This window comes from Pezoporus flaviventris, unplaced genomic scaffold (assembly GCF_033815535.1).
Source record: "Pezoporus flaviventris isolate CSIRO_AGI_PZ_B2104156 unplaced genomic scaffold, CSIRO_AGI_Pfla_v1 ptg000029l, whole genome shotgun sequence".
Taxonomy (NCBI): Eukaryota; Metazoa; Chordata; class Aves; order Psittaciformes; family Psittacidae; genus Pezoporus; species Pezoporus flaviventris.
The window spans coordinates 2,117,609-2,179,013 of NW_026892577.1; the positions used below are offsets into that span (position 1 = coordinate 2,117,609).

A 61,405-nucleotide genomic window follows, 5' to 3' on the forward strand; every position below is an offset into this window, starting at 1 on the left:
TCGATCGCTCCTACCGGTATGGCAAAGGCTTCTCCTGAATTTGGGGAGTAACTACAGGTGGTAGCTGCTCAATTAGAACATGCCATTCCTGAGAGGTGAAGGCAGGAAAACAGCCTTGTGATGAGGGGTGGGTATGACAGTGGTGTTAGTTACTGCCTGCTTGCTCCTGGCTTGCAGGCAGGCTAAAAGCCAGTCCAAGGAAAACAGGGATTGACCTTCCCTCCTCCTGGACTAAGATGATGGGGAAAGCCTGCAGCTATACTGTGACTCTCCAAGCCTATTCTAGACAAGTAGTTTAGGGGGTGATGGGTACAGGAATAGAGTGATGGAACTGGCATTGACCCTAGAAACGCTGAGCAGACAGAGTTTACAATACCTGGTCTCCTGCACTCCAGCTTTATGAACTGAGCATTTGCTCTCTCACCTCTGCAGTGAACCAGGCTGAGGGAGTTGGGCTTTGTTCAGCATGAAGGAGGCTCCAAGGAGAACTTAGGGCAGGTCCAGTGCCTAAAGGGGGTACAAGAAACATTGAGAGGGGCTTTGGACAAGGGCCTGTAGGGACAGGCCAAGGGGAATGGCTTTAACCTGCCAGAGGGGAGACAGAGATGAGCTCTTAGGCAGAAGCTCTTCCCTGTGAGGGTGCTGAGGCGCTGGCACAGGGTGCCCAGAGAAGCTGTGGCTGCCCCATCCCTGGCAGTGTTCAAGGCCAGGTTGGACACAGGGGCTTGGAGCAAGCTGCTCTAGTGGAAGGTGTCCCTGCCCGTGGCACGGGGTTGAGACTGGATGAGCTTTAAGGTCCCTTCCAACCCAAACCAATCTGGGATTCTATGAAACTGGCTCCTGCTTGAATAAGGACTTCATGTGAGCCTTCAAAAAGGGAACTGTTATATATTTAAGGAATGCATTGTCTTACCTTAATTCTGGTCAATAGTGACTTGCTTCAGAGAGTAAATCCATCTTGGAATGGGAAGAGACAGGATGTGGAAAGAGATGATATGCAATTCTGTTTTTCAGTCAGATTGCCAAATCCACTTACAACCACAGCTAATCCCCCCGAACATGGAGGAGTACATGAGCAGCCTCCTCACAGCAGTGCTCCCTTCTGTCCTGAACAAGTTTCGCATTTACCTCAGCTTGTTGAGGCTGCTGGACTACAGCATCTCTGAGGAAGTGACCAAGGTATGGAAGACTGCACTAACAACTCTTCAACTGTATGTTCACAGGACTGTGCTTTCCCATTGCTCTCCCTGTCAGTGATTCTCCTTTATGTTCTCTAAGAAACCAAAGAGAGGCATTTTCTCAGTGTTCCTTTCAAGGCTTTGTGCTCTTGAGTATTTCAGTCCGTACCATACCCATATCCTGCTCTCTAAAACTCGTGTTGAAACCTAATTCTTTTCCAAATCTCATCTTGAAACCTGATTGTGGAAGATGAGCTGTAACTTACTTTGACTCGCTTCCTGACAGCAGTCTGTTGCTCCTGCATCTAAGGATAGTTTCAGTGTTTTAACTCCTTAAAAGCTTTTGTTGAGTGAAGACTCTTTGCCAACAGTTACCTGTTGTGTTGTTTACAGGCAGTAGAAGAAGACTTTGTAGAAATGAGGAAGAACGACCCTGAGAGCGTAACAGCTGATGACCTGCACAGGACACTGCTTGTAGCAAGGTGGGTGGTGCTGGTTGTTGTAATGGAAGCCTTTTGGGCAAGTCTGAGTTGTAGAATCATAGAATCAACCAGGTTGGAAAAGACCTTTAACATCATCAAGTCCAACCTTTACCACTTGTTTAAGGTCAAGACCAACTCTACCTGTAGTTTCATGAGGTTGGCCAGTGCTCAAATGATGGCATCTCCTCTTCTGCTGTGCCTCTTGTCACAGATTCCTAGTTAGGCAAAGTATTTCCCCCCCACATTTATTCCTATGCTCCCTAGTTCATGGAATACTGAAGGAACACTTTTACTATATTAAGCTTATCAAACCTGACACGTGACCGAGCTCTTAACCCCTGCTTCTGCTCATCCAGGTTCCTGTCTCTCAGCGTGGGGCAGACAACGCTATCCAGGGAGAGGTGGCTGAGAGCAAAACAACTGGAGGCCTTACGGAAAGCCAGGCTGCAGCAGCAGAAATGTGTCAATGGGAATGAACTTTAACACTCTGTGGATGTCGCTATGAGTTTGTCTAATCCTAGATGGAATCCCCCTACTAAGATTGGAATATTGTTTATACCAGTTTTTGTAGATAATTTATACCAAAAGAAGTTATGGCTATTACCCTCACAGGCTGAGCATACTTAACCCCGTTCAGCCGGTTCACCATATTTTATGACCTTTTTTTGGAGCCTGTTTTGTAATTGAAAATTGGTAACAATGAGCAAATTGTTTGATATTAAACTTTAATACTGAAGTTGTGTAAACTCCTGTCCTTTAATAATGAGGAAGTTGAACCCAGAGCCCTTCGTACACCTCATGGGTAAGGCTCCTTCCTGGAGTAAGTTTGTGTTGTGAGTGGTGAGTTCTGAGTATCAGAGCTGGCAGCAGCAGAAAGAACCAGACTGTTGCTGTCTGGGCCTGTGCCCTGCTGGTCCTGTGAGTAAAGGCACATTGCACTCACAGCAGCACAACAGTGGTAGAATTTGCTTGATCTTATCCATGCTGAGGTTCCAGTATGAAATACATCCTTATTGTTAGACAACACCATGACTCACTTCTTCAGTGTCTCTAAGGAGCTTTATTCTGGCACAATTTAAGAGGGGGGGGAAAAAAAGGCATTGAGTGGAGATTTGGTGATATTCATGTACTCGTACAGAACGTGTCAGGCTTTTTGCCTGAGCAGTAAGGTGGTGTTTAAACTGTTTGAATAATAGCCATTAATTACTGTATAACTTACATTGTACAGTACGAGCTGGTTTCCAGAGGCCGCCCTGCCACTAATACCACCTGCAGGACTGGTTTAACAAGGGTGGGTTAAGCAGTGAAACATTAAACCAGCACAGAGATGGAAGAATCCAGAAATGCTGTGCTTGTGGAGGCAGCCTGCAGGAGTCAGTGCTGGAGCTGATTCTACATCTTGCTTCAATTCATCCTTTTACCAACAAGGACAAAGGCTCCTGCCCAATTGGGAGGAAGCCAAAACCCCTCTCACTTGGTGCTGTCTCATGACTGAGATTGTGTGAACAGGAACTGCCTTTTTCACTGCAGTTCTAGTCTAAATATGACACTGATTGTTGCAGCACAGCCACCCTGGCCCTGTCCTTTTCATCTCTGCACACTCACAGTAATTCAGGTGTTTAGACTATAAACAGGTTTTGTCTATCTTAAACTAGCCCAGCTTGATGCCCTTTCAGATAACCTTTATTTGAACACTAAGCTGAGTATTCCTGGTTTCATCTGCCTTGTGCTACATTAATATGAAGTTAAGCAACTGAACAGGAGAAAATGAAGTCTCTGATCAAAAGGCAGCCTGGCTGGAGCACAGCTGGTTTGTAATGTCATCTCAGTGCTGCTTACAGCATGGGTCGAGGCACAGTGCCGTGTGAGACCATCTTTGGTATTTCATAACTATTGGGCAATGCGTAAGCTGGAAGGACACAGCATGCTTGGGTCCCCAAGCAGAAGGCAGGGAACCAGTGCCCCAGGTCAGCAATTCATTTCCAGGGGGATCTGTCCTGAGCGTTGCAACACTGGTTTTGTAATACAAGAGTGATTTTACAGCTCTTGATATCCTGCCTCACAGGACTCTCAGGCTGTCAAAGTCACTGCATGTATGTGATGTTTGTACAGACCAGTTTCTCTTTTTCCTACCTAAATAATGGCAAAGATTTGGAATTTCCTGTCCCTCCTCCAGCCCTTCACAAGTCCCAAAGCTTTTAAGGAGTCCTCTCATCACGTCTATGACTAGCCTCCTTGAGGCCCGCGTTGCATCAGGGCAATGACAGAAGGATAGAGGATCAAGTCATGTATGTGTCCCTTGCTTGGCAGGGGATCTTATTCATGTCTATAACATCACCAATATGCCTGTATTAAGAAGTCTGTCATACAGTATTAGTATAGAACATTAATAAGATGGGGAGGGTGCAAGGCAGGCAGAGCCCAGCTGCTCCCAGTGGTGCCTGGTGCAAGAACAGGAAGCCATAGCCACAAACCAAAACACAGAAGAGTCCCCTCTGAGCATCAGGAGCCACTTTTTACCATTAGGGTGACTGAGCATTAGAAGCAGGTGCCCAGAGAGGTGGTGCAGCCTCCCATCCTTGGAGATACCTGGGACATAGTCCTGACCAAATGAGTCCAACCCCTTCCAACCTCAACGCTGCTGTGATTTTGTGACTCTCAAGATGACCTCCCCATCTCTGAAACCTACCCCCCCCCCCCAGCCCCAGGGTCCCACATCCTTTCACATCACAGCCAAAAAGCCACCTTTTGATTCCACTTTTTTATTAAAATAGCTCCTGTATATTGCTCACATTAAAATACAGCAGTAGTTTAATTTTAAATAGAGCCACAAGTAGAGACACTCAAAAAACCCAAACCCACAGCACTGTCATAAAATAAATAAACCAGATCTGTTTATTGAAGTCTCAGACGGTCAGGGACAGGGGAGAACCATTTCAGACGCACTCAGAAGCTCTAAGACACTGTTACTACCCTACCCCTATGACACTATTTTCTCTGAACACCACGTGCAGCCTACCTACAGTACATGGACAAGAACACCAAGGCACCGGGGTCTGCAACGGTGGGTACAGTCACAAACCACAGCATAGCAAGGTCCTGCTGTACAGGAGCTGTTGGGTGATGTCCTACACTAGAACAGCATGGCAAGGCATTGCTGGGAAAGGGTGGTTAAGGTAGATGTAAATCTTTTGACACACATAGGTAAGGGTTGGGGGGGGGGGGCTTAATCCCATTCCCAGCACGAGCGGATGCTTAGCCTGCTTTATCCTGCCAGTATGCAAAGCTTGAGGTGGTAATGAATTTGGTTTTGATTGGATGCTGTAATGCAACTGATTCCATGGAACAGTACATTTGCCTTCTCTTCTAGAAGTTACTTGGACTTTTGCATCTGAACAGTTAGAATATAAGCACAGAGAGGGACACAATGCCTGAAGGGCAGGTACTGGCCTTGTCGTGCTTTATACAGTGATAAAAAATAAGAGCAAATTGCCAGTGTTTGAAATTTAGGGGAAAAGAAAGAGATCGGAATCTCTTCAGCATGGGCAAGACAATGAGAGGACGTCTGCTCCATCTCCCCTCACCTCAAAACAAGCGAGAGGCCAAAGAGATCTACGGAGTGAATGTGCCCCGCAGGACGGTGGGTGTTTCAGGTGGGATCGATACGCTTTACGTGGACTGAACGTGGCCCAAGAGGTGCGGAAAGGAAAAGACAGCAAAAAACGAATCTTCATTTCTGGTTAACATAATGCAATGGAACAGAAACTCATCCATTCCCATTGGAGAGGCACAATTCATAGAAAGCTGCATCTAAAACTTCAATGGAAACAAGTAAAAACACTAGTCCAAAAATAAATAAAGTGTAATTTACCGGTTAAGTTCTTTTGCTGGTGTAGTGCAAGGTAAGTAGTAAGGTCACAGAAGTGCAGTTTCACCTTTTGAGTATAAATACTTTCTACAAGAAGTCAGAAGAGCTACAAAATTAGTCTCCAAAAATAACTGTGCAACACATATAAGACGGACAGCATGCTTAATACATCCCAGTGTCTAAGCTACCTGTTTAAATAGGGCCTTTACCGTCCTCATCTCACCTGCCTATGCTTGGTCAGAACCAAATTCATTCACATCTCTCACTGCCTGTAAACAAGTTACCTGTATTATTGATCCCAGTATTCAGTAGCACTTCATGCCACAGTGAGTCCTGATGTCATATTCTCTACTATTGTATTAAAAGCCACAACTAAAGGAACACTTCCTAAAGGAGCAACTAGATCTGAATGATCCGCGTCTGGCATTGAGTGAACATCGCTCTCAGTTCTTTCTGTTTAATTTCATTGAGAGCTTCTTGTTCTGCAGGGCTCTTCTGGACCTTTGCCACAGCAAAGTTAATCCCTTGAGTCAATCCTGCTTGTGTGATGTTAGCAACCTGGACCATGGAACTGCGGATCTTAGCGAAGGGAGACACAGCTCTGCTGCTGCTGCTCTCGGCTGGAGAGGGAGTCATGTGGAGTCCTGTCTCGGGGTTACCAGATGCAGATCCTGGGCTCTTATGAGATCTGGTGAAGTCAGACCCACCAACAGCTAAGAGCTGAGGATTTGGCTCAGAAGACTGTACATCCAACTTGGATGGCCTGGAAGGAGCATCTCCGATAGCTTCAGCCTTGCTTTCTGCTGCCTTAGATGTATTATTGCTGCTTTGATTTACTATGTGATGGGGCTCTTGAGAACCAGCCTCAGCCTCTGAAACATCGGACACCTTGTTTTGAGCATCGTGCACAAACCTCTGGCAGTACTCATCCATAGGTTTAGCAAACTCCATCTCCACGTTGTCAGCAGAAGGCATGGCTACATCTTCACAGTCAGAGCGGTCACCCTGAGACACGTGGATCTCGGAAGGAACGTGAATGCTGATGTTCATGTCAGTGCTGCTGATGGACTGGGAGCGGCTGCCCAGCCGTGGTGCTGAGGCAATGATCCCACAGCTGGGCAGCACATAGTCTGCCTGCCCTATGTTCTCCAGGGAGTCAGTCAGCTGGTTGTCCTCATCGGATTTAGAATTGGTCAGGAAGTCATCCGAGTGGAAGGAATCATTATCTGACCCTTCTGTATCAGATTCCGTGTGGACTTTAGCATCTCCCACCGGGTTCTCTAACGTTTCAAGGCTACTGTCTGATTTCCAGAGATTCACTTTCAGATTTGGTTTTAAGAAATTAACTTTCACCTCCGGCTTGGTAAAGCTGCCCAGCTTCCGCAGGTTACTGATGTTCACATTGGATTTGGTTTGCTTCACTTTTTGATTGAGAGATGAGAACTTGCTCAGTAAATAGTTCTTGCCCTGGGCCAGGGACCCTCTGTTCCGAGTCCGGATGCCAATGATGTCTTCATGGGGTTTACTGCTCTTCCTGGAAGAAAAAGAAGGAAGTCTCTAATGCAAAAATCAAGGCAGTCTCATAAACAGCAACTATTTATCATCTTCCAGTCTGTTTCCATAATACAGATGGACATTTTCATTGAATTCCAGACTGGTTTGGGTCGGAAGGGAGCTTAAAGCTCATCCAGTTCCAACAACTCCCCCCACAGGCAGGGACACCTTCCACTAGAGCAGCTTGCTCCAAGCCCCGTCCAACTTGGCAAGTTTGCTCTTTCTAGTTTTGCTCCTGAAAAAAGCCCCAGAGTGGAAAGGGAGCAGAAAAACCCTGACATTTCAGAAACTAATACGCTGTTAACACCTCATCAGTATTTGTACATACAGGCTACTTCTGTTGATATATAGACAACTGAGTTATTAGTGAAAACTAAAAGAGTCTAGTAAGTATTTCTCAAGTACTGTTAAGCTTTCGTGTGCCCTCTTGTCTGAACAGGCTTGCAAAACCAGAACTGCTCCCCTCTGACTAACACTGAGGGGTTCAGAAGTTTAACTTCAGCCATCTCCTTACACAAGACCTGTAACGTGATCTTGATTTGTTAAACACTCAGCTGCAGTGGCATCCAAACCAGATTCACCCTTCAGTTTGTCTTCTTACTACAGAAGCAGACATCAAGTTCAGATAGGAAAAATGAAATTTGACATATTAACCATGGTTTGCAGTGTGTTATTTACATTTGGAAGTGTCTATAAGCACACAAGTATAAACCAGTGTTCTTGCTTATACTTCTAGATAAGCACCTGCAGGCTGTTATCATTGGAAGCAGGCAGCACATGGAGGAATTAACTCCCAGCACAGTAGCTGGATCTGAATGTTCCTTTCATGTATCCCATGCATGGCTGTTACCAGGTAGTTAGTCACTGAGAAGAGAGTGAAAGCAGGGCACAGAAGATTCACATCATTGTAGTACTCACCTCTCCAGCTTCTTTTCAATAATGGGCACATCTAATCCCATCGCTTGCTTTGTGATTCTCAGCATTTCTGCAATGCACTGAAGAGTGTCTGAAATTCAAGTAGCAGTCTGTCAGACCCTTATAAACCCTCAAAACCCCATATTCCAAAAAGCCACAGAGAAATAAGTCTGGTTTTAATGTAATTAAATTTGTTTGGGTTTTTCCTTCACCCTACAGAATAGCTGCACCCTACAAGTTGTAACTGTGATTTACAGATTACAAAGTAAGCTTGGAGAATAGACTCTCCTTAAACTCTAAATACTGGGTGTAAGTGAATCACTGCCACGATTCATCATTTGTGGAAGGAAGAGAAGCAATTATACTCATTCTAATCCTTGTTGACAAAATTCAGTGCTCGAGGTCAGAAGTGCTATTTTTCCCTTATTAGTTTTCATGTAATTCACTTAAACAACAAGCAAGAGCATTTTCAGCCATTGATTTCATTAAACAAATCAATTCCTTCCGCTCTTTAGGAGCTAATTTTAAGTTCATTTAATCAGGTTTTGGAGCAGTAAAGATCTGGACATGGAAATGTCTCCATCCTAGAGAGATATGTTTCTTTAAATCCGTATCTAAACCATCTTCCTTTGTATTAAAAGCCACATACAGTGTGTTTGTGGATTGCCCTCCCCATCCAGTTGGATTATATTAAAATATATCCTTTAGAAGTTATTCTAAGAGCAATGGAAAGTGTTTCCTAGAGAACACTTGAATATGCTTCTGTGTATAAAGCTTTCCCATATGAAACAAACCTTTTCCATCTTCTTCTGGGCTGCGTACCACAGCTCTAAGAGTGTGAAAATAGCCACTCATTTCTTTGTATTTGTAATGCAACCTCATGCAAGAGAACTTGGGTTTGCCAAAGAGAGTAGGCTCAGGCCCTGAGAAATAAACCAGGAGGTTAGAAACCTTTAACCAAACAGGGAGATATTGCAAAGACTGTACATAAATGTAGGTGTTGAGAGTCTTTTTCAGCATAAAATGCTTTGATTTGTCTTTGGAGTAGGATAGACAATTTTGAATGAAAGATTATCACAATAGCCAAACAAGCACTTACACAAAGTAATCAGAGCCTCTCCATATGTCTATTATATTCAGCCTGATTGTTTATTACAGATCACCCTTTCAAATAGAAGAGAAAGAAAGTACACCTATTATATCCTGTATTTTAGGGTATGCTCCTGCATGGATTAAAGGGAAAGCTAATAAATTTTTACCAAATGAAGTGCTTCCACTCTTCAGTGCACTGTATTATATCTTTGTTTGCTTTTATAAGGTATTTAGATGTTTCACCTATATTCTGTACACCAGGATGTGTTACAGATCTCCACGATGCACAAGTGAGACCCCTTTAACTGAACTGTTAGCAATTGCACAAAGACAGTGAAAGCTACAATAAGGAGATGATGAAATCACTATGCATTGTGTAATGAAGGAGTAAACTATCAAAGGGAGGGGGGCAAACACTGGGAGCCACAGAAATATCCCTTCATTCTCTCCAACAGGAGCACCCCTTTCATCTAGAAAGTCAAAAATATTACATCTTTAATACTTTCAGCTTAAAATGCTGGATTTAGCCTGCAGATGTTAGTCTTTAGCCAGTAAGTTAAATTGGGATAACAAGGCGATTTCATAACAGCATGTTTCTTACAAGATCTTGAGAAAGAAGAGTTTTAGAAAGCTATGAACCAGATCTAAAGTACAATTCAGAACCAGCTGCTGTATTTGGATCAAAGAGTGCACAAACCTGTGATTTATTCTAGAAGCTGATCCACTTATTACTGTCATTTGATAAACTGTGAAGTCTGTTTTGATGAATCCATGGGTTTAAGAGTTTGAAAGAGGGAAACTATCAGATCCCCCCTACTGATCAAAGCTTCTATTTCAAGCAGTAGCAAAAGACAGGACTGAGAGAACACGAGCTCAACTCTCACATCCATTATCAGCAAGAAAGCATCTTTCTAGCTGTGGTGGACCACACAGGGTATACAGTGAGGCTGGCTGTTTCAATACATTTGTAAGATGCTCTGATAAGTGCTCAGGCTATTGTTAAGAGCATTCAATAAAGGTATCTGGTGACTACATTCTTACCTATTTCTATTTTTTCCAGCGCTTCAAGACTTAACCTTTGGTACTGATTCACCTTGTCAATTTCATCATCATAACTAGAAGAAAAAAGAATCAGAATTTAATGCCTTTACCGTTCTAAAACAGAGCTACTAGAAATAAATTGCACATAGTAAGGCAAAGCGGTAACTTACTAGGCCACGTAGTAAGCAGAATTAGAAAGTAACAGCAGAACATCCACATCCTTATGAGTGGCATCAATGAGACTAAGGAAGGGGAAGAAGAAAAGGAATGAATACAGAGAAGTGTATTTGCAAAGCTGTAACCCACCCCTAGTGTATTTTAGGGAGGCTCTTACACTTGAGGGCACTTTACAACAAGAGGTTTCAACTATGGTAGGGTAGCTATGTGATGCTGCTGCTGCCTCTTCAGAGCCACTGGAAAAACCAAGGCTTGTGAAGTGCCTCACCTAACAAGTTGTGATGTGTCATTAGACTGCCATAGAATAAGTGAATCCACATAAGCAACACTCCCTCTTAAACCTGGAGTTACCCAATAGCTCAGATAGGTCAGTTAGCAGGTCCAAAAATAAATAGGAAGCCCACAAGCTATTGCAAATGCTAACAGAGAAATGGAAAAATGCCTCAGACTTTAAGGTGACGAGTGTGTGCTTTGAATAGCTGCCATAACGTCCTGCTTTGCTATTTTTAGATGCTACAGCATAACCTACTGAAGATCTAATCACTACCTTTCTTCTACAAATTAGAGAACTCTGAACTTGATAAGGAGACTTCTGAGTGAAGTTCGAGTTCACGCTCACTACTCTTAATGAAGAGAAACCTAGGCTTTCCTACTACTGACTCATTACACAAGAATCTAATCTGATCAGATATGGCTTTGAAGTTAAGTTACACTTTCCCTGTAAAGCAATAAGGAACAACAGCTCCTCAAACAGCCTCTGTGAGAGCAAAGGGGAGTTTAGAAGTTCTCTTCATGATGTCTACCACATTTTGGCAGTATTAACTGAATGCATGCATTTCCAGGTGTTGTCTCCAAGGTAATGCAGGTAATTCCAGCACGCACCATTCTTATGGCATTTGGGAAAAGTAAATGTTTAGGTAACCTTTACTTCTACAATTACAAGGATTCAATCCCTTTAAGAACTCTTGTCATTCCACCAAACTGCCCACTTGTATTGTGTTAACTCATCAGCTACCAAAATCATTTAACACCAGTAGCATTTAACAGAGGCGCCATAGTGGCAGCTGAACAATTACGACCTTATTTGACAAACCTTGGATCACAGTCAATAAGAGCCCATCCTCCATGGAATTTTTCATCATCTGGTAAGAGCAGTTTCATGTAGCTCTGCAAAAGCTGGCTGATCAACTCCTGATGGCTCCTCAGGTTCTCCTTATGCAGAGCTTCATGCTCTTTCTCTTTTGTAAATATGGAGTAAAGATCCTCTGTCACAGGGATACCCTGCATCAAATCTAAATGAATCCCACAAGGGACCAAACAAAAGACCAACAGTTAAAAGTGATGCACACCAATGGTCTGTTGAGTACTTTGTAAATTCCTCCCAGTGTTCCATAGTTAAAGATACTGTTGGGAAATTGCTATTCTTTCTGAATAGAATGTTGCCTGACACTGAACACTCAGTAGGCAGAACACTATTTTCTCTCAGTGAAAAGCAAGGGCTAACTTATCATTTTAAGAAACACTTGCTACATAAATCTAACTTTGTCTAAAGGAGCAGTGTTACAAGACAGTTAATGCTAAAATGGAGTTAGGAGTAAATTCTAAGGTGTCTTAACTGCATGTAATCCTTGTGAATTGAGTGCTGTTTAATCTCCAAATGGAGAGTGACTGCTCAATGCGTCCACTACAGAGACCTACTGAATGTCTCTCTCCATATATATTGAACAATACATACACTCACTGAATGTCTCCGTGTATATATAGAACAATATATACACATACTGAATGTCTCTGTATATATATATATTGAATACATGCACATACTGAATGTCTCTGTGTTTATATATTGAACAATACATACACTGAATGTCTCTGTACACATATATTAAACAATATATACACTCACTGGATGTCTCTGTACATATATATTGAACAACATATACACTCAAGGTGCTTTTAATCTTCAGGAAAATTAAGTCAGTGAAAAAGATAAGCCAAGATGATTTTAATAAACTTTGCTAAATCGGATAGTTCAGCAGAGTTGAAATTCTGTTCTTACCTATGACTGCTTGCCTGTAAGCATCCCTGAAACGATTCAAGTAGTATCTGTTTGCAGAATTAACTCCATCCTTCATGACCCCTGCCAGCTTTCTCTCACCGGTCCTTGTGAAGTCACCCTGTCACACAGAATATGGGAGTCACGCACATAAGCAGCTGTGCAGGAGCAGCCTCAGCTCAAAAGCTTTGGCATTCTGAAATTTAGGGTGGTGAGGCACTGGAATGGGTTGCCCAGGGAGGCTGTGAATGCTCCATCCCTGGCAGTGTTCAAGGCCAGGCTGGACAGAGCCTTGGGTGACATGGTTTGGTGTGAGGTGTCCCTGCCCATGGCAGGGGGGTTGGAACTGGATGATCTTAAGGTCCTTTCCAACCCTAACTATTCTATGATTCTATGAAACTCTGAATAGATGACAGCTCAGAAGTTACGTTCAAGTAACTATTTCATACAGAAAAATACTGATTTTCAAAGAGCATCTACTTCTTACGGCATTGTTTGACTCTGCTGAGAATCTTAGGCTTGTGACAGACATGATTCTATATGAAGTCCTAATAGAAAACAGTAATATGGGCATAAATGCCAGCTAACATGAAGGCAGAACTTTCAAGATATCAGTCACTGCAATACTTGAATACCTCAAAAAGAATTATGTTTTGGCCTTTAACGTAAAAGGAACAGTATTTGAGCAATGAAGAAGACTGGAACCTACTGAAAACAGTTTATCATCTCTGCTTCTGCTACCAAAACAAGACAAGCATAACATACTAAAATACAGAACATATCCTCATGAGCTCAGAAACAAGAGTTTCTAAATCATGGAAGGCTTAGAAAGGGAATAAAAAGTAGTTTTGGTAGTTGCACTTCATTAGAGGATTCTATTTTCAGAGATGCTCTGAACACTGGCACAGTGCAGTTCTAAAAGCCACAACAACCACTATGAAGAACATTTCCAGTGTTTCACTTTCAAATTAAAAAGAAATATCACAAGTTGGAAACAAATTTAATCCATGAACCTCAAGAGGGAGTAGAGAAATCTTCAAGCAGAATGGCTGAAAATTTAGATGTATAAATAGAGTTCTATGATTCAGATTTAAATACTCATAGTCAAGACAAGTGCCCATGGCAGGGGGACTGGAACTAGATGATCTTAAGGTCCTTTATAACCAAAACCATTCTATGATTCTATGCCAGGCTGGGGTTTATTATATTTTCTTTTAAATATTAATGTAATAGACTAATCAGTTCAGTAGAGAGATTTTTAAAAGATATTTAAGTGTAAGCATTTCCACTGTAAAGGTTTTTCCAATGCCAAATACCAGGAACACTAAAAATTGTTCCATCAACCATTAAGATCATCCAGTTCCAACCCCCCTGCCATGGGCAGGGACATCTCACACTAAACCATGTCACCCAAGGCTCTGTCCATCCTGGCCTTGAACACTGCCAGGGATGGAGCGTTTACCACTTCTTTGGGCAACCTGTTCCAGCACCTCACCACCCTCACAGGAAAGAACTCCTTCCTTATATCTAACCAGCTTTGTATCTCTATGTAACACTAACAGAATGAAGTTAAAACTACAGCCAGCACTGCCTGGACACCCAATTCTTCTCCAATTCACACCAAGTGTGATACAAAATACCCCTCTATTGAAAGGTCTCATGTCTCTCCAAAACAAAACCATGCAGAATATTTGGCTAACTTTGTTACATATCTTTGTTCTCCATGGGACATAAAACCAGGAAGATAAGATACTACTCATCATCAGAACAGATCACACTGTTCACTCCTTACCTTTAAGGCTGCTGTGCCAGCATACTGCCGGCTTATGGCATCTCCATTGTTTGCCCACATTATCTGGTAGATTCTATTGCATTTCACTGGCAAAGGCTGCTCTGGCGGCATCACACCCAGTTTTTTGAGCTGGAATTTGACAGACACATTAATATAAGGTTCAAGATAAAAATCATTCTCAATAGCAGAGCTTGATAAAGACAGTGGGCACACTGCCAAGCAGTTCATTGTTAAATTTTATGAGATCTGAAACAGAAACCCATTCTGCTAATTTGTCAGATTAATTGTTAGCAAGGAATCCCTAATTCGTTGTTAAACATCCCATCACTGGATGCAGCAGTAATATATTCATTATGAATGTGGGAGTTAATCTTCAAAAAGACTTGCTCAGGTAAAACAAGTTGCTCTAAATTACTCAAGCCAGGAAATGTTCCTGTTCTCTATAGAGAGCTATCAAAAGAACACACATCACAAAACTAGCATGGATGAACAAATTAATGTCTTCTATTGCAAAGGCATTTATGACCTCAAAGGTCTGAAGATAAAGAAATGGAATCTTTTTCCAGTTACAAGAAAAAACACACTGGAATCTTTTGCTTCTAGACACTAAAGCAAATGTAGCAGCTCCATCTTCAAACTTACTCCTCCCCCTAAATAAGCCTTAAAGCAATTTTATATGTCGTGTTTGTTATTAATGCTTGTGCAGTTTGGACAGTTAGTGTTTGACACCACAACTAAGATATTTTACTCTTCAGAAGAACCAGTACTTCAGTTTTCCCAGGATAAGGCTTGGGTACAATGCAAACTTTAGTCTTCTTACACATACTAAATTGATAAAGCAACACATATGTAACTGCAATGTAGTCACTAAATGTTAGGCAAACTGCACAGATAATTTGGACTAAATCATAGGCAAACCCCAATTTACAGCCAACAAAACAACATTCAAGCACTCTTTGCAAGTAAGATGAAAACTGATACATATCTGTTGATTGACTCTGAAAACCCTATCAAGTTTCCAGCTGAGAGAAAACAAGTCCTGTGGTTCCAAGGAAGTGCAAAGGTAAGGTACATGTGACCCTCAGTCTTCCACTTTGTGTCAGTCACCTTCCAATGCTTAGGACATTTCCCAGTTATGAATTGATTCTGAAGTACTTCAGCTATGAGAATGATGTAACCCAACACAAGATAGTACTATAGCCATGATTACTGAAGTCCTCTTCACAACAATCTATGCAACTCTTGAACTCCTGGAGTTCATATATATATAAATCCTATTCTAAAATAACAACCACAGAATCTCTGGTCCCACCCCTTGTCCCCATTACTCTTTCTATATCAGGAACTCAAAAGCAGATGACAAACAGGAACTGCCAGATATAATGGCTGGAGCCATTCATCCTATCAAGGACCCACTTCATTCTTTATCCTTCACTCCAGGCATAGTCAGGTTTGCTCATTTTGGGCTGAGCTGTAACTGATGCTTCAAAGTTTCAGTTACAGTACTATTTAAGTCTTCACAAGGGAAGATATCATACTGAGTTCCTATATCAAAAAGTAGCTAGGGAAGCTAGTAGTAGGGAAGCTAGTAGTAGGGAAGCTAGTAGTAGGGAAGCTAGTAGTAGGGAAGCTAGTAGTAGGGAAGCTAGTAGTAGGGAAGCTAGTAGTAGGGAAGCTAGTAGTAGGGAAGCTAGTAGTAGGGAAGCTAGTAGTAGGGAAGCTAGTAGTAGGGAAGCTAGTAGTAGGGAAGCTAGTAGTAGGGAAGCTAGTAGTAGGGAAGCTAGTAGTAGGGAAGCTAGTAGTAGGGAAGCTAGTAGTAGGGAAGCTAGTAGTAGGGAAGCTAGTAGTAGGGAAGCTAGTAGTAGGGAAGCTAGTAGTAGGGAAGAAGGGCAAAGAGGAGGAAGACTAAAGGAAGGACCCTCAGTCTGTTTGGAAATGCCTTTTCTATACAGGGAAAACTCTTCCAGAGCATAGTAGTCACAGCCATTTGGGATATTTACACCATGAGTTAATTACTTCCCTACACAAAGAAGCGACAACTAATCTCCCTAACTGCTGCACCACAGTATATCACTTCAGAGCAGCTAAAATTGCATCCAGAGTTTAGACCTTTAACATGTTGTTTGGGCCAGGGATTCACTGGGGATGGGAGGATGGTGTCTGTTTTCAAACTCTGCATTACTGCATAACTTAAATTGACCAAATCAAAGAAGAATATTCTCTCCAAGATGTGGACAGACGCCAGTCATTACCTCTCTGAAGCATGACATTGGGCATCACTGGTTTGGAATGATTCCAAGTTTAGTTGTACATACTACTTCTAGTTTCTTAGCTCTCCGAGTAGTTTGCAAAGATCCTTTGCAGTGGAGGTTACTTTAGCATTTTCAAACACACAGAATTGCCAGTGAATAACAATGAATTGAGAAAGTACATTATTTATACATGCCTGCTGTTCCATGACCACTCTTGCAATAGCCGCCTGTACAACATTGGTACGATCCAGACAGTCCATGCAGTTAACTCGAAAAATTCCTTCCTGCTTACAAATCACGCCAGCTTGGTCAACCCTTGCAACAGAAAAAATAGAGCAAAAGCATACCGAGACACTTAAAATCCAGTGCAATTTATCAGCTCCTACAAACAGCAGAAAACTACACGAGGTACTATTTATAGTTGCATCCATCACCCCAGCCGAACCTCATTCTGAATTAGCTACTCTTGTTCCCACCTACCCTCCTCTTCAGTCTATACTAGATATCCAAAGTGCATCCTGCTGGGGCCATAAACTTGATATATAATTGGATGCTGAATTCAATTCATACATATATAATATGAGCTTTCAAGAGAAAAAGCATTTAATTTCAAGAACGCAGAAGCCAACAGTAACGACAGCAACACCTCACTCAAAAAATGCATTGAACTATATATATATGGTAATTGAAAACTGCAGCCATACTCACTACTGAAATGCATGAACTTCAATCATCAGAAACTAAAGGTCAAATGTGCCTACAGTTTTCAATAGGAAGATTGGAGTTCTAGGGTTTGTGGGTCAAATGCAAAGTGTTTTATACTAAATATAAGAAACCCTAACAGTGTTAAATGCAGTAAGCCCCAGGCAGAACATAGCATCTGAGAATTTTTGCTGTTACTTCTGTAGAACATCACTGCTTCAGACCACAGAAACTCTGACACAGGCTGGGCATCAAGAGAAGAAGATAAAACAGACCAGTTATGACAAAAATCAAGGCCTCTGAATACGTACTGGTTTATTTTTTAATACAAATATTCCATACTACTCTAAAACCAGTCAGTACCTACCAGCACCACTTCATGTCAAGAATAATATCATGAATGGCATCAGTCAGTGTTTGAACGTTTTCAAACTTCATTCCTCGGCTAAAACACAGAATTTGACAGAAGTTAGTTTGTACTACAGCAGTGGTTTTTTTCTTACTTATATTACTTGTAACGTTAACCAAGTTACACAGACATTCCCCTTTAAATCACAGCCAATATTCTGAACTATTTTAAAGCACCATTCAATATCTAAATCCAAGGAAAGAAATTAAGCTGTTTAAACTCACAAGAATTTGCATTCTTGAATGCTGCTTCCATAAGGAAGACAAAGTGCACAGCTCTTCAAGCATGTGCAACATTCTGTTCTCATTTTAGGCAGTCTCAACAAAAGCAACCACTATAGAAACTGGGATGGTTTGCGCTGCTTCACCGCTGTTTCTACAGGAAAATCACCTACAGACACAACATTCTCTCCTCTTCCCACCCAACCAGGGGGTTTTCAGCATTGCTCTCCATTCACTTATGCTAACAGTGCAAAAAGAAAGAGTCCTGGTCACTACAGCAGTTCTTAGGAGAAAAGCAAACAAACAAAAATGAAAGCTTATTTGAACAAAAGTATCAAATCAATTCAGGATGCCAACAGTCATCTAGAAAAGGCATCTCAAAGGCCATCACTATTTTGATGGGGTTTTTGCACTTCCCTCTCCCTCTCGGACAGTATCTACTAATGACATACTGATCCAGGCAGTAATGCCTTCCCAGGCCAGATGCAATCCCTAGATTAAGTCAGGAATTGAAGATTAAAACATTTTTCAGACCCCATATCAGTACACAAATGCAGCCTGCTGGAGGGAAGCATGAGAAATACATGCCCGTGTGAGAGGTCACATGCCTGGGCATGTGAACACTGCATGAGAACATGTCAACATCAGAGTGGAGTTACTAAAACAGCAGCTAGCTCTAATAGATTAAAGTAAAATCCAGTGTGTAACAGAAAAACAGCATCAGGGTCCTGAAAGAAACAAAACTTGAACTTTCATGGTGATTTGGTTTACAAATTATATTTGTCCTATTGGAAAGAAGTGTTTCATGCAGAAATAGAATAATAATAATAATGCTTCTCCTCTTTTCTACTCTCCCTTTACGCTAACAAAAAAAGATGCAAAGCGACCTCTGTAAAAGGCTTCTTACCAGTGTTCGTGGAAGTCAAACGAAACGTAAGTCAGATTTGCATTATTGTACAAAAGCACTTGCTTAAGGTAAGCATCTCCAATAATCTTCTCTCTGCCTGTCTGATCCACCAGATTAATAATAACCTGTTCAAAAGTTTAAATGATTAACACTTGTCATCTGCTACACGACTTGCTTAGATAGATATCATGGAATAACAAATAGCTCAAGAGGTTTGTAAGCAGTCCTCCTGAAGTTACAATCTTTACTAGGTTGTACTCAATAAGCTCCAACAGCTACCTGCCTACCCGAAGTTTCATGCAGAGAAGCTATGAATTCACGAGACAGTTACACAAAGTTGGTCTTGCATATCTGTAGGTTATTGCTGGTTCTAGCAGTTACTTACAAGGATACTTGAAAGTCTAGTAAAATTCAGTCTATGTAGCAATTTTCCTATGTGAACAGCTTCGAAACCATAATACGGATACATAACGTATCAGCAACAAGGAAAACAAACTAAACCATTAACTTTCATCCCTTACATTTCCATTAGAAGACTATTTTACCATGTAGCACTCACCTGCTTCTTGTAATTTTTCAGCTGCTCTTCAAAATGTGCACGAAAACAGGACACTGTCTCATTTTCACCTACAAGGCAGAGAGAATTGTTAGAAGCAGCCTGTTGAGCAACAAGTCCCCTTTGAAGTATGGCATCATGCCCAAATCTATACTTTAAAGAAACTAAGATACCTTCACTTAAATTACTCGTACACACAAGACATTGTACAGAATTACTTTTAAGGGTCTTTCATCAATTTGCTCCACACTGTTGTCCTACTACTACAGTGTAAAGGAAATACCAGTCTTAAATTTTGCTTTATTTGGAGGTTTTCTGCAGATAGGACAGAAATCTAACTGTTAATAAGCCTGTTTAATCCTTCTATATATGCACCATACACCCACATGAACATCACTTCCAAACGAAGAGTGCTTGTATGTGTTTTGCATCTTTTGGCAAAGCAAACTGAAGTACAAGGAAGGTTTGCAATTTGCAAAGGGGGATATGCAGGACAGGGGGTAATACTGAAAGTGTTATCCAGCTCTAGAGGATGAAACTACTTGTAACTAAAACCAACTATCCACTTGATTTGAGGCATCACTGATGCCTCGAGGTCTTAATTCCTACTTGTAAATCTATCAAATTTAATGCAATTCCTCGGTATTTTTTTGAAACTATTCCTATTAGAAAACAATAATAATGATAAGAAAAAGATGGTCAAAAGGAACCGCTCAGCTCTACAAATGGATGTCATGGTACAACATTTCAGTTTGAACTAACCAAGTGTTGCTTCCAAATATCAGGGCAAGGGGGTGGAGGTATTTGATTTTTATCCTTTATTTTGTTTACTTATTATTTAATTTTTATTTCATTATTATTTCCCTCACTTGGCTTTTACTAAATCTTTCCCTCTTCAGTCACCTCCAGGTTATTTGGCATGAAAATCACAAGAAGCTCAAACCTACTGATACACCTTTCTTAAGTTTGTAATAGACAGTAACTGCTTGACAACTAGACTTAGGTGCTTAGCCCAAGTTCCTAAGCAAGCTGAAAGACCATTTTACTAGGTCTTACCCAAGACACAGGAAAAACAGTCCTTTAACTTCCAACATCGCAGCCCCCTCTGAAAAGTATTTTCCGCTCTAAAAATAGTCATCAATGGCAGAAGACCAGACCTGCTAGTGCTAGAGGAGAACACAAAGCCAATACACAAGCTGGACTTGCAGAAATACATATGTATGATTCTAGGATGCCAACTAACCCAATCCAGTGGGAGATCATAAGCATACTAGATTCCTTCTGAGAACAGTTTCTGCTTTACAATGCTAACCCTACAGAAGATTCTGTTGACCTCTCTGTTTCAAGGAAGTAAAGACTATGAATGCTTAGTTCACACAAGCACCCAGATTTGTCACTGACTCATAAATATTCTTACATGTTTTGGCTTTTCCATTACCTTTAAGTAGAAAAGGAAGCAATTTAGATCTGACAAACCCACTAGATAGTACTTTGTTTCAGAGAAGACAAAAGCATGTCAAAAACCAATGTCAGAGCCAGCCTTTGATGCCAGTGACTGCTAACACATTTATGCACCCAAGGCATACAGACTCTGCTGAGGGGCACTTACACTGGAAGCTTCCAGGTCAAGCAACTAAAGATCTTTCAGCTTGATTTTCACTTTGTTTCCAAGTGTCCTACTGAGAATATCCAAACTAAAAAATCCTGGTATGGTAGATATGATTCCTCCAGATAGCAGGATAGGTATGTGCAAAATGATGACATATTTCTATAAGTACAGTTTACACAATAGGGAACAAATGATTCCAAAAGTCAATGACAGTGAAGGCGAAGACCTCCCAGTGTGAAGTACCAGAGGGGAAAACTTTAAGACGACAAAACCGGTGTTAGAGGAAATGTCTATGTTTCCCCACATTGAAATAGCAGTTCAAAATGCAGAAGGAACCTCAGCATAAGTTCCCTTTGTGGACAAAGATATTTGTAAGACACCAATGTCTAACGAGGCTTTCAAAAGAGGAAACTAGGTTGTCTCAAGTCCCATCCCAGAAAGCACTACAACAAATAAGACTACACATAAACCAGGCTCTTCATTAAATATTGATGTTCAAGACCTGTTGGAATTTACAATGGACAAGAAGTCAGAGCTCTACATAATTGGAATTAGAGTAGGAGTTAACTGGAGTCAAGTCATTACTGTTACTCCTGGCTTCTAAAAGGCTACAGGTAAAATAACACTCCAATGAGCCTATTTCTAAGGGAGCTCTGATCTTCAGGTATTCCACGCAATACTTACTCTTGTCCAGCCTGGGCCGTGGGTTATACCTATATCCAACTTGGCTCCAGAAAACAGGCACAGAGCCTCTTGTTTGTATAAATGAAAGAGTATGATTATGAACATGAATCAGTTGCTCTGTCTCAACGTAGTTTGCCACGTTTCCATTTTTATCAACACCTCTTCGCTTATACCGCATTCCTAGGAGGAATGAGAACGAACAATTCATATTTAAGTATTAAACATTAATAACTTTTATTGCCATTTCTGACAACAGAAGATAGTTCTAGCCAAAAGCCATGCTTAATGGTAAAAGTAACTCCTATCTAAGACTAATCCCCAAAAGTTATGTTGACTAGATGGATAAAGTTTATTTGCTGGCATACTATGAGCAGCAGAAAGTAAGTTCACAGGGCAAGGCAATCTACTGGCACTATAAAGTCACAAATACATTTAATCCACCCTAAAGGATACTGCTAAACTTGACAGAACAGAATGTAACGTAAGTTTTACTTTAGGTTCATAGGAAATACCGAGCACTAAAGGCCCTTTTATTGACAGATGTTCTGCTTCTCACAATAGGAGATGCCACAAGCAGCCCAAGATGACTTGTATCTTCCACAAAACAGAGGACTTCCCCACCTTGTTTTAACCTGTATAACTAATTCTGCACATTAAGAACAGATATCACTCTTCCAAATACACAGTTTTTGCCTATCCATATCTGATTTGATCATTAAGCAGCACAGGTGTTTGCATTTTGTTTACTCAAAGGAGAGCACATCACTATTTCAGAGAGGATGCAGGTGGTAGCAAGGGATCAGGAAGGAGTAAGTAAAACGGGTTGGAGAAAGCTTCAAGACCATGGTTTGCAGCATGGAAATTCAGTTCCACAGAATTGGAACAACTATGTTCCAAGTCCTGAAGTAGCACCTGAATCTCACAGCACTAAGGATTATGGGAAAGGGTAGAAACAAGGAAGCAAAAGGAACAAAAAAAATATCTCTCTTAGGTACCTTTATAGGGTTACAAAACATCAAAGCAGTATTACAGCCTTTAACCAGCAGAGGCTTTTAGACTAAGGCATCAGACACCCTTTACTTGTGTCCCACCACCAATAGTGGTTTTTCAGTGGGAACTGAAGTTCATGCATGAAAGGGAGCTGTGGTACAAGGCAAGTGCCATGTCAGGGTCAGCTGACCAGTTTATTTTCTTTTGGGTTCTTTTGAAGTGTTAAACACCTGACCATGCAGGAAAGGAGTTGGAAATAGTGGAGAGTGGTTTTTTTTAACCTGATAGACTGAAAAGGCTTAGAGTTAACAGGACCTACTAAATTGTCTTTCTTTCTGTGCTCCTAAGGACAAGGAATAATTTGTTTGCCTTGCTACTATTAGAATAGATCAAATAAGGTGCAAGACCAAAGCATGGTTCTTATTTCACACCCTGTCCCTATGTAAATATCTCTTGAGATGTAAACACACACACAAACATGCTTTTTCAAGTCTCTACTGAGCTGCTGTCACAGCCCACAAAGGAAAACCTATGAAAATGTAACTCCCCCCCCAGCCTACTGCAAAGATGGAACTTTATCTCAGAACTGTGACCTCCAAAGATGCATTCAGTGCTCCAGAGGAGACTAGTGAAGCTCACTTAGTAACTGCTCTAAGTAACAGCTGTGTAGTGCTATATGTACTACAGCCTTTTCTTTTCCTCCTGTGAGCAGGAATGGTTGTAATGTATCCTTTGGTAACAGTTGACTCTGCTGAGCAACACAACATTCTGTCAAGTTTTATCCTTTGCATCCCTCTCCAGCACTCAGGAACAACCCCAGTACCTTGAACTATGTTTGCCTACCAGCTCTGTGCCGACTCCGGCGTGAAATAAGTGCCACCAGAAATGTTGGATGAACATCATCTACACAAGTTGATTCCTGAGGAGGAGTTTCAGGACTGCTCTTATCATCATCAGAAGATTCACTATAGTTTACTACAAGTTCTTCAATCTGCACAAATCCTTGTATGATGGGTATAATCCAGAAGTCCACTTCAGCATTCTAAAGGTTACCAAAAAAAACCATTCACATTCCTGTTGGTTCTACATTACCTATAATAATTCTGCCATTTTGCATGTTCATAAGCAGTTACTTTGCATGTTTTTCTGTTTTATGAAGTTTTTGCCATATCCTTGTCTTATTTCTGTAAGCATTTTATTTCCATTAGTCATAGGGGTTTTAAGTCAGGAGGAAGAAAGAGAAAGCAACTTAAGAGACTTTTCCTTGGAGATGGAGGAGTTTGCAGTGCAATGGTACATCTGATGTTTAAGAACATTAAAAGCTTAAGCAGTAACTTCTCATGTCAAAGACAAGGATAGGCAGTTCACATACAGCAGGAAATATAGGTAAGTTCCTACCTAGTTTCTGCTTTAAGGTTAGTTTTATAACTTCTGTGTGGGCATACAGTATATTACATTTATACAGGTAGATAAAAAAAGTGTAATGTTGTTACCCTGACTTCAGCAAAACATACTAGCAAAAGCTTTACATGGGCCAACCTAGTACCCAAACCACCTGGTTCAGGGCTCTGCATATTAGGTGCTTTGTCACCCTAAAACCTCAATTTCTCAAGCAGAATCAAGACCTGAATTCCCTCCTAGTTCAAGGTTATCCCTTTATACCTTACAGCATGAAAAATACAACTAGTTAAACTCCTGCATTACACATAACTTCTCACAAAGCATCTAGGTTTACCCTGTTCTGTCTACTATAATCACTAGAGTATATAACTTTATGGGTTAAAACTTAAACAGGGGAAGTTTAGATTGGATATAAGAAGGAAATTCTTTCCTGTTAGGGTGGTGAGGCACTGGAATGGGTTGCCCAGGGAGGTTGCGAATGCTCCATCCCTGGCAGTGTTCAAGACCAAGTTGGACGAGGCCTTGGGTGACATGGTTTAGTGTGAGGTGTCCCTGCCCATGGCAGGGGGGTTGGAACTGGATGATCTTCAGGTCCTTTCCAACCCTAACTGTTCTATGATTCTATAAAATTATTAATGAAACTTACAGGGCATAAACTAAAATGCCTTCTAATCTAAAATAATCTAAGACATGGTCTAAAGTGGCAAATACTAGTTATTAACTCAGTCCTTTATCTACAAGGTTAATTTAAAATGAAGTGAGATCATATATTGGTCTCACTTCATCAGTGACGTGAGTGAGTGAATGAGTGAGTGAGAAGAGTGGTTGTTCTGTTTCTTCATGTGCTCATTAACCAGGAAAATGCTTTACCTACTCTGAATAACTGCTCAGAATAACTTGTTCTATGCTATTGTTACATCAATCAGCTGCTCTGTTCAAGGAGGGAAAAAAGTAGTCTCCACATAGGAAGACGAAAATCTTAGCTCAAGAAAACTTTAGAGTTTCTTTTCTGGCTCCTCCTTATGAAGTTTAGCCTTGTCCAGGGATAACCCATTTCACAGAAGAATACATCTTAAGTATTCAGAAATCAGCACAGTTGTACCACACATAGAATCTTAGAATAAACCATGTTGGAAAAGACCTTTAAGATCATCAAATCCAACCATTACCCCAGGACTGCCAACACCTGCATTGCTTTATAGTACTAAAATGTTTAATTCAGCTGATGTTCATTCATTAGCAACTAAAAGGCTGCTGGAAGGCTGGCTAGGGGGAAGAAAGTAATGCCAGCTACTCAGCTTCATAAGGCACAGTCCTAATCCTGACCCATCTGCCAAGCAGGTTTGTAAGTAAACTTCCGAGAAGCCTTAAGTAAACATTTCAATTAAAAGTAAAGGTTCTCATCATACACATGCTATTGTTCGGAATAAGACTCACATCAATGGTGATGAGATCTTCGATCATGTGCTTGTTCCAAAAGAATCTGTCATCAACCTGTTTAAAACAAAACCAGCAGATTTTGCAATATTTTCAGTAAAGTTTGGCAATATCTTTGGTAAAGACACCAGTGTTATTCACTACAACTGTACACACAAGTCTAGTGTTCACTACATTTGAACATAACAGCTCAGTTCAAGACATGCTGCTGGAGGCTTTTGTTTCATTTTCTTGCACTGAAGTGGGTTCACACAGGGCAAGATCTTCAGTTGCAGTAAACTATACCTGCAGAGAATGTGACCAGTCAAGTTTGGACCACATACATTATTGAACACCACAAATCCCAAAAGAAGGGGAATAACCAAAACAAGAAGGCACCCACACACCAAACCCAAACCATAACTTACTTTTCGCCACAGTGGTAAGTTGATTTTCTCACACGTACTCTGCCTCTGCACAGAATTTGTTAGGTCATAGGTGAGGCTGTAGTAAAAGGAGTCTGAATCCATGAACATTTTGAACAATTCCTCCAATAATCTCTTCTCCAGCTTCTCTTTCTCTTTGCTTTCTTTAATCTGAAAGAAAAGCAATGGCTTTCCTTTGAAAAAAGACTCCAGCCATATTGCTAAATGCCATTTCTAGCCTTGTAGGTCAAATATTTTCCCACTGAGGAGCAGGATCTTAAAATTCCCAGCAGAGAGAAACGCAAGGGATGGCATCCTCAGAAATACCATGCTATTACTTCAGCAGTTAAGGCATTCAAAGCACTCAAACTTCTGGAGCTTACATTCAAGTAGCAGGTTTCAGTCTCAAGAGTTTAAGAAATATTGCATCTACTTGTTCTAATTTTAATAAATATTATTTGGACTTTCTAATCCAAACCATTATTGCGTTAAAAGCTTTTTGGTAAGAGTGAATGGCATTCTCTGGGGAACTGTGCACCGAATTTTGTCTCTAATTCTACATTATATGAGATGCTTATGCAGAGTGATTTTTATTGGATTAGAATCCCACTAGAACCTAATCCTGGTAAAATTTTAAAGTGCCTAAAAAATGCACTTTATTAGTAATTCTACCCAAATTCTATAATTACAAAATGAAAGATCATACAGAGCCACAGTTAAAGTATCAAAAATTTATATGGAACTTCAAGACAGAGCAGCTCCACATCCTGCAGTTTTTCACTACTTCTCTTCTTAGGTCTTTATGTTCCATTTGATCATCCACCACAACCTTGGAATTATCAACTAAGCATTTGGGAAAGAAACAAGGAAACAGTAGGAAGCTTTACCTTCTTTTTGTTTGGAGCAGACACATTTGATTTAATTTGAGTAAGAGTCTTCAGCAGAAACTTTGTGTCATCTGGGGACTGCGTAATCTTCTCCGGCTTGTTTATCCCAAAATGGTGCTTTTTACAAAGCTAAATAATGATATTGAATTAAAGCCAGTACTTACATGCACTTCAAGAAGTTCAAGGAAATTGTCATTAAAGCCCATAAAATGAGACTGTAATATCCACAATCCTAGGGCAGACACTTAGAAATACAGGGGGAACATTCAGATTTTCATCTCCAGTGTACTCAATAACATGGTATTTATAAAGCACAGAGTGCTTAATACGTCTACATATATCATGAGATAAGATGAATTTGTTTAACTATTATATCTCACATTCAAATTTCACTGAAGCAGAAGAGGAGAAGTCAGAGTTCATAGAAGACAGTCATACCTCTAATTCCAGATCCTGAGGTTCTGTTTCAGAAAGTGGAATCACTGCGATCTTTGTTATTTTGCAAACCTCATGGTCTCCTGGAAGTTTCCCAATCAGTGCTTTCTGACGAATTAAAAGTAGCCACCACGGTAAATCTGGGAATAAAAGATTAGCAAATGCTTTGATTTGTCTTGTCAGGCATTTACATGGGTTAATCTGGCAGAAGCTTCTCCCCAGTGTAAAACCCTTGCCAGGAGCCATTTAACTAGAAAATGTCAGTGAATGACGATTGACTATTGCTGTGTTGTTATGCACTGTAATAAAAATACACTAAAAATGCTTATTCAGTCTCTAATATAATAAGGAAATAAACTATTTCATAGACTTATTCACTTCAAGTAAAGTTAACACTGTTTCATCTATAGCAGTTAGGCAATCCCTAGGATGATGCATACTCCCACCAATGTCACTAATGGCAGTACAGTTTGAAAAGAATAGCTAGAACTCAACAGCTAAGACTTCCCCTTTGTACCTGCTGTTGTGTATAAAACAGCAAACAAGACAGACACAGGTAACATCTGATTACAAGATTCACGACTTAAAAAATATGGTGAGCAAACATGGACTATATGATAAAGCAGCTCGTGCACGTTTAAAGCTTCACATCATTCCTGAAGCATACACATCTAAGTGGTAGGCTTTTCAAAGGCATAAAACATGGAAAAATCTACTGGCATAAGTGTGAAAGCATATTTAAATCTGTCATAGCAGGCTTCTAAAGCCTGTATATGATCTTAAGGCCCTTTCCAACCCTGACCATTCTATGATTAATGAAGATACTCCTGACAGGTATTAGCACATACAGGTGCAATCCAAAACATCTGCGAATCTAGCTTTGACACTTTAAATAGACAGGGGAACAGAACAATTGACATTCCCACTCATTGCTGAACAGTGTCTGGACATGAGCTTCCTAGATTTTAATCCCTTGGTTAGATCAGTGGTATGCTGGGCTTTTATAAGTCAAAGTGAAAGTTCTGTTAAGAGAGATGTAAAAGGCACAGAACATCTTAGGGACACACATATACACTACTTCTCCCAGCTCAGAAGCAATCGAGTTTAACTGAAGAGGTCATATACCGGCATTACGCACTATAACGGATTTAAATATGCTTCCACACTGATGACAGTACATTGCATCATGTGTTATGCCTTTGAATATAATATACAGCCTTTGAAAAGCCTATTTAGAGTCTTTATGGCAAATACATCTGTTTTCGTTGCTCGGTACATTCTAAACAGCTCATTTTCTTCTGAGTGCTTAAGGAAAAGTCAGGCAACTTGTTCGAAGCCCCAGGCCACCCAGAATTGTTCTCTTTCTCAGAATTTCCAATGTAGTCTCAAAAGATAATTAAAGCTCTATCAAGGTTGTGACCATCTTTCCAATAACTACAGTTAAATATCCTTGACCACGTCAACCCAAATTTGACAAGATATAAGCAGCAGTTTCTTCTACCTAAAGAAAACAAGTAACCATTGTAAACAGACTACAGTACATTATGACATTCCACTCCTTTCTTTGATTCTATATTACTATTTTTAGAAAAGGGATGTGCTTATGTTGGGTACTAAGAAGCCTTTAAAAATTACAGATCCTCATAACTACAAATGCACTGTGATAAGCAGAGCCTGCCCCCCATAATGGGAGAAGGGGAAAGGTAATGAGGACATCATATTTAATATATGTGAACTCCTATAGGGAGTCCTGCACTGCTTCCTGAACACAGCATCAAGGTCTTTATCTCTCTAGGATCACAGAGACAAGTCGGGTCGGAAGGGATCTCAGGATGTCACCTTGCTCAATCAGGGTCAGCTCTCAGGGTGGACCAGGTTACTCAAAGCTGTGTCACGAGCCTAGTCTCCTAAACACTGGTCAAAGGATAACAAACAAGGGCAAGAGACTGACAGCAAATGTCATCAAGACAGGTATCCTCACTGACAGCAGATGTTAGAACAGCTTTTATATAGAGGTACAAGCAACAGGATCTGACAAACACCTACCTTTGCCTTCACCATTCCAGCTAGCAACTATGAGGATAAGGGGGAAACAAGAAAAGGGAAGCTGAGGAAAACAGGGCAGATTCTATGCAACAGTGAGAAAAGCAATGAACAGGTAAGAAAAACCTTTTAAAAAGAGGAAACTGAAAGGCTACCAAATCAACCATCAACAGATGAAGATGACTACTGCTTCACTGAAAATGAAGGTCTACCATATTGCTTTCCAATAGGCCAAATCAATACAGTCTCTGGAAACCCACAGCAATCCAAGCTTAACAGAAGGGTAGTACAACAGGGCATTCAGACAGCTATTCCTAGTCCTATCATCTCATCTGTTCCCTCCTACAGAAGGTTAGCTATGCTACTTACTCCCACGAGGAGATCACCAGTGTATGTCAACAAACTAAACAGATACTCTGTTGAGAAAGGATACCATCCAGAGCTTCAGTTAAATAATCAATATGATTTCACTGGAAAATAAAAGTATAATGTGAAGGCATTTTAAGCCAATTCACTTCAGCGAAAAATGGCAAAGAAAAAGCCTCTGGCTGCTCTTCAGTTTACCTCATATTAACAAACCCTGGTAGCAGTAAGTAAGAACAAAAGAGCTTAATACAGCCAAGTGAGTTCTTTAGCCTTTTATCCTTTTTAAAAGTGAACTCAAAGTCATCTTGGTGTACACTTCAAAACTTTATTTGTATTATAGCCAGAGCCTCAGAACACTGAAAGAAAACAGGAATTCCCCTGCGGATCAAAAGAGAGCAGTCAGGAAGTAATTATGCAGATAAAGTATGCCCTAAAGTGAAAGCTTCAACAATAGTCACAGAAGCAGCATTTTATAATTGCCAGTAATATTTAAATAATTGAACCCCTAAACAGAGTGTGTGCTTCTGCAGTTAAAAAAAAAAACAAAACACATTAATTCCATAGAATAGCTTTAAAACAAAAAAAATATTAATTATTGTCTACTCAGTGTGGGAGGTATGGGGTGTACAGCTATGTCATTCCAGAAAAGTGCACACTTTAAATCATCTCTTAACACCTGATGCTCTTTTTTAGTGTTTTATGAACTATGGCAAACAGATGACAATGAATGATTTCAAGCACTGTATCTAAAGTAAGTTATTCCCTCCCATTCCTCACTAAAACAGAAACCTAACTCCTCTTCTGCTTCAACACTGTCAGCACACCACTGCTGCTTTGCTCTAACACTTCCTAAACAATTTAGTATTTAGCTTCTCCAAATGCTGTAGCTTTTGGAGAACTACTCCAAATAGCAGCAGCTACTCCAAATGGCAGTAGCTTTTCTTAAACTGTGCTGAAGCTGACTATAAATGCTGCTTTTTGCAAGTATTTTGATTTTAGCCAAGAAATTTCATGTTATATTCTCTTATTTTTTGTTACTTGAGTAACTTAGAAATCAGTTGCATGCAAAACAGAATGTTTCAAGTTATTGACTGGATGACGTTTGAAATGGAGCAGTTACATCTCACTGAAGATATGTCAGATGCTGAACCACCACCCTTCGTTCCTATCAAGGATTAGAGGCACGCTAACAAAAAAAGCTTTCCTTTCCTAGGGATAGGGAAGGAGGAATTCCACTTCTCTTCTCTTTTCCAAGTCTACAGAACCTTGCCAGCAGCGTTTCATCTGGGTCTTAATTAACCAGCACCGGAAGAGCCCACCACATTGATACAAGTGCAGATATTAAACTGCACAGGAGAGTGCTTTGACCAAGAAACAAAAACATGTGGTGGCAATGAATGAGTTAAGTGGAAGCTGCTGGAACTGGTTAAGAAATCCAGCTTTGGTTATAGTTAGATCTACAGTATTAACTCTGGGCATATGCTAGTTATTAACTACAGTGTTTGGTCAACTTGCTAAGTAGTCTCTGATCAAAAGTGATTCAACTTCAGCCTACCATAACTATTTAGTGGATTAAAGTATCTACTTCTCAATCTAATAATGAATAATAAAAACACCTCTTTAGTTCTTTATTGGGATTTTGATGAAAAGGAGTTGAGTGGCTAAATTTGTATCTGTATGTACTGACATTCACTAAACCACAAAACAAAATATTACATAAAGGAGACACTGTTTATGTGCTTGCTTCTGCATGGGAAGATCATGCAGAGACAATCTTGACTGTCCATCTGTACCAAGAATATGTGCAATGTTCTGTTTCAGTAACATATGTCCACAACACATCCTAAAATCCTTTTCTTCCTATTCCCTTTTTTACCCCCCATTTTCTTACAAGTCATCTTGGGATGAGCCAGAAAAAGGTACGAGACCATCTACTTGCATCATGACATTCAATTAAAGTTCTGTTATTTAGCTCCCCCCACCCCTTTTTCCCTCAAAGCATTTTAATGTTTAAGAAAATACAGTATTGAGGAAGAAGCAGCTGATACATGAAGTAGATTTTCACCTCCAGTGTGGGTGTACAGTTACATCCAGATGTACAACTGACCTTCTCAAGGCAAAAAATCTTCAAAGAATTAAAAAAAGTAAGCCATGTAATATTGGCTGGCTGGTTTCTATGAGACTGCTTCTCTGCCACAGAAGCTTTCCTACAAATTCTGCTGTACTAGGCCAGCAATACAACCAGCGAGATTAAAAGTAAATTAAATCCCATCCCTACTTACAGCATTTTGGCAAGGGTAATTCAATGCAAAATTAAGGAGAGCCCAAGACCGACTATGGGACATTTCAAGGTCATTTTAGGGCTACTCCAGCATTGTTGCATTAAGCAAATCTTTCAAGAACATAAAAGGATCTATCTATGCCCAAGACATTAAAGCGCACATAGGCTTAGTGACAGCTTTATAGTGTACTGGTAGAAACTTCAGTGCTTAAAAAGGTATTGAAAGTTTCTAACATTAGTCAGTGTGGGCTAAGCATTTTAAGACATCAGTACTTCTTTCCAACAATAGCTAATAACAAGTTTCTGAGGAGGGCAAGCCCATACAGGACTCTAGTTAGCCAAAACAGCTTAAGTTTTCTGATCCTTACAATGTGGGGGCAGGAGAGAAAAAAAATCAGAGCACCAGTTCTGTCTTAGATCATCTCTGGGGGGGAAAGGAAGCATTTCACCCAGCTTCTGCAGCACAGTTCTCTTACCAGGTCCAGAGATAATGGTCCAGCAACGTTAAATATTTATACAACTTCTGCTGATAAAGTTTCCAGGGGACAAAGATTGATAGAAGAATAAGTAATGAAGACAGGTTACTGTTACAGTGTGCTAGATGATTCAGCTAGGGGATTACATGAAACTACACTTGAATCTGATCAAGTGAGAGTTCATCAGAAATAACAGGTTCCAAGAGACCTTTGACAAACAACTCAGCCCTATTGTTTTGACTGCAGCCCACTGGAGCACATACATCAACTGCTAGCAAACTTAAGGGAACAGTAGTTCTCAGAAGAAGAATAAGGATAAATAGCTGGTGACTGTTCCTTCAGACATTTCATGGTAGAAAATAAATGTCTGTTCACAGGACAGCTGCATCCCTAAATACCAGAACATCTACAACAAGGACAGTCTATGAACAGTTTGTGATCAGGTCACCTGAACAAAGCAGAGAGGAAGCAAAATGCTTCCACCAGCCTAAGCAACAACCAAATGATGAGCAACATTGATTCAGCAGCTCTATAGGACATGTGGAAAGACGACCAGGTTTATTACTTGATGATCTTAGTTTACCTGACAATAGCAAGCTGGCACCTGTTGAAATATCACAGACTGCAGGAAGTTTTAACTCATGCTTTCATAAGCAGAGGAAGCGTCTCACAGTAAGCACGCATGCAAGGATATTTGGTTGCCATAACATACTCGACCTTCCAGAATGGATTTGATAAGGTCTTTCTCTTCAAAGGCTTTTATACTGGACTCCCTAGGGAGAGGCGGGGGAAGGCCACTGTGTACCCAAGTGCTTGGGTTTTTGAAAAAAGGCTAAAAACCACGCTAAAGACAATCATTGAGTATTTTCCCACAGCAGAAATAAGTCATTGCTGGAGTTTAGCCATTATTCATCACAACCAGTACAGATAACCTGGATGGGGAGAAGAGAAAGTGGGATGGCAGAGTCTGAGCCACTTCATATTATCAGATTTGAAAAGGATGGCTGAATAGGTCTGCAGAATGAGCACAGTCAAAAACATCTGGTGAAGTTCAAAGAAGATGAAGTGATACAGCTGAAAGAGGACACGATTCTAAACTTTATGGAGAGATGGGTTCTCAACTAATACTCTCAGAAACGAGACAGTAACTATGCAGCCAAGCATTTCCCAGAACTAGATCTGTCACAAGCTCATGCAGTGGTGTACCAGTCCCTGGTTTTTTCCTCCCCTAATGCTAATATGCCACTGCCATCTTGACTAATCTGTTTCTATTCAACAGATGAAACATCTGATCCATTTCAGCACTTAATCCATCCTGCTAGCCTGGAACACACTTGAAACTTTACCTGTATTGATCATATTGCCGGGCACTACTTTAAATGCAGGGTCTAAGCATTCACAAAAAGAACAAGCACACAGTAAGTCAAGCAGTTTATGGCCGACTTTCCTACCTGTCAGTAAATAGATATCCAGAGCTCTGCTGGCAAAAGAATCTTTCTAGACAAAGCTGGCATATATCAAAATAAATATTTGCTATGGCTACAGGACTTTGCAGCCGACTAAAGCTAAAGGAGCACTGACCTTATTTCACAGGAAACAGTTACTTGAATCAGTTAACATTAAATCACAATACATTCTATTTCTCTTTCACCTCATAGCTATGTCCTACATCTAACTACAAATAAATTCAAGTGCTCCTTTTCCTTTCAAATCGTCACCTACCAAGGGAGTAATTGTTCTTGCGGTTTCCATACAGCATTGAGAATTCACGATTTATAGCTCTGTAAAAACTTCCATCATTAGTTTTTGCACTGTACCACATTAAAACAACAACAATCCACTTGAAAGGATTATTCAAAAAGGTGCAAGAGTTTTACACCTCTCACATGTCTCAAACACAAATTTCTACTCTATGAATGCAGCTCTCCATTTTTACAAGGCAGCGACAAACCGAAACACACACACTGGAAAGCAGAGGGGATTTGTATCTGCAGCTATTATATATTCACTTGGATATGGTTGGGGAATACTCCTCCATTGCAAAGATCACTACGTAATTGTATTTGAACTACACAGTGTTATTTGTAGTATCACCGACCTCAAAACAAAGTATATTAGCACTGTAAGGAAAACACGCAATAAAAAACCCAGCATTAACCACCTACCTGTATGGAGCTGAACTTTACCAATGACTCCCTCTACCAAGCCCAGGCAAATGGGATTCCAAGCCAGAAGAAGATCAGTGGCTGCAAAAAAGAACAAAGCACCCGGTTTTCTAAAGTAAACAGGACAGATAACCCAGTGATGGGCATTCTCTCTACTTTACCTACCTTAGAGGGTAGAAAAACACCAGTATTCTTGCAATAAGATGCATCTCCTGTTCAATGGTAGCTTATTAACAAATAGCTATGACCAAATGACTAAGTTCCTAACTAATTTATTAAGTACTAAGTACTAATTTAAAGCCCTGCCCCAGATATTTCAGCAAAAATACATGTGATTGTACTGGCCACAGGAATTCAGTTTAATGGAGGCTCAATTCTTCTAACAACCATTAGAATTTGTAGCTTAACTGAAATTTTACATGGCTATAGTGAAATTGAATACAGGTCATTAAGTTGGTAATGTAGCTTCAAAAACCTAGCAGCTGTTAACCTTCAGCCCCAGCTCTCTCCCGTACCTATCCCATTACTATTAGTTTCACGCTGTCTTTCTGTATACATGCGTACACACACATACTTCCTCTTCTGTTAAAACACTCTCAACAACTACATGGGATACCAAAGTACACAAAGTTGAGTTTTAGGTTTCTGGTTCTCCTACTGTTAAGAAATTTCAGCGAACCACATAAGGAGAAGAGAAAGCAGGAAGGCAGCACTATCAACTGTCTAATATGTGAAGCCTACTCCTCTTAACATGCACTCAAGCCATCATTTGATTCAAGTCAGTAAGGCAGTATAAACATGAAGAGTGAGTATCCTGTGGTCTCACAGACACACACTGTTGATACTCAGCAAGAGTTTCTAACAGTGTAGTACTACCTGTTCAAGACTATGCAAAAGAACACATTTTGTATAGCAAATCTTTAAAGCGAAGCCAAATCCTCAGAAACAATTAACATCTGCATAGGAGAGAACAAACTCACAAAGGCAAAGGAGAAGAGAGGGTTTTTCTACACCAAGAAGGACAAGCAGCTTGTTATTATCTACCAAAACTACCTGTTCCTAGGCGGAAGAGTTTCTCCAGTTTAACTTCCAGGCACAGGGTACATAGACGAACGTTTGAAAGAACAAACTCACACGACATCTTCAGACACAGAAGGGTACAAATCATCACCTGCACATGCTTTATTTACAAGACCTCAGCTTCTTCTTGGAAGCCCAAGATCCACGAGTGACACCTGATAGTCTGATAATTTTTACGTACTTGTTCTCAAACACTGTATCCTCCATGAAACATTTGTAATTAAGACTTTGGTATTCCCAGAACATACATTTACTCCTAGCTTTCAGCATTAGGCATTTAAACCAGACTCAGTTAATTTCAGCACTAAATACAAGCAATTAGATAAGATACAGTAGAAATGGTTGAAGTCAAGGTAGATCTAAATTGCACTGCTTTAAATGGGATACACCACATGTGTTTGTATATAGACAAGAAAGAACTAAGAGCACATGGGAACAGAATTCAAAGCAATGTTTTCAGGAGGCAGTACAGAGCTACAATTCATGTGTGTAATCATGCTGTACTATTTAATGGACTGTATCTGCACAGAAAATCCTGGTTCTTCTCATTTCACTGTAAGAGTGCTACAGACAGTTACTTGGTCTGTAAAGAGCCCAGTATGAATCATGCCATAATGAAATGAAGTTCATAAGGAGACTAACACAGATAGATGCGCACCAGGAAACAAGTATCTATGACAGTGGGAACAGTTTAACCAATCCTCAAACCTTGCTGAAGTACCCAAACTCATTTTGTATCAGTATGACAGAGACTTGTGCTCATATAAAACAAGTTTAGGACAGCTTGAGCTCAGAGTTTCAGTCCGGATAACATGCTGAATGGGAAATCTGCACTATCAAACTTACAGGGAAGAGGGACAAACCAGTTTTCCTCAGTCAAATCTACCACCTTCTTTCCCAGTTCATCCACACAATCCCAGAATCTTGTGTTCCTCCCTGGTTCTAAAGCTGTACTGTCTCAGACTTCATCTGCTTTTTGCCGTCTTTGCAATTGATTTCTACATTCATATTCCATTGCGAGAGCTAGAAACCAGCTAGATATATCAAGCAACCAAAAAAGCTAAGCACAGGAGGAATTTAAAGAACCAAACCACTGAAGGTTCACCATTGCTAGTACAAACCCAGCAATCTAGAATACCACTGAAGTATTTTTAAACCACTGATTTCCTGCTATGATAAGAGATATTAGCAGGAAAGCTCTGCACAGTAAGTGAAGCTTTCTTCTAGGAGCTTACAAGTGATAATAAGAAAACAAGACTTTGTTTTAATTACAGATATAAGGAAATGATAGTTTCAACTTGCCTGCAAAAGGACACAAGGAAACTGGTATCAGGGACTGTAGAGCAAGAGGGTCTTACACTGTTGTTCTATTAGTTTTGTGGGTTACTCTGACATACGTAGCCCTAGACATAAGCATATAGAACACCCACAGGAATACATCTCCCTAGTAGTAAAAAGGCACAATGAGAACTGGCTCTGAACTTCGATTCCTGTGTTCACTTAAAGTACAAGTGAGCTTTGGGAAAAAACTGCATTTGGAGTTAAATGCACTTTGCACTTGGAGAGTTTAAGGACAGCAGCTATAGATCCACCAGCTGGGCAGCACTGGATTTCTTTGGTGACAGCATCATACTTTCTGTCCTGTGACAACACTGAGGCAAGCAAGTTGTTTTAACTAAATATAACACATCTGGTTACAGCTCTATTTCCTGTGTGAAAGCCTTATCTCAACTCGGAGACAACCCCCAGCCACGCTGAATATACATCACTACAGTACATACTGATGAACCTCTTGCTCTTCAAGAGTATACTCTGGAAATGGAAGATGGATGAACCAAGTTAAAAGGTTTACCATCATTCATGCATCCACCCCCAAAGATGGGCTTTCGTGTTGAGCACAGTCCTAGTTACTCTGGTTTCACAGAAGCTGTCTCCATCTCTTGTCTAACCCTGTAAAGTTGTTCAAGCCTGTTCACTTGCAGTCATTTAGTCTGTCCGGCAATTCAGGCAGCAGCATCTTCAGCCACCATCTGTATCTTCAAAAATTATAGCCAATTAATCTTTGCTTAAGTCACAATGTTAAATATAGAGAAATCCAAAAAAGCTAACCGCAAGCCTGAAGATTAGTTTTTGACTGCAAAATACAGCAGAATTTAAGAGGCAGCATAAGTTGGTAGACAGTGAGACATGTTACAAAAGGTATTTAGGTCTTTTTAAAGCCAATGGGGAAAGCAACTATATAAGACAAACCTGAAAATCTCAGTTGATAGTTTTTGGATAGCATATATAAGAGACCTGGCCACACTTCTGACTGCTGAATTCTGAAACAACACTTGTCAAATTTGATTTTTCTAATATAAATGCTTTTATCGATAAGAATTAACTAGCACAAGGTTCTATCAAAGGAAACACTGGCCTTTACACACAAAACAGACTGAATGCTTTGAGATACTAAGTACAGCTTTATCAATACAGTTATTCTCCCTTCCCCACACAAACCTACCTTCCTATAGATGTCATACTAGTCACCTAGTGATCCCTCAAAACTCAGCCAACCAGGAATAAAGACTTCTCAACCTGAAACTGCAACACAGTGTTGCTGAAACAGATTTCTTGCAGCATTGTGCTGGTGATAATGACCACTGTCAAAATAGTCAAAAGCAGAAAGAGTCACTACAAGCAGTGAGCTGAGGAAGCATCTTCCTTGACATGGGGAGTTCTCTGATGTCCTCAGTATGTTTTAATTTGAGAGAACTGCCAGAATCTGACATGTCTTAAACATGCCCTTAATTTTGAGGTATGTACTTGCTTACCAAGTTGCCATCGTGACATTCAAAATTGTTCATTCTTTCCTTTATTCCAGTAACTAAATTCAAGCTATTGAAATAAGCATTGTCTCTTTCTGCCAATTCCTGTTAGAGATTAACGATCACTGATGATACATTTACCAGTCACAGTGATTGAATCAGTATTGTGGCTGCAGCACAATAGAACTTCCGTCATCAATTCAGAACAAAACCAGCTTTGATGTGATTACTTCCACCACCACCCCTCAGAGCTTACCAGCAGTGATGCAGGGCCATGCAATGCCCAATACAGTTTCTTTAATTCTCTGTGTTTACACAAATGTAACCCTGAAAAAGCAGATTCAGAAGCAGGTTGGAAGAGCATCAAAAGCCAAAAGTACTTTCTAGTTCTTTCTCCAGTCTGCCACCAGCAGAACTGATCCTAGGTCAGGCATGAATTCTGATAAGTAAACAAGCTTCTGCTTTGGGATCAGCCACTTGCTCTGCACTGAATGACTACGCAAGCCTGACGGGTTTAAGGAGGCAGGCTGTTGGGGAAAAGGCAGGAAGAATAAAAGGTTTCATTTGTAATCACTTGAATCCAGCCCTTACTAGCAAACCACTGCCTGGTTCCATTTGTCAGATAGCTTTAACTATTTATCTTCCAATGGTGCTATAGCTCAGGGAGTATACTCTTTTTACCTTCCTCAAATGTTGTAGGCTTTCAGGAATGCACCTTGGTTAGGAAGTGTTTCCTGTCAGTGCACTTGGTACAAAAACACACAAACCATCACAGAGCTTCAAGCTCAGTTTATATGTGAGTGTATAAACACAGACATGTATTTCTCAGGAATTCTTTCCATAGCTTTGACAGAGCAGTAACTCTCACAGCATTCAACACAGAGACATTTATACACAAAAAGTAAATCTGAGTAACTCACTGTAAATAACCAAAGTAAATCTTTCAGCTCTGCTAACATAACTTTTAACACCTGAAGCATTAACTTCAGGGGGGAGAAAAAGCTCAGCTTCAATACTATTTTTAGATAGAGTGGTTTTTCTATAACTGTGTCTGCTTTAGACCAGAGACAACTTATTATTAGCACTATGTGACCCCTATGACCTCTCATGGCTTTTCAACAGAAAGCTTGCTTCCAAGTTCCAGTTCATCTTTGAACTGTGTTCTGAATTATTAGCCAGGATTAAGAGATTATCTATTAACTGGGAAGACTTAAGCGTATAAACTTGAACTTCTTTCTCTAGTAGGAAATAAAGTACTACTTATCCAAATGAAACTTGGCTAATTGAGTTTTCCTTTCGGCACAGATTTCCAAGGTTATATTAGCTGCTATAATTACAGAAAGATGGAGGAGTATGAAGACATTTAGTATTACAAGCTCTTGTCATGAAGTGTCCACGTGCTTGGATATTCTCCCCCAAACTTTAAACAAGTTATCCCTTCGGCTAATCACCTGTTTGAATTACCTTTGTCACTTACACAGCTTGCAGTGTGTTACAGCCTTGAGAGCCCTCAATCACTTCGAATTTAAATGCTTTGCTTTACTAGACATGTAAACAACACTGCTCTCCATTCTGCCTGCATCCTCACAACTTTAAGCAGCCTCCAGCTAGGCTACACTAGGAGGATTTCAAAACGTCCCAGTTAGTCTCCTCATTGCTACTATATCCTACAGCCTTGCTAGAAAGCCTGCTTATCCTCCCATCTCCAGCATGGTAATGCAATGCAAGTTTCTTACAGAGTGCCTGTCTCTCCTGTCAGAAGCACAGCACCCTACAAAGTACACATCCACCCACTTGTATCTAAGAAAATGAAACGGCAATTTAGTTTCTTTGGACACTTTGCTTCAGTATCTCCAAGTTCAACTAGATGAACAGGAGCAGTTCAAATACAATTCAAGCAACAGATTTGAAGCAGTGGAGCTGGGAGTATACAACACAAGTTTGTATTATTCCTGCAAAAGCAGGATGCAAGTCCCAGAGAAAGTCCCTAAGAAAAGTGAATCCTTACCATTCATTCTGATGAAGAACACTTCTTTGTACTCTGTTGCAGTCATAAAATCCCGAGTCACCAGGCACTGCTCGGGAAACTTAAAAACATACGGAGAACGTTCAGAGAGCTCTGAACACTTGGAGAGTCTGGAGAGCTTCCAGTATTACAAGTAATTGCACAGGCAACTCCTGTACTAGAAGTGGTAGCAGACTCTGTCAGCAGCTGTTACCAGGTGAAACATCTCTCCAAATGGGATTTGACCTTCTACATCAGCGGTCGCCAAACTTTCTTGGCACGTACCACCACATCAGTAAAAATCAGTTTAACATGCATCCCAAATATACATATATTTATCTATAAATCATAGAATGGTTTGGGTTGGAAGGGACCTTAAAGCTCATCCAGTTCCAATCCCTCTGCCACATGGGACATCTTCCACAGGACCAGGTTGCTAAGTAATATACAAGTTCTACTGCACTAATATTAAATACATAACAAATACACAGAAATACAAGTTTTAAATGGATGAAATAAAGAAAAAATAACACTAAAATTATTTTATTAATGCTACAAAATATTTCTTCCCACACCTCAATGCATTGCCTTGTGCACTCTTTTAAGTGTGTGCACCCCACTTTGGAGGCAAAAGGTGTGCCAAACTGTGTGCAGCAAGCTGTTAAGATGGGTTTCAACCACTTGAAATTGGAATCACCTCCTCAACCCATTCAGGTAAGTGCCCAGCAGTGACTCTCTTAAAATGCAGATAGGCACTAAGCCACTGAAGTTCAGTGGTTTTGGCTTTTTTTTTTACTGTAGGATTTCCTTTTGTTCTTCTCCACTGCTGAACTTTGCTAGTAAACATAACCTCTATCACTTCTGACAAAGGAAATAATATCTTTCATCCTTCCCAAAGTAACAAGAGCTTAATAATGTTATTACAGACCAACACCACCCCTATCTTCAGCTGGTATTTCAACAAAGCTCAACTTGTTTGTTGGTAAGGATACCTTCAAGCCAGGAAAGCAGCAGGTTGTCTGCATTTTTAATCCTATTTACTTTCTAAGAAGGAAACTCTCAGAAAGGCAGGAGGAAGATTTACCTACTTCTAAAACCAACAAACACTACATTCGGTCCTTCTGCAGACATGCTGTTCAAAAACATTTACTCAACAGTTTCACCTATACTAAAAAGGTTTGAATATAAACACTAATTGAGCAGAAGGATTTCTTGATTATGAAAAATAACCTCCTTTACTTATCACTGAAGTGATCTATGTTAACACTTCTTAAGAGCCATGAGAGCAATACTGGTACAAGCTGTGGTAAGCCAAGTCCAACCAAGGTGAGGTTTTCCCTCACTGTCACCTTTCCTTCTCACTCCATAATTAACTTTCCTGACTACACAACCAATCCAGCTCAAAGTAGATAAAGAATTATGGCTTGGGAACAACCATTTCATACACTGAATAAGGGAGTTATACTCAAGAACTTGGCACATGTGTTTCAGGAACAGAGAACAAACCATTTCATGCCACAGGCACCACATGCTTGCTTCCTTCCTTCCCTCCCTCTGGGGAACAAACTGACTATCTAATCAAATGACAACAAGCAATGTACCATAAATATGTCAGGATAGGGAAAAACATTTAAGCATCAGCCATGTGTTGCTGTTTTTCCTAAACAGACAGCAAAGAAACAAACTGAAAGTTAACAATTAATGATAGAGCATCACATCTGCCATGTACGTTTTGCAACCAGCTCTCAGGCAAGGCCATATACTTTTAAATTCGGCTCAGAACTCTGTTTCGCACAACCCTGGCATCTTTTATGCAATTTACTTCAGCATCTCAGTATGATCTTACCTACTATCCTTTGTAAATTATTAGCAATAAAGACTTCATTACCCAAAACAGAGCATAGGTTTTTGAGCTCTAAGTATGTTCAAGTACCCTGTTTGCAGGTTTCCAAAGACACAATAAACACTGTTCCATGGCTTCTATTCAGGTAAGGGTTTTCCTTTTAAAGAAGAAATCTAAGTGTTCAAGTGGAATTCCATTCATTTTGGTTCAGCTTTTCAGGAAAAGAAATCCTCTTCCAGTTCTCACTGGGGAGAAATCAGATGTTTGGAACAAGAACACGCAACCGATCACTGAGCATTAATACTCCTGTTTGCTAAAGCAGAACTTTCAGAAGGAACAGGGGTCGTACTGTTTCCAAATTCCTCCCCTAGAAGTCTGTCCAACAATTTCTTCTCCCCTTGATACTCAGCTCCTGTGACTTTGTTTCCTATGAAGACATGCGAAATGATTTTAACGAATAAGGATATAACTAGATCAGCTGATAGATCCAATGACCATCAGCTGGAAGCGTTAGCTCCACCGACAGGGATAAAAGCACCTCACAAAAGGTTTAAACAGATGGAAGGAGAAGAAAAACCTGCACATACCCATAAGCACACCACTTCCCAGTGGACTCTGTTTTCATATTCTACCTTACAACAAATGTTATTTCCTGGTTAAAATTCTTACAAAGGATTCCTGCAAGAGTGATATGGCTAATTCACAACTGAAAATAAACTGGGAAAAGTTCTGTTCTTGCTGTTTAAGTCAAGAGTTAAATCATACAGATCAAGTTAAATTGCCACAGCAGGGCAGTGGGTTTTCAAGACTGACAGATTTGGTTTTGAAAGTTTCTCAATTGGAATAACCATATCCAAATTGGATATCCAATTATATATATAATATATAGAGAATCATAGAATAGTTAGGGTTGGAAAGGACCTTAAGATCATCAAGTTCCAACCCCCCTGCCATGGGCAGGGACACCTCACACTAAGCCATATCACCCAAGGCCTTGTCCAACCTGGTCTTGAACACCGCCAGGGATGGAGCATTCACAACCTCCCTGGGCAAAGGGACATAACCATATCCAACTAGAATAACAAATCCAGAACACTCAATGAACAGAGCTACTTTTTAAATCACAAGTTTATAGCAAGTTTAACACTTGAGAAGCAAATTTTGAGTTACCAAGTTTGTACCTTATTCTCTAAAAACCTCCATGTGTATTAAAAATTCCTATTCTTTATAACATTAAGCATGAAACCTCTAAACAGTGTCAAAAAAAAGGTTTTGCCCATAGTCTCAAATCTTCTAGACATTTGAAGAGAAAAAAGTAGAGTCTGCCAAACTCTGGGCCTCAAGTCTCAATAGACAGCTCTAACAGGAAGAGTTTCTGAAATACATATAATTGAATATGTAATTAAGCTATATTTGAGACCTGTTTGATATTGCACTGAAGGATTTGCTTCTAAAAGAAAATTCTAACCCACCATCTGAGAAGCCTCATAGTTCGAGGGAACTATTTGGTGGAAGTTATTGCAGAGTCCCTGAAGAAGCTACAGCATTAACTATTCTTTCTGGGGCATAACTTCAGCAACGTAAGAGCTCTCCTGTATGCTGAACAGTATCAATTAAACACCATTAAACAAAACACATTCCAATCTACAGCAGTTGTTTTGAAAGAACATAAGCGGCATATCAAATAAATGGTCCCCTTTTACTGCAGTTCAAAATGTTAAGTCACTTAAAGTTTTACTGTTTCCTTACACATACAGCTGAAATATCACCCACACTGCTAAACTGTGAAAGAACCTAATCAGTGTTCACAGATTGAAAAACCACAAGCCTTTGATACAGACCTTCTTAATTGAAAATATTTTAGTTGTAGTTAGTCTGTAATTTCCTATTCACCATTTAGCTCATATTAAGCCATGAGATCAAAGATGAGCCCAACCTCTGCTAAAATATGAGCACAAAAATCCACCTGAATTACAGATTTATTTTAATTGTGGTAAATATGTTTGAAAATCCTACCTCACAGTCAGAAACAAGGAAAAAAAATGGACTACTGTACATAATATTCAATCAGATGAAGGATTCACAGCAGCCCACCCCTCTACCCTAGTCCTTTCTATTCTCTTTTGCAAGAAGGAGCAAGCAGCAACAGGGAACTAAATGCTGAAGATTTTTTTAAGCATACATTCTTGCTGGGTTGCAGCTAATACAGATCAGATCTAACATCTGGTTTGTCACATACGCCACAGATACGTTGTGCTGACAACTGAGAAAGGGTACAGAAAAGAAGGAACAGAATGAGCCAGCAAGGGGGAGAAACAGTTCAGTAACCACTGCAGCTAAAGAAGTGTCAAAAACCAGCTTGAGGTTCCTTAACAAGTAACTTGGAATATGGATTTATTCCTAAAGCTACAACTACCTCCTCTGGAATTCATTTTCCAGAACAGACAGGCAGTTCTTAAGACATAGTACAGAAGTTCAGGAAGCCAGTTTTGTATGAAACACTTAATTCAGTAGCACGAGTTCACACTCGGGCCAGCATCAGGACGATTCTGTAGGCTTACACCTACCAATCCATCTACAGGTACCTGTGGCATTATTCGTTACACCGTTCATTACACCAAGGCCTTCACTTGTGCATGTACAGGCATTAGACTTCAAACAAAGGTACCACTCTTCTCCAGCCTACAATGACGAACAGCAGCTCAGGAATTCTGACAAGCAATTCCGACATGACTCCTGCAATGTCTCTGAGGAGTAAGGCAAGCACACATAACACACTAGATGGCCTCATGATTTGTGATTCAGGGAAGATTTCACACTATCAGACTAAGACACCTAACCTGAAATCTGTCCTCCAATACTCTGACATACTGTTTGGTGACATGCCCCTCACTAAAAGCAAAACATTTAAGAGGCATTGCTTCAGCTGCTGATTCACAACAGATGAAAGTCAGTGCTGTAACACTAATTTCCTAAGGCATTTAGAACAAACATGCTCATTTGCCTCTAGTTACAGCTCCAGAAGTAGGACACACCTTAACAGCACCTTACTCTTGCAGGCAGAGGTGATGGAGTCTTGGAGCATAAGTGCACAAAAGTTGTGTTAGGATGATTCCAAACCACATATCACTCAAAATACCTTGGAGGCTTTTTCCTGCAGGGTGGTGGGAAGCAGCATAAGAACTAGTAATAGTTTTAGTAACAACTCCAAAACTTACGGAGTCTGGCATTACTGCCCAGGGTATTATCAAGGCCAACATGATTATAATAGTGTTCACCCCATAAAACAGTCCCATTCCTTTTTCTGCTGATAAGGAGACAGCAAGAATTCAGTGTCTTCAAGACTTTCACTCTTTTCTATATGTGTATACACATGTCTATAAATACATAATTTATACCAACAACATCAATAAAACAATGTTTGTAAACTGCATAGAACTACCAGTCAGGAGCAGTCAAACAGAGCATGAACAGAGTAAACCAAGAGTGAAATCCCGATCAAGAGCTGATGTAAGGTGTTTAAAGCATGGTTGAACAGCACATGTTTTTCCATAACACTGATGAAAGTACACTGTAGACTGCTAAATTCCTCACCAAATCTATGATGCCAAAGTGATTCATAGATTTCCTGCAGGTGACTCATTAGTGCTTTCACTTCAGAGGGGAAAAAAACACCAGAAACATCTTGTAAACATAGGCAGAAATCCTTCAAACCAGGGCCAACCTCAGATTTTGCTTTTAGCAAATATTTACCAAGGGTTTTTTGCCTTTCTAAATTCAAGCTGTTCTCTCCATGATTCAAAGAGGTCAGAAATACAGCTTTCAAAAATCAGCACATTTCTGAACATGCCTTTGCAGTTCAGGGAGCAGAGTTTCATGAGGCTTAGCATCAGCCCTTTAGATTCAGACCTATCACAGAAAGCAGTACTCTGCAAGGTTTGCCAGCGTTATCTATTTCAATCTGTGAATGTATAAAGATCACTTCAGAGCAACCTCTGCGGGACAGAATAAAACCAAGGCCTCCAAAGCTGAGCAAAGACACACAGTTAAATTACAGCCTTTTGACAGACTATTAAACATGTCAATGAACACAAGTTATGATTTTAGGATTTTTAACGCGGCAGTGACTCATCACACAATAATCCAGTTACTCACTTCCGGTCAGTGGCCTTGATTAATGAAATTAACCTGTAATAAAATTGTAAACTTGAGGATATCCAGCTTTGTCTTCATACATGCAAGAGCTACTGAGCCAAGAAAGACTTCTTGTCAGAGAACCATTTCCGTCTTGGGCTTGCTTTCAACACTTTAAGGTATTTCATTTCACAGCCCTAGAGCCCACTTCCATGAAGATGATCCACAGGCATCGTTGGAAAAAGAAGACTACAAACACACTGAAACAGGAAAGGGTGACTAATGTCAAGAGTTTCAAGCAGACTAAGCTACTTTGATATCATGTTACCTTTCATTCATCTGTAGGTCAGGGATCACATGTATACTGGCTGAAAACCTAAAGGAAAGCTAAGGACAGAATGCTGCTGAGCAGCAGAGGCATTACTGGGCACTGGCAAAGCCTCCATGAGGTTCATGGACTTTGAGAACACAAAAATGTATTAAAAAAAAACACAGCAATGGCTGCATGAAACAAGTGATTTTGGTTTTGTGATTCTGATAAAATGTTAAAAATTGATAAAAAAATAAAATTTCGTGATTTTCCATTATTTTGATAAAAGTATCAAAAAATTGATACTTTTAAAATTAAAGCTTTCAAACACTGATGGCCATAACTACAGTTCACTGTTTTGTGCTTTCATTAGCCTGGGTCAAGCAAGAGCTTTTATGCTTTTGCAGATGGCTATAACTTACAAATCTAAACCTGGAGGCTTCCCCACACACACATACACAAAACTACACATTTTGTTGACTAGCAGTATTGTTTGCTAGGTTAACATCAAGTATTCTGTAAGGTGATGTATAAGCCAAAGGATTACTGGACTTTCAACTGTAAGTGAAACTGCTGGACAAGAATAAGTCACATTAACTTGAGGCAGACTGTAATTTTATCTAAGAGATGCAAAACACTTGCACTGACAAGACATGACCCAAGTATAAAACCATAACACAAGGCAGACCAGTCTGAAAAACAGCTCTTTGGATAAACACAGATAACAATGGTATTTGATGTTTATGTATAAAGTTTTTCCAGCCTTTTATGAAAGGGATCATGAAGCGTGCTCTGCTCAGATAGCCAACCTGGTCATATGCATGCTGAACTGGCTCTATCAGCGTAAATGGATCCCAAATTTAGAAGGCTTTTTGTTTGGTGAAACATCCAGCTATTTAGAGTACTTTTAAGTTCTAAGCAGGTACACTGTAGTCCTTTACATCTAAGGTACATCTATTTGTCAAAGCAAGCTGATTTCACTGGCGCAGGTTGCCCAGAGAAGCTGTGGCTGCCCCATCCCTGGCAGTGTTCAAGGCCAGGTTGGACACAGGGGCTTGGAGCAAGCTGCTCTAGTGGAAGGTGTCCCTGCCCATGGCAAGGGTTGGAACTGGATGAGCTTTAAGCTCCCTTCCAACACAAACCAGTCTGGGATTCGATGATTCTAAGGATGGTATTTCATTTTATAGACACTTTTACTGACTCACCTCCAGGATAGGGTATCACCATTACCATTGTTTCAAGATTTCTGTAAAGCAACCCTATGCAAACATTTTTGTTAACACAAATCCACAGTGTTTGATCCCACTTCCTTCTCTTCAGCCTGATACAGATACACTTAACCCCCTCTGTAACCATCACTTACACTAATGAAATCTGAGAGCAATTTAGAAGTGTAGAGCCCTGCTCAACCTCTCCTCAAAGAGGAGACACGGGGACACATTTGCCCCAAGACGCAATCACCGTTTGCCGGGAACAGTGGCCAGCATCCCTTACGTAAGGCTGACACCAGCACAAGATGGCCCTTCTGGTTTGGTGATGTTCCCCTCAGAGTGCCCAGATCCATTTCCAATATCAGGAACCACCCAGGCTCCCCACGGAGGGGGGGGTGGCAGACGCAGCCCTACTTGATTTTACACAGAAACAAGCACATGGTACAATAAAACCCCAGTTCCTCATTGGAATTCCACGCGGGGCCAAGACACGCGTGACCTCCCGCCCCGCGGGCACGGCTGCGGGCAGCGCGGGGCCAGCAGCAGCCTGGGCTCACCCTCCGCGGGGCGGGCGATGGGGCAGAGGCGGTTCCCGAGCCCGCGGGAGGCTGAGCCCCACCGGACCCACCAGCGGCACCACTACAGAGCCCCGCCACTCCTCAGCGGGGCTCGGCACCGCCACTGCCCTTCCCTCAGCGACCCTCTCCCCGGCCGCTCTCAGCCACCGCCCCCCCCCCGGGCGAGGGGACCCCGGCCCTTCCCCACACAGGAAGCAGCGCCAGCGGCGGGGTCTCACCGGCTCTCAGTTGCAGGCTGCCGTCCCTCCGGCTGCACCACAGCGCCCGCTCCCCGCTCTGCAGGATGTAGTGGTCCTTGGCTTGGAACAGCTCCATCTTCGCACACCGCCGGGAAGGAGGGCGAGCGGGGCGCTCCCGCCGCTCCGCACCCGTGCGCGCCGGGAGGAACGCGGCGGGGCGGGTGGGAGGGAGGTGTGGAGGGCCGGGGCGCGCTCCCGAGCAGAGCGCGGGTGCGCGCACGCGCGCCGCCACACTAAGCCCGCCGAGTCCCAGCGCCGCCACCGCTCCTGCCGAGGCTCGCTCCCCCGGGGTTCCGGCCCCGCCTCCTTCTCCGCACGTGACGCTCTCGCAGGGCTCTCATTGGCGCAGCCCGGAACAGGGGCGGGGTTTGCGGAGGGCGAGGGGCGGAGCTCCCGCTCCCCTCAGCCCGCTGCTCCGTTCAGCGCAGCCCCGTGGAGGGAGGCGGTCCGGGTCTGCACGGCCACAGTGAGGAGCGGGCAGGGGCAGGGCTGAGGTGCTGTGGCGGGGATAGCTGGTACTGGAGCGGGTCCAGAGAAAGGCAACGGAGCCGGTGCAGGGCCTGGAGCACAAGTGTGTGAGGATAGGGCTGAGGGACCGGGGTGGGGTTTAGTATGGAGAAGGTTCAGGGGGACCTTTTCGCTATCTGAAAGGAGGTTGTCGTGAGGTGGGGTCAGTCTCTTCTCCCAACTAACAAGTGATAGGGCAGGAGGAAACAGCCTCAAGCTGCACCAGGGAAGGTTTAGACTGGATACTGAGAAAAATTTCTTCACCGAAAGAGTAGTGAGACGTTGGAACAGGCTGCCCAGGGCAGTGGTGGAGTCGGCATCTCTGGAAGCGTTCACAAACTGCGTATATGAGGCCCTCAGTGATATGCTTTAGTGGTGGCCTTGGCAGTGCTGGGGAGTGGTTGGACTTGGAGATCTTAACTGCCCTTCCAACGTAAATAATTCTGTGATAACCCCTGTGCCGGCAGCGCCTGGGGCTGAGTCTGAGGGAGGAGCGCTCTCCGGCCCCTCAGCGCTGCCGCGTCCGGCTCCCCGGTGGCCCTGGCTGTCCCCGGCCCCTCTGGCCCTCTCTCGATTTGTGCAGGGGTACCGGAGCCCCGCAGGGCCTGGAAGCCTTCAGCAGCACAAGCCGCAGAGCCGCAGGGGGTCATAGCCGGCCACTACAGGCGAGGTGATAACAAGCAAGCCGGCGTCCCCCAAGTTTTCTTGCTTTCCCCAAGAGGGAGCAACTTTAATAATTGGTGGAAACAGGCAGGAGCCGATACAGTGATCATAGGAAATCTTAATACCCCAGCACTCATGATTTTAAATATTTATACGAAGAAGAGCACCTCCTGGTATATTAGTATAGTACAGTTAGTTACACACTGTCTCCTCTCCAGGCGACACTGGAAAGCATACCAGCAAGCCTGTCACTGCTACAGGCTTACTGGGTGCTTGTCGACAGGTTTCCAGAGCTTTTGTTTGCTTATAGAGGCTGAAGTCCCGCTCCCTATAAAACTGAAGCAGAAATGGACATAGACAAATAGCATCCCATCGTGACTACCACCATTTGGGTGCATCTTGGTTTGTTGAAAAAATATGTTCAGTATATCATGAAAATTAATGGTGCACGCAAGTTTTACATCATACCAGAAAACCAATCTTCCCATATTTTCATTTATTTCCATCTACCCTTCTTAAAAGAATTTATTTTTTAATGACTATACTGGATTTATATTATTTTGAATGCAGTTTAAGAGTTTTCTTTCAAATATAAGGTCTGAACTCTGATGTTGCTTTTTAAGTATACTTAAATAGTATAGGAACAACATGAATGGAACTGAACTCTTATTTGATTTGATAATAGAGGCTGGTATCTCTTAACATTTTCCCCAGGGCAGGTATACAAAAGATGCACTGTTCTTAGCTACAGATCCTGATTTTAAACATGCTTACACATCGTGAATGCCCTATGGCTTCCAGTGTAGCACTGTCCTGCCCAGTTCTTGCATGAGGCAGTCAGTGCCATTGGCAGACTGCTAGTAATTCAGATCACTCCTGTGAGTACTGGGCAAGAAAAGTTTGAATGGCTTCTCAGCATTTTGATAACTAGATCTCTTTTGAATTAATTACTTCTTGACTTTGCATCAAACATACAGAGAAATGCAATACAGGGATGGATTGATCCATGGCTTGTTTCCTACCAGAACAATGCAGTGCTGTTTCCTCACTTGTAAATCAATACATTTATAGTGCCATAAAATGAAGCCTATCCCAAGTGGAGAAGGCATTGTGAAATTTCAGGTCAAATAAGTGGAGAACAGAGCTATGATTGCAATGGGATGTATTTTTTGTCTCTAACTGAAAGCTCCTGGTGTGCAAAGAAATCAGTGTCCGTCTTTCAGTTTTAGCTGTCTAAAGGGAAGAATGAGGAGCAGGAAGAGCCTCAGGTTGTTCAAATGCTCAGTTCAGTACAACCCTTTGTGCATCTTCTGCTGGAGAGAAGTCCCTCTGTGACCCTGCAAGAAAGCTGGCAGTTGTCTGCTAACAGAGATTCTTGAGTTTTGCTCTTCTCTCTCTCTTCTCTGCCTTGCACTATAAGAAGGGCAGAGGGACAGCAGTCAGTTAAATGAGTCACAGGCAGCAGGCGTCTTAGTGGCAGTAGCTGCAGCAATCCCCTTTTCACAGAGAGATGTGTGAAACCTTAAGGAAAAAAGAAATTTGAGAATTACAGTGATACAGATTTACTAACATGGGAGGTGAGGAAGATTTCTGAGACGTTCCCTTGGGCAGAAGAATCTCTTTTAGCTGTCAGTTGTACATACGTGCCCCTATACTTTGTTGTCTTTTCCTGGACAGAGTAAATAAACACATTATGCAGTGGTACCATTCCTTCATTTCATTGTGCAAATGTCAGCAGTTGACTTTAATCGAATTATCTGTGAAACCTATAAAGACTTAACTAAGGTGATTAATATTGTCCTGTAAGAACAAATGATAATCAGTATGAAAATGACATTAAGAAAGATGTCCTGCCCCTGCTACGGACTCCACCCACTCAGAGGAGTTCCATCAACAGTTCACTTGGCATTTGTCACACAACAGGCCAGTGGGAATCTCCAGCTGGGGCATGGGAACTAGCAGCTGAGGGCAGAGATTTCCAGAACGAGCCTGTTCTGTCAGTGGCAGATCAATTTAGGAATTTCATCCCCCTGCCAGAAGTTTCTGCTTCCCTTTATCATGCCAAATCAAAAGTTCCTTTGGACACAACTCTGGCTGAGAGCACTGAAGACTGCTGACAGAGAGGTATGGGTTGCTGCAGAGGTCAGCCTCTTCAAATCACAAATAGATTCACTGTTATTAAATTACACACTACTGAACAGCACTATTTTGAAGCCATTCTTTGAAAAGATTGGTTTCTCTCTCATACAATGTTTCTCTATTAGTGTATTATTCATACATATATGAGTTATAGAATATAGAATGGTTAGGACTAGAAAATACCTTAACATCATGTGTTGACAGGACATTAAGAAATGAGAAATGTCCTTACTAAATGTTAATATTCAGGACCCACGCAAGAGCTTGATTTTCGAAGCATCCAGTCTAGAAAAGCGTTTTAAGTGTATGCAGTCTGCACTATCTTGCTAGAGTATTTCTCACTGCCACTTGCAATATCATCTCTATTCTGCATGCATTTTCCAAATGGTTTGGTGTTGTGTAATGCAGAGAGTTGCCATTAAAATAATTGGGTGCTCCTTGCAGAGATTTGAAGGACAGATTTTGTTTCACTCTTGTTCACCCTTTGATTGGGTTGCTGGTTTGTTTTTTTTTCCCTTAGGTAGTTTTCTGTTCACATTCTGTATGCTCTCCACAGATTCACAGCTGGTCAGTGTGTTTGTGAGCCTGTCAGCTTCAGTTAGCATATAAAAAGAAGACTTGGAAAGGGAGCTTTTCATTTTTGCAGTTCATTGTCAATAGCTAATGGTGAGGAAATGCAGAGGCTGACGATTAGTCATGGGCTCTCACTCTCAGTATCACCTGATTTCAAGTTCAAATGTTAATGTGAAGTGCTGATTTAGCAACACTCTCTGCTTGGAAGTACAATTGTCTGGATAGATTGAACAAATACACATCTTCCTCGGATGAATAATACCCATCTTGGGAATGATGTTGTGGAGGGTGTGAGGATCTTTATTTCTAAATGTCTATGATTGAGAAGATGTAGAGCATTTTTGTTTGTTTGGCTTTCATGCTCCTGCTAGCTTTCCATCAGAAAAATCTTCCTTGACAGTGAATACACCTATAATGTATTCGAAGCACTCCTGTCAGCCTGCACAATATCCTTATAGGTAGCTTACTCCTTTGCTATTAGTGATACTAACTCACAGGTGCAGTGGGTGGAGATTTTATACTATGAACATTTGCTGCTTTGCTTTCACCTGACTGGTTAAGCCATCTATTCCACAATGAGAGGAAAGAATTTTTGCTGCCTTGTTGCTTATTGGAGGTATATTTAGTCTAGTTATTTAAAGGATTAAGTGCCATGAAGATGACAAAAACCAATCTTGCAGGGACATCAGCACTTCTGGATGCATCCCATCAGGTCCCAAGGACTATTTGATGTCAGTTTATTCAAGTAACCCCTAATTCAGTCATCTTTTACTGCTGGTAGAACTTCTGTAGCCTACCTTTGCTCTTAGACACAGAGGCAAGGGAGGCCTGAAAGCAGATCATCCAGTAAAACCTGAGGTAAAAAAGGCCTCGGCCTTTTCTGTGTCCTCACCCCGCTCAGCATTGAGCTTAAGTTTTCTTTGGTCATCTTCTTGATGCCAGAGTAACTATAGAAGCCTGCCTTGTTCCCCTTCATACTCCTTGCCAGTTTTTAATCTAGCTGTGCTTTGTCATTCCTATTTGCATCCCTGTGTGCCCAGGCAATGCATCTGTATTCCTTCTGAGTAGTCTCTACCCACTTGCACCTCCCATATGCTTCCATATGCTTCCTTTATGCTTCCTTAACTGAGCTTAGGTTTCTCCATTCAGTTGTCCCCATTCAGCCTCCTGTTATGCCTGCTGGTTATCTTGCAGACAAGACAAACTGGTTTGCCTGATTCTGTAACTCAGATGGTTCTAATGTGTTCCTACTAATACAGGAATGTGAGTAATTAATTCATGATGCTATGCTCTTAATATCTTAAATCACATGCATGGATCAGGGCTTCTACAATATTCCAGTCAGATTCTTTAATTTCCCTTATTCTTCATCACACAGTTACTAACCTGATAGCTCCCCAGCTGTGTGGGATGGTTGATAAATTATCATGTGAGAAGGACTCTTGGGTTACCTTCCTCTTCTGAAATAGGGTTTTTTAAGGCTTTTATGTGCTTTTAAAGAGGCTGTGTCACGTATTAACCAGACACTCTGAAAAGCCTGCTTTGAGAAGGAGCCTCCTCAGAACAAAAGTAACACAGTAGGTTCTTCACATTGGCAGTATAGCAGATAAAAAGAGATTTGTTTGTGACAGCCAACAGTTGCCACCAGGATACTTCTGAAGTACCTGTAAATGTACTTTCAGTATTAAATACTCTGAAAAATACTTGTATGTTGTGTTTTAGAACAGAAAAATACAAAACCACTGGCATGAATATCAGCTTTTGGCAAGAAAATGACAACTTTCTCAAACCCAGGGAAAGCAGTTCAGCATACAGATTTCTGCCCGATTTTATTTTAAGCTTTCTTTCCACTGAAATAACTTTTTCATATGGCAGCTATAGTTGTTATCTCTAAAGGAAGAGGGACATTGGTATTTCCTCCTTCCCCATGAAAACCTCTTGCTTGCCAATGAGAAATTTCCACTGACTTCACAATCTTCCCTGAGCACAGAGGAAAACAATAACATTTTCCCTTCAAAGCCGTGTGTATGTGGTTACCATCTGCAACGTACTACATGGCTTGTGGGTAATGTATTGATTTCCCTCTGCTGCACTTACTGTTACGATCAAATCAATGAGACCATTTGCAAAAAGAAATGAGAATGTTTTGACTGCCTACAATTCTTTTATTCTACAATTGCAAACTTCACTTTGCAGTCTATCCAGCTAACACAATGACACATGAAAAGCTTCCTTACTGTGTTATTGATCTGCCTTCATCAGTTAAAATACTGTTTATGGTATACTAAGGCCACATTTAATTCCTCATTTCTCCAAGGTAAAGGAGACTGACAAAGGAGGAGGCTCCAAGCTGACAGGCTGCTCTTCATGGCCATTGTAATAAACACCACAGCTAATTTAAAACAGATTCTACCTGCTTTTCCTCCTTTGATGACCTGGGCCTACTGTTTTCAGTGGTTTTAGAAGTGGACAAAGTAGACCAGGCACAGAAAATCCTTCACCAAGTAGACTGAATTTTTTACTCCACTTTCTGTCTTTTCATTGATTAAAGGTTGATGAATCCCATTTGCTAGAAAGTATTGAGGAAATCTGTACAGCAGACTCATTTTTCCCAAGTGTGGGGTTTTTGCACATTTGCCTTACAAGAGACTTTTCCTTTCTAGAGCTATATTTGATCACAGAAAGTTTAAGTGTGGGTGGTTCTAAACCAGGCTTCCTCACAACCATATGTATCTTTATTAGGGTGGCATGAGGTCACAGTTGGGGCTCCTATGGAAATGTTCCAAAACCAACTTTGTCTTGCTGGTGGTTCCAGCTACAAATCAGTATTTAACTCCATGTCTTGGGAGTGGAGCAGAATACATTTAGTAAAAATGGGATGGAATATTACAGAAGAAAGCCCCAGTTATCTTTATAATGCTATTGGGGTTCATTGAATCTAGATTTTTCCAAAAGATTTAGCTTATTTTCTGTCTTATGACTACTCAGTTTCTCTGAGTATTGCAGCGATTTGGTAGTAAAATCGCGAAACAGATGTATTCCATTCTTCATATAACTAACTCCCCCTGTTGTGTATACTGTTGAGGCTGAGCATCAAGTATTGCCTGAAGAATAGCAATAGTTGCCAAGTACTGAAGTGTTATTACATTTCTCTGTCACTTTTCACCCCATTTTTGGCTGTGCTATGAAAAAGGAATTTATTAGTTATTCACTGCAAAAATCTTTGTCAGTTGAACGTGATGGGAATAAATGCAGGATAAGCTTTACCTTCCCTGGGTTTGGTTTCTTTTAAAATTGCTTTCCTCTTGCTCCCCTTTCTCATGGCACTTACTCTTTTGTACAATAGTTATTAATTATTATGCATTGATTACATTACTCTTGTGCCCAGGAACTCTTGTTATGGATAAGGACCTCTGATGTGCTATACTTTACAAAGCCAGTGTGGAATGCCTATTCACATTCCAGAGATTTAGAACCATTACAAAAGACAAGGAACAAGGAGAGAATGAGAGGTTTAAAGGATGGAACACAAGCTAATGAGACATTATTGATCAGCCTGGAAGCCAGTGCTTTCAGCGCTCCAAGATTTTAAGCACTACCAAGTTGTGATGGAAAGCGTATTGTGGTACTCCAGTTATTACATTTTTAATACAAACCATTTCTATCACTCCAGTTGACTTCATTTTCTATATTGTGACTAACATGCTTCTTAAATAGCAGATGTATTTATATAGTTACAGCAAAAGTCTGTGCAATAAGTGGATTTGGGGTAAAATTCTTTCCTTGCCCCAGAAGATGTTCCAGAGTGAACTTGCAGAGTAAGGTTTGCCATGCTGTGACATTCAGCAACAATTCTGCTAACGGCAGCTTAAATAATCATTTCCTCCTTCCCAGCTGTGTGTTTCTATTCCTGTACCATGCCTGCCCTGTACAGCCACAAGCATTTGTGCAGCACATTGTGAACTGAATTCAGGGAACTAATACAGATGCAGAATAACCTTCTAAAATAGTGTTTATGAAACTGGACTCCAAATAACAGTAACCAGAGTAATAGTAAACTTGCCTAGTCCTTATTGAACAGAAACAGCCTAAGTTTTTAGGCTTAGAATTTAATTCACTTGGCAATTCACTCTGAGTTTAAGGTTTGATCTAGTTTTGTCCCTTCCGCAACTGGAGCACCAGTCCTGGAGTGCATCTTCCGGTTTTGTTTCAGTGGTAAGGACTCCATGTGCTCATCCAGACTTGGAGCAGCAAAACCCTGTGATAAGACGCAGAGGTGCCGTCCAAAAGAGCTTTTCCAGTGACCATTATATCACCTTCCCAAATTACACAAGCTGGAATAGTGAGGATAGGCTTCTGTAAGACTTGCTGTAGCTCAGCCAGATTCACAGCACAGATAAGCTGGCTGGAGAGCTGATTATTTTTAACACTGCTAGTGAAGTTATTCTAGTAGACATCTAAAGCCATAATGAAACCTTACTGACATTCATACTCACTGCTTTCAAGTAAAACTCATCTTTACAGAACCCCAACCTCTACATAAAGCTGTATTTTTACTGCAGATAAACATATAAGTATTAAAGAGTAGGAATGTATGAAGTTCTAAGAGGGACACTGAATCCTTTTCTCCCAAGAGCAGAATCTCTAGCTGCTAAGAGATAATTCAGGTCAAAACTGACTATCAGCTTTTCTTCATCTGCGGCATGTGGATAAGAAAGTCCTGTATAGATTCTGCAATCCTCAAGCTCTTGATGCTCATTAAGTACTGTACCGGTAATTAGAATTCTTATGACTCTCAAAGGGCTAAACCAGAAGATTAAAAGAACTTTCTTTTCCTGTGAGAGGATATGTTTTATACTTGGATAACTAGGATAGATGATGATTGCTGATGGAGAGATGATAGAGAGGCTAGAAGTGTTTATTGCTGGCTTTGCATTTCTTGAGCAATGACACATACGTCATTGTAAAACCTAGGGAAAGAATATAGATGTGGGACTGAAAATCAGGAAGTCTGAATCCTTGACCAATCTGCCTGGCCTTGGATAAGTATCTTAAGCTCTCTGTACCTCATTCTAGCATATATAACTAAAGGTAGTATTTCCCCTACTATTGGAGGTGCTATAGCCTGATTATATTAATGTGTAAAATGTTTTAAACTGCTATGGTGAAAGAGTTTGTGCTCATATTTATATGCAGATAAATGAAGGCAAGCTCTATATTTTATGAAAAAATTAAACTATACCTCAGACAAACCAGGGAAGTTCTGGATTGTCATTGGAGTCAGTCAGGTTTTGCATTTGATGAAGGGGAACGCCAGTGAGAATCGAAGGTGGAATCAGAGCCACATTTAACACTTGGTAGTTACTAATGTGCTTTTCATTTTGTTTGACATTTTAATTATGTTACAACATATATATACATTTGAATAATATATATACTGTATATCTGTAATTGCTTTACACCCTAGGTGTATGACTATGTGTGATAAATGAGAGAACTGTAACACTGTGACTGATAGCTACACAGATGACTCAGCTTTACCAGGAGATGTTTCTAAGAAAAGGTCAATGCCATTCCTGAACAAAACCTTAACATTTTCTAGAAACTTCATATAAATAGTCAATGACCTCTTTGTGTGAAGAGGAATACAAAATATTGCAAGACCCCATTTCATTTATTAAGGCATCATAAACTTGCCATATACACCATTACACCATACAGAATGCAGGAGGAAATAGATCTCTGAGTAATTACTGAAGGGAAGAATCACAAGCATGTGTTGTTGCTGCAGGAGCCTACACTATGTCATCTATCCAGTAGGACCAGGTGGAGACATGATAACCTTGGAGAAGTAAGTATTGATCTTTGAATACTAACAGAAGTCCCAGAAAGCAGAAAAAGTATTTGGGCTTCTAATTTGCTACTGTTTGCACATGTCAGTGAAATCTGAACCAGTTAACACAATCAATTTAAGATGGAATCAATACCCTTTATTCTTATGCCAGTCCTGGGCAAAAGTGTATGTCTGTACTTAATATGACCTTTGATCCTGTCTCTTATGGTTTCCCCATAACTATCTAAGGAAAAAGGGTACAGTTACAACACCTCCACAGTCCCAAATAGTTGGGAAGGTTTTTTCACAGAGTGGTTACTAATGGTTAACTCCTGAGTTAGTCTTTACCGATGGCCCCAATAATGGAATAACAAGTGTACTTATTGAGTTAGAAGGGCCTGAGAGCCCACTGGGTGTCAGGATTCCATTATCAGATTATTGTGGCAAATTGAAGAAGTTATTTGAAATGAATGAAATTACTGGCAAGAGGAATGATCGTCCTCATCAGTGTTAGCTCAGGAACAGCTGGATAATCAGGAATTCTGGGGTAATCCCAGATCATAAATTGATCAAGCAACCAGGAACAAATCAGTCAAATAATCCAGTTATACTAAAATGAATTCACAGGAGCATTATACAGGAGACCTATGCAGTAATCCTTTTACTGTGAGTAAGACCTCAGTGGGAATGCTATATTCAGTTTGATACAACCATTTCAATAACTACCAACTGAAAAACAGGCCTGTTTTTATTCAGTATAATCTGAATTTTAGAAGCTATGATTTATACTCATTACTGTGGGGATCTGTTACAGACCGCCTGATCAAGGAGAACCTGCGGATGAAGCACTCTATAGACAGATAGGAAAAGCCTCACACTCGCAGGCCCTTGTTCTCATGGGGGACTTCAACCACCCTGACATCTGTTGGAAGGACGATACGGCCCGGCACAAGCAATCCAGGAGGTTCCTTGATTGTGTGGAAGACAACTTCCTTCTGCAAGTAATAGAGGAGCTGACAAGGAGAAGTGCCATGCTTGACCTTGTGCTCACCAACAGGGAAGGAACCATTGGAAATGTAACTCTCCAGGGCAGCCTTGGATGCAGCGATCACGAGATGGTTGAATTTGAGATCCTCAGGACAGTGAGAAGAGCGTGCAGCAAGCTTGCTGCGTTGGACTTCAAGAGAGCAGACTTTGGCCTCCTCAAGAACCTCCTTAATAAGGTTTCATGGGATATAGCCTAGAGGGCATGGAGGCCCAAGACTCTTGGTTGATATTCAAGGATCACCTGCTACAAGCTCAAGAGTGTTGCATCCCAACTAGAAGGAAGTGCAGCAGGAGGGCCAGGAGACCTCCTTGGATGGATAAGGAGCTGCTGAGGAAAATTCAAATGAAAAAAGAGGCTTATAAAAAGTGGAAGCAAGGACAGGCGGCATGGGAAGAGTACAGGGATGTTGTCCGGGAAGCTAGGGACCAGGTTAGGAAAACTAAGGCCCAGTTAAACTTGGCTAGGGATATTAAGGACAACAGGAAGGGATTCTACAGGTACATAGCAAATAAAAAAACAGACTAGGGAGAATGTAGGCCCCCTCAGGAAGCTCTCAGGAGAACTGGCTACACAGGATTTGGAGAAGGCTGAGGTTCTGAATGACTTCTTTGCCTCCGTCTTCATTGGCAAAGGCTCTGACCAAACCACCCAAGTCTTGGAAGGCAGACACAGAGACTGTGAGAATGAAGACCTTGGGCCCACTGTAGGAGAGGAACTGGTTCAAGACCATCTTAAAAATCTGAACGTGCACAAGTCCATGGGTCCTGATGAGATCCATCTGCGGGTCCTGAAGGAGCTGGGAAATGAAGTTGCGAAGCCGCTGGCCATCACATTTGAGAAATCATGGCAGTCAGGTGAAGTTCCCGATGACTGGAAAAAGGGAAACATAACCCCCATTTTCAAGAAGGGGAAAATGGATGACCTGGGGAATTACAGACCAGTCAGTCTCACCTCTGTGCCTGGCAAAATCTTGGAGCAGATTCTCCTGGAAGGCATGCTAAGGCACATGAAAATCAACAAGGTGCTTGGTGACAGCCAGCATGGCTTCACTAAGGGGAAATCCTGCCTGACCAATTTGGTGGCCTTCTATGATGGGGCTACAGAACTGATGGACAGGGGTAGAGCAGTTGATGTCATCTACCTGGACTTGTGCAAAGCGTTTGACACTGTCCCACACGACATCCTTGTCTCTAAACTGGAGAGACATCAATTTGATGGATGGACCACTCGGTGGATAAAGAACTGGCTGGATGGCCGCACACAAAGAGTTGTGGTCAATGGCTCAATGTCAGGCTGGAGACCAGTAACGAGTGGTGTCCCTCAGGGATTGGTGTTGGGACCGGTCTTGTTCAACATCTCCGTTGCTGACACGGACAGTGGGATTGAGTGCGCCCTCAGCAAGTTTGCCGATGACACCAAGCTGTGTGGTTCGGTTGATACCCTGGAGGGAAGGAATGCCATCCAGAGGGACCTTGACACGCTTGTGAGGTGGGCTGATGCCAACCTCATGAAGTTTAACCATGCCAAGTACAAGGTCCTACAGCTGGGTCGGAGCAATCCCAGGCACAGCTACAGGTTGGGCAGAGAAGAGATTCAGAGCAGCCCTGCAGAGAAGGACTTGGGGGTGTTGGTTGATGAGAAAATGAACATGAGCCGGCTTCAGTGTGCGCTCGCAGCCCAGAAAGCAACCGTATCCTGGGCTGCATTAAAAGGAGTGGGACCAGCAGGTCAAAGGAGGTGATCCTGCCCCTCTACTCTGCTCTTGTGAGACCTCACGTGGAGCATTGTGTGCAGTTCTGGCGTCCTCAACATAAAAAGGACATGGAACTGTTGGAACAAGTCCAGAGGATGCCACGAGGATGATCAGGGGACTGGAGCACCTCCTGTATGAAGACAGGCTGAGGAAGTTGGGGCTGTTCAGCCTGGAGAAGAGAAGGCTGTGTGGAGACCTCATAGCAGCCTTCCAGTATGTGAAGGGGACCTATAGGGATGCTGGGGAGGGACTCTTCATTAGACTGTAGTGATAGGACAAGGGGTAACGGGTTAAAACTTAAA

At 41.2% G+C, this 61,405-nt stretch overlaps 1 protein-coding gene and 1 long non-coding RNA gene across 2 annotated transcripts; one reads left to right on the plus strand and one right to left on the minus strand.

Annotated features, from left to right (window-relative positions):
* Window positions 1–4,406: 4,406 nt before the first annotated feature.
* On the minus strand, window positions 4,407–48,727 carry INPP5F (inositol polyphosphate-5-phosphatase F). The gene is made up of 20 exons (XM_061458609.1): window positions 48,567–48,727; window positions 34,381–34,461; window positions 27,053–27,189; window positions 26,615–26,743; window positions 25,731–25,898; window positions 25,324–25,380; window positions 23,329–23,527; window positions 21,496–21,675; window positions 19,206–19,273; window positions 18,647–18,771; window positions 17,477–17,554; window positions 16,602–16,722; window positions 14,156–14,284; window positions 12,367–12,484; window positions 11,401–11,599; window positions 10,301–10,372; window positions 10,131–10,204; window positions 8,792–8,920; window positions 8,001–8,088; window positions 4,407–7,062 (listed from the first exon to the last, which is right to left on the minus strand). The coding sequence occupies exons 1-20, from the start codon at window positions 48,661–48,663 to the stop codon at window positions 5,928–5,930; spliced, it is 3,384 nt and encodes a 1,127-aa protein (XP_061314593.1). The 5' UTR covers window positions 48,664–48,727; the 3' UTR covers window positions 4,407–5,927.
* A 324-nt stretch (window positions 48,728–49,051) lies between these two features.
* On the plus strand, window positions 49,052–59,069 carry LOC133272036 (uncharacterized). Its single transcript, XR_009744327.1, has 3 exons — window positions 49,052–49,162; window positions 50,068–50,211; window positions 56,683–59,069. It is a non-coding gene; the product is annotated as an uncharacterized LOC133272036 (long non-coding RNA).
* Window positions 59,070–61,405: the final 2,336 nt, after the last annotated feature.

Coding starts and splice junctions, on each gene's coding strand:
- INPP5F (XM_061458609.1), bottom strand. CDS start 48,663: ATGGAGCTGTTCCAAGCCAAGGACCACTACATCCTGCAGAGCGGGGAG. Junction 19,274..21,495: donor ACGGCCCAGGCTGGACAAGA/GTAAGTATTGCG, acceptor TCTGCCTTGTAG/GTGAAAATGAGACAGTGTCC. Junction 18,772..19,205: donor TGAAAAATTACAAGAAGCAG/GTGAGTGCTACA, acceptor ACTTTTGAACAG/GTTATTATTAATCTGGTGGA.